This window comes from Manis javanica, chromosome 10 (assembly GCF_040802235.1).
Source record: "Manis javanica isolate MJ-LG chromosome 10, MJ_LKY, whole genome shotgun sequence".
NCBI classification, from domain to species: Eukaryota; Metazoa; Chordata; class Mammalia; order Pholidota; family Manidae; genus Manis; species Manis javanica.
This window is the reverse complement of record NC_133165.1, coordinates 80134903-80206991: the sequence shown is the minus strand read 5'-3', so window position 1 is coordinate 80206991 and position 72089 is coordinate 80134903. Positions and strand designations below refer to the sequence as shown.

General features: G+C 37.7%; 3 protein-coding genes and 1 pseudogene across 3 annotated transcripts; 1 reads left to right on the top strand and 3 right to left on the bottom strand.

The window, feature by feature from the left end:
* Window positions 1–16510: 16510 nt before the first annotated feature.
* LOC108385197 (olfactory receptor 6C2-like) lies at window positions 16511–17449 on the top strand. The gene has a single exon (XM_036992539.2). The coding sequence runs from the start codon at window positions 16511–16513 to the stop codon at window positions 17447–17449; it is 939 nt and encodes a 312-aa protein (XP_036848434.2).
* Window positions 17450–31371: 13922 nt separating this feature from the next.
* Window positions 31372–32027, bottom strand: LOC108407945 (olfactory receptor 6C2-like; annotated as a pseudogene).
* A 4456-nt stretch (window positions 32028–36483) lies between these two features.
* LOC108405291 (olfactory receptor 6C2-like) lies at window positions 36484–37422 on the bottom strand. Its single transcript, XM_036992449.2, has one exon. It carries the CDS (start codon window positions 37420–37422, stop codon window positions 36484–36486), a length of 939 nt encoding a protein of 312 aa, XP_036848344.1.
* Window positions 37423–48181: 10759 nt separating this feature from the next.
* Window positions 48182–49123, bottom strand: LOC118967306 (olfactory receptor 6C2-like). Its single transcript, XM_036992536.2, has one exon. It carries the CDS (start codon window positions 49112–49114, stop codon window positions 48182–48184), a length of 933 nt encoding a protein of 310 aa, XP_036848431.2. The 5' UTR covers window positions 49115–49123.
* Window positions 49124–72089: the final 22966 nt, after the last annotated feature.

The following is a 72089-nucleotide window of genomic DNA, read 5'->3' as shown; positions in this document are numbered from 1 at the left end:
ATCTGTGCCAGAGCAATTCAAGATCCTTTACCAAATCTTGGAAAGTGATCTAAAAGAAAAACATGCACTCTAGAAGACTTCCTCTTTATGAAACATCCACTTTTTAAGAATAAGTAGAAGGTGTTAATGGAACAACTTCAAAATCAGTGAAGATAACTATATACTTTCTTTCAAACCAATTTATCCACACAAAAAAATGTTTCTATTGGCATTTCTGGAAATTATTCCAGTGAGTGCACTGCATGCTGAAATATGAGGACAACAGAAGAAAGAGAACAGTATTTCCAAGCGCTGGATGCCTTCTGTTGGCATTGTCTTTGATGGTATTTAGACATTGCCTCAAGGAGAAGAAGCCGGAATGTAGAGGCAGGATACCTAAATCTTGACTTGATTAAGTTCCCCAATATCCAGACCTACATTATCCCTTGATTTCAGAACAATGGTAGTTGGGGGCTGGGCAGAATGGGTGGCAGGGGTTAAGTATATAGTGGGTGGTCACTAGACTTTTGATGATAATAAATTTGTACTGTATACGGAAGTTGAATTCTAATGTAAACTTAAACACATATAATGTTATTACCAATATTACATCGGTTAAAAAAAGAATGTTATGGATTAGCAGGATTGCCAAAACATCAAAAAAGATCATAATTCAAGAAGGACATTATAAGGGGCATTTCATTGCTTAGTGTAAATTGACTATTGAAGATAAAATTTAGGTACAGTCTGAAAAAAATGATAGAGAAGAGGGAGAGATGTGGAAAAAAGAATAATTGTCTTAAAAGGATCTTGGACCCAATGATTGGAATTCGTTCTATTAAGTGGTAAAAACAGTCTTTTTATTCTTTTCATGTTCTGTAATTGTGAAAGTAAAGTTTTGTGCTCTCACAGTACATAAATAGTGCCTATGTTTATTAAACATAACTGAGTTGTTCAAATGTACCATTTATCTTTTTCATATTTGCAATTTTTCCTACAAAGTAATGGCCATACTAGGAGTAAAAACTTCTGTTATACTTCAAAAATATTCAGGAAGGATCTCCAAGGCCTTTCTTCTTAGTTTATTCAAAATTTCTTAAAATACCCACAAAAATCCAAAATTCTCTAGTTTCTCTTCTGGTATTTTAAGCATGCATCTATTGGATGGATGGGTGTACTTAGTAGTTGTGTTGATCACTCCACCCGAGTTGTGAATCCTTAGCAAGAAGAGCTTGTCTGTCTACGAATCTCATTCTTTGTTGTGGATGATGATGGAGAAAGTTAAAAATATTATAAAGATTCAAAATAATAATATCCTGCCTACTTCATGAACCAAGTGTATGTCAACTGGACCAATAATAGAAATTCAGTTGATTGATGAAAGACAATATTCAACAGCTGTTTTACATGATGAGATATTCTCCTTTTGTTCATCTACTTGGCAAGAGGGAATGCAAAAAGGGAGCTTCGTGTCAGGTATTTTGAGCTGGAATTAGTGCACTGAATACCTTGAGTCACTCTTGGACTCCAGTTCATAAACATGACTCAGATATTACTGAAACTGATCATGGCTTTTCACTTTGCCCAATTTGAACAAATGAAAATATTCAGAATTTCGTGGAATTTAATTTTATGTGCAGGTGTAAACAATTTCACATGGAAGGGGCAAAGTTCTAACCCACCCCACTCTATCTCAGCTCTTCCTCTTAACTCTTCCTGTTTCTGTCACTCAGTGTTATCAGTTTCTTCCACCAAAAAGTTACTGCTTACATCTCATCTTCCTGTCATGGTTTTATTATAAAATTTTATCTTTAAATCAGATTATCTTGACAACTGCTTAATAATATTCTATTTCTAATTTCTTCTCCATATCATTTATCCTAGGCAATATCACAGTTTATATGCTGCTAAACACTATTTTAATTGGTTCACTATTGTTTAAATTTTTCAGAAACTTCTAGTTTTTAAATTTGAAATTCATCCTTTTACCAGTCAGGAGTTTCTAAAATCTGTGTTCAGCCTCATAATCCAAACACTTCCTGCAATTCCTTGACATTAACCCTAATCCAAAAACTAAGCTTTTTCACATGACAATCACTCACTTGAAATTCCCTCATTCTCCCCTATACAAACTCTATTTATGCCCTATTCAAAGTATGCCATTTTTCAGAGGCCCTCTCAAATCTATTCTCCATTTCCCTCCCCTCATCTTCTCTGCCCAAAATAATTTTTTTCTATTTCTATAAAACCCTTTAGGTATTATTTTACACATATTCTGTCATTTTCCCACAAGGTTTGAATTTGTTTATGTTCTATGTACATAATTTTTTCTCTACGATTCTTCAAGGTCAAATATTTTTGATAAAGGAACCATTTAAATATGTTCCTCATAGTACATACCAGTTTATCATCTCTATATTAGTTTCCAATTGTAGAAATAGATTTGACTGCATGACTTGAACTATTTTTATAAGAAGTCTCCTGTAGCCCAATAACATATGATTATGGAAGCTTTTAATATTTATAAATTATTTCCTTAATATACTCCTTAACTTTTCTCCAATAATTCTAATGAAACCACATTCTCCCTTCCTATTAGGTATCATCTAATTTGGTATCACCTACACCTCACGCTACAATGGTTCACACTATTTCTCCTGCTTCCATCCAAGACCTAACATCATTCTTTCATTTACTCATTCAGCAATTACTGAGTAAACATTATATACCAGGTACTGTTTTATCAACAGATAGGACAAGAATTCAGGTCTTACAGAGCTTGTATTTCAGTATTAGAAAGGAAAAAGAGGGTGCTTACATGAAAGCAGGACCTCCTAAATTCATCCCTTCCCTTAGTTTCTAGAAACCTTAAGTACAGGCCTTGTTACAAAATATAAATAAATATATTAACATTATGAGGTATGTCCAAGGAACAACAAAACCAACTAGAAGATCTCCCAGTGGCCAAAGCTGGGACGATTTTGGTAACGAAATAAATGGAATAGTATTAGATTACAATCCAAAGTGTAAAATAAGTATCTATGAATCCATACTGATAAAAATAAATGACTGAGTAAGTTAAGGAGAAGAGAAGAATCTCCTATTGCAGAAGAATTCAAAATAACTTATAAAGATACTCCATCCTAAAGGAAGGGAAGGCTTTACAGTGGAGAAACTGGCAAACACTCTCTCAGTGATCCAGGTCAGTAACAATCACAAGTCAGGTTGATGGCATGTATCCCTGACATGATGTGATAAAGGTGCCACGTTCCCTCTGTGATCTTCCCAATAGCATCAGGCCAGTTCCAACAGTGGGACATCCTGTGAAGTACCTGACCCGTAACTCCTCAAAACTGTCAAGGTCTCAGATACAAGGCAAGTGTGCCAAACTGCCACAGCCAAGAGAAGCCTAAGGACGTGTGACAACTAGATGTAGCACAGTGTTCTGGCTGCATCCTGGTGTAGAAAAAGATATTAGGTGAAAACTAAGGAAGTCTGAATAAACTATGGGCTTTATTTAATAAGAATGTATCGCTATTGGCCCATTAATAGTAACAAATGCATCATGCTAACAAAAGATGTTAAGAGAGGAAACTTGGCATGTGATGTATGGGGACAATATATTTATTCTATCTAATTTTTCTGTAAATCTAAAACAGTTATTTAAAGAAATAAGGTCTATGAAAAAATAGACAAAATCCTCAAGTTAAACGACAGCTATTTTCCCCATTCTGAGAAAAGTATATGGCTTCTTAAATAATGGATGAGAAAGAAAATGTAAATATCTGCTTTGCAGGCTGCTGAGGGCAGGGATGCCATTCAACCACACTGTTCCTTCTCTCTGGTTCTTTGCGTTAGCCTGCTGATGACCCATGTTTGATGCTCGCACTGTAACTTTCTTAACAATCTCTCTGGAGTATCTCTTAAACATCTATTTAACTTTTGTTCTTGAAGATGACAACAAAAGCCTTTATTAGCACCTCAGAACCAGGACCCCCAGGGAATGTATTGTTTGTCGGCACAATTGATCCCAAAGTGGCTGCTCTAAAGATGGGAGAACAACTTTATTACTTTAAATATTAGAAACCTCCAAAAAACGAATGTGTCTCTTGCTCAGGTAATAGCTTCTCCTACAATTAGAAAGAGCCCAAGAAATTCTCTGGTCCTCAAAGCACGTTTTGTTCAAAATTTGATAAATACTGAATGTCTGCCCAGCATTTGTTAAGCAGTATTGAAAATACAACAAAGTAAATCTGCCCCAGAAAAACAATACAATATATATAATATACACGACCATGAAAAGTTACTACAATAAATTGTACAAGGCTGTAGGTATTGATGTGCCAATAAGTGGCACAGATTATGTGTGCCATCAGTACATACAGGAGAGCTCTATGGTCAAATAAAATAGTAATAGTGTTCATGCAGCTTATTATATGCATGCATTGTTTTAAATAATATGCCTGGAAATAATAGAATCTATTAAAAACCCTATATTGCTGTTATCACCCATATGTTGTTTTTAGTAATTAATAATAACATACTGCCATTACCAGTCTTGTGTTGCAAAGGAGATTGAGGCATGGAATCTAAGAAACACAATTAACAGATGAAAGCCTAAATTTGAACCCAAGTTTTAAGTAATCTGGATCAAGAGTCCATGCATATGAGCAGAATACAATACTGCAAATCTTTATAACAGCAGCCCAAGTTGTGTGTGAGCAATCGAGAGTGAGAAGTAGATGTGGGCTGGGGGGACCTGCCCAGGGGCAGAAGCCAGGAGATGGAGATGGAGGGAGTTTCATGGGACGGGGAGTGGGGAGATACAGGCCAAGAGTGGCCAAGAGTTAAGCCCAGGGGCATCACCAAGGTGTGGGGAAGGGTGGGCAGCTATGGATGGAACACCCAAGACTCTGGAGTTTGCACAGGGCCTCATGTGCCACCACAAGTTTGGGCTTTTTTCTGTAGGGGCCGGGAGGTCCAGGCAGGGACAGCAGGATTCCCACTGTACGGTGGGGCTTTGTTAGCAAGGAGGGGAGCAGAGGCAGGAGGCAGGAACCAGAAGGGAAAAGACAGTTTTTCAAGACCTCCAGTGGCTTGACGGACATCTCTGGCTCACAAGAATACCAGGAAGGAAGGAGTGATGTATCTTTATCAGATAAGGAACCCAAGCCTTATAAACCCATATAACCAACCCACATTGGACACCCATGCAAACTGGGATTTGAAGCTGGCTCTCAGTCTCCTGGCTTTAAATCTTGCTGGGGAAGTGTGCTTGCTGGGCAGAGCCCGGGACCACCCATCGTCCATCCAGTAAGCCGTCTGATCCCTTCACATTCACTCCTTCCCGCCTGTCTGTACACTGGTCAGCTACCGTATCAACCACCTGCCCAGCCAGCCAACCGTACTGGGGTCAGGGCTGTGCACGGCTTCCGAGCTACATAGGTGGGAAGTAAACAGCTGAGAGATGGTGTATATTGAGCATTTGCTGCGGGCTGTCTCTGAGCCATCTGCTGGACATGGGTTCTCTCATTTAATTCCTCCCGAAGTCCCTGGGACACAGATATTCTGATTGTCCCCATTCTACAAAGATAGTAAACTGAGACTTGGAGCAGCTCCGGGATGCGGATCCAGCTCAGTGTGACCCAAGACTCCCTACTCTTAAAAGGTGGGACTCCCCCAAAGTGCTCCTGAAGCCCCACCCTGGGGGTAGGGCAAGGGGTAGGGGACCATGTAACATCTGTCTCACCCCGCAGCCTGTACCCTCAAGTCAACACCGCCTATATAACCAGGGGCTGCCAGAGTCTCTGCAAAGGTGGGTGTGCTGGAAAAGGAGGAAGAGGAGGAACAGCTTCCTTCAAGCATGGCCACCCATGGACACAGAGACACACAGCCTTCCTGTCACCCACTTGCAGACCTATAGCCACTGTCGGCCCCAGAGCCATACCTGCCCCACTGTAGGCACAGCTGCAGCAGGAGCCCGGCTGGCCACCGCAGCCCACCTGGCCGCCAAAGACAGCTAGAAGGATGTGCCAGGAGCCTGGACGGTGAGATGGCTGGACACAGATGGAGAGCTGGAGGTATGAGTATGATGGGAGCACAGCTCATCTGATGGATTGGGTAGAGGCTGGCTAGCTGGGTGCATAATTAGATGACCAGTGGATGGACAAACAGGTAGGTGAACGGGTAGATGGGATGAATGGAGTAACTGAATGGATCGATGAATGGAAGAATAGGTGTTTGGACTGACAGACTATACAGGTAGCTTGGATAAAGTATAAAAAAATGAAATTAAATGTTGGATAAATGGATGGACTGGGTGAATTCATGGAAGGGTAGATGATAAATGGATGGATTCACATAAGCCAAAGGACCTTGATAGTCTAATATCTATCCCATATTCAATTACAAACGAGCAGTCCAAAATCCAAAGGATGAGAGTTACGTTGCATTGTGAATCACTATTATTTAAGGGGCCCTTTCCCATTCCTATCCCTTTGGGGCAGAAACACAGCTGAGAAGGCTCTCCATGGCTTGTTCCTGTGCTGGTCTCACCCACATGAGAAACGCAATCATGAGCAGAATGCTATAATGGGGAAGTCAAACTTCTTGAAGGAACATGTTACTACAGCAATTTCTATGCAATATTAAAGCTTGCACAATGTCCTGGGGTTGGCCTTTTGATTTCACTGAAGGTGTCACATTGGGGTCTGGCTGGGAAGCACAAAGCAGGGAGGAGGTTCCGTGGGGAGCAGGGACATGCCTTGTGACAAGCCCTCGGGAAAGGAGCTGATGCCGACTCGGGCAGAAATGAATGGGAGGTGGAGACACCCAAGAAGCCTTCCAAGTAGAGAGGCAACACCCTACTGGGGTAGAGCCCTCCTTTGCCTTATATACTTCCACACTTGTGCACACAAGTGTGCACACACAACGAATGCCATGGACCCATAACCATTCATGAGATCCACACACAGAAGACAGCCCAGAAACATGGCAGGAGCAGGTGGGAAGAGGGGTTAGGTATGTGCATTTTGCATCCTCAGTCTGAATCCTAGCTCGTTACCCTTCTGTGGGACCGTGGGCTGGTGATCAACCTCTCTGGGGCTGCCAAGGAACCAAGTGTGTTCAGGGGCTACACAGGCTGAGAACACAGAGGACACGTATGGATGGCCCTGTCCAGAGAAAGAACACACAAACACGTAAACATGACCTGCGAGTCACAAAGATCAAGGGAGCAAGGAGATAAAATGCAGAGCAACTCTGGTGGGGCGGGGCTGGAGAGGCCCACTGGGAACCTGAGGGAGGAACCCTCCAGACCAAGGGACAGTACGTGTGGAAGCCCCCAGGAGGGAAGAGCTTGAAGCATCCGAAGACTGGAGCAGACAGGACATGCCAGTGGCTGGACGGGAGGCAGGGGCCAGGACAAGCGGGGATGTGCAGGCTGGGGGTGCAGCTTGGATGTATCATGAGGAGGTCTTAATAGAACAAATGACAGGGTCTAGGGTGTTTTTCTCCAAATTAAAATTTATTTTAAGATCATTTATTGAATAAGCCCCACATCCATTTACCTTTCTTTAACATGTGTTTTACATGATGAGATATTCTCCTTTTGTTCATCTACTTGGCAAGAGGGAATGCAAAAAGGGGGCTTCGTCTCAGGTGTTTTGAGCTGGAATTAGTGCACTGAATACCTTGAGTCACTCTTGGACTCCAGTTCATAAACATGACTCAGATATTACTGAAACTGATCATGGCTTTTCACTTTGCCCAATTTGAACAAATGAAAATATTCAGAATTTTGTGGAATTTGATTTTACATGTAGGTGTAAGCAATTTCACATGGAAGAGGCAAAGTTCTAACCCACCCCACTCTATTTCAGCACTTCCTCCTAGATCCCCTGTTTCTGTCACTCAGTGTTATCAGTTTCTTCCCACCAAAAAGTTACTGCTTACATCTCATCTTCCTGTCATAGTTTTAATATAAAATTTTATCTTTAAATCAGATTATCTTGACAACTGCTTAATAATATTCTATTTCTAATTTCTTCTCCATATCATTTATCCTAGGCAATATCACAGTTTATATGCTGCTAAACACTATTTTAATTGGTTCACTATTGTTTAAATTTTTCAGAAACTTCTAGTTTTTAAATTTGAAATTCATCCTTTTACCAGTCAGGAGTTTCTAAAATCTGTGTTCAGCCTCATAATCCAAACACTTCCTGCAATTCCTTGACATTAACCCTAATCCAAAAACTAAGCTTTTTCACATGACAATCACTCACTTGAAATTCCCTTCATTCTCCCCTATACAAACTCTATTTATGCCCTATTCAAAGTATGCCATTTTTCAGAGGCCCTCTCAAATCTATTCTCCATTTCCCTCCCCTCATCTTCTCTGCCCAAAATAATTTTTTTCTATTTCTATAAAACCCTTTAGGTATTATTTTAATTACACATATTCTGTCATTTTCCCACAAGGTTTGAATTTGTTTATGTTCTATGTACATAATTTTTTCTCTACGATTCTTCAAGGTCAAATATTTTTGATAAAGGAACCATTTAAATATGTTCCTCATAGTACATACCAGTTTATCATCTCTATATTAGTTTCCAATTGTAGAAATAGATTTGACTGCATGACTTGAACTATTTTTATAAGAAGTCTCCTGTAGCCCAATAACATATGATTATGGAAGCTTTTAATATTTATAAATTATTTCCTTAATATACTCCTTAACTTTTCTCCAATAATTCTAATGAAACCACATTCTCCCTTCCTATTAGGTATCATCTAATTTGGTATCACCTACACCTCACGCTACAATGGTTCACACTATTTCTCCTGCTTCCATCCAAGACCTAACATCATTCTTTCATTTACTCATTCAGCAATTACTGAGTAAACATTATATACCAGGTACTGTTTTATCAACAGATAGGACAAGAATTCAGGTCTTACAGAGCTTGTATTTCAGTATTAGAAAGGAAAAAGAGGGTGCTTACATGAAAGCAGGACCTCCTAAATTCATCCCTTCCCTTAGTTTCTAGAAACCTTAAGTACAGGCCTTGTTACAAAATATAAATAAATATATTAACATTATGAGGTATGTCCAAGGAACAACAAAACCAACTAGAAGATCTCCCAGTGGCCAAAGCTGGGACGATTTTGGTAACGAAATAAATGGAATAGTATTAGATTACAATCCAAAGTGTAAAATAAGTATCTATGAATCCATACTGATAAAAATAAATGACTGAGTAAGTTAAGGAGAAGAGAAGAATCTCCTATTGCAGAAGAATTCAAAATAACTTATAAAGATACTCCATCCTAAAGGAAGGGAAGGCTCTACAGTGGAGAAACTGACAAAAACTCTCTCAGTGATCCAGGTCAATAACAATCATAAGTCAGGCTGATGGTATGTATCCCTGACATGATGTGATAAAGGTGCCACGTTCCCTCTGTGATCTTCCCAGTAGCATCAGGCCAGTTCCAACAGTGGGACAACCTGTGAAGTACCTGACCCGTAACTCCTCAAAACTGTCAAGGTCTCAGATACAAGGCAAGTGTGCCAAACTGTCAAATCCAAGAGAAGCCGAAGGACGTGTAACAACTAGATGTAGCACAGTGTTCTGGCTGCATCCTGGCATAGAAAAAGCTATTAGGTGAAAACTAAGGAAATCTGAATAAACTATGGACTTTATTTAATAGGAACGTATCGCTATTGGCCATTAATAGTAACAAATGCATTATGCTAACAAAAGATATTAAGAGAAGAAACTTGGCATGTGATACATGGAGACAATGTATTTATACTATCCAATTTTTCTGTAAACCTAAAACGGTTCTTTAAAGAAATAAGGTCTATGAAAAAATAAACACAATCCTCAAGTTAAACGACAGCTATTTTCTCCATGCTGAGAAAAGTATATGGCTTCTTCAATAATGGATGAGAAAGAAAATGTAAATATCTCCTTTGCAGACTGCTGAGTGCAGGCATGCCATTCAACCGCACTGTTCCTTCTCTCTGGTTCTTTTCCTTGCCTTGCTGATGACCCGTGTTTGACGCTCCCATTGCAACTTTCTTACCAGTCTCTCCAGAGTGTCTCTTAAACATCTATTTAAGTTTTTTTTTTCTTGAAGATGGCAACAAAAGCCTTTATTAGTCCCTCAGAAGCAAGACCCCCAGGGAATGTATTGTTTGTCAGCACAATTATCCCTAAGTGGCTGCTCTAAAGATAGGAGAAAAACTTTGTTACTTTAAATATTAGAAACCTCCAAAAAACGAATGTGTCTCTTGCTCAGATAATAACTTCTCCTAGGATTAGAAAAAGCCAAAGAAATTCTCTGGTCCTCAAAGCACGTTTTGTTCAAAATTTGATAAATACTGAATGTCTGTCCAACATTTGCTAAGCAGTATTGAAAATGCAACAAAGTAAATCTGCCCCAGAAAAACAATACAATATATATAATATACACGACCATGAAAAGTTACTACAATAAATTGTACAAGGCTGTACGTATTGATGTGCCAATAAGTGGCACAGATTATGTGTGCCATCAATACATGCAGGAGAGCTCTATGGTCAAGTGAAATAGTAATAGTGTTCATGCAGCTTATTATATGCCATGCATTGTTTTAAATAATATGCCTGGAAATTACAGAATCTATTAAAAACCATATATTGCTATTATCATCCATATATTGTTATAAGTCATTAATAATAACATACTGCCATTATCAGTCTTACATTGTAAAGGAGACTGAGGAATGGAACCTAAGAAACACAATTAACAGACAAAAGCTGAAGTTTGAACCCAAGTTTTAAGTAATCTGGATCAAGAGTCCATGCATCTGACCAGAACACAATACTGCTTCCTATTCAGCAGGCCCTGTAAGGAGATGAACTCTCCTCAGACCCAGAAAAGTTTTAGAAAGGTGAAAAAGTAAGCAAAGAGCACTTCTTACAAGAAAAACAATTTTAAAAAATCAATGAAACTGTGCTTCAAAACTCTGAGCAAATCTTTCTACCTGGGCAAAATAGTTAGGGAAGATATAACAACTAAAAATGATATTTACTGACTGATTAATATACAGTTCCATACCAACCATACTTAAGTAAAAAAAATTATATGCCAACAAATTGGACAACCTATCAAAAATGAATCATGAAGAACTGGAATATGTAAACAGACCAATTGCTAGTAAGGAGATCGAATCAGTAATCAAAAACCTCCCAGCAAACAATATGTGAGGATCACACAGCTTCAGTAGTGAATTCTACAAAGCATTTAAAGGTGAATTAATGGCATTCCTTCTCAAACTATTCCAGAAATAGAAGAGGAGTGAACACTCCAATCACATTTCCTGAGAACAGTATTACGCTGATACTATAACCAGGCATAGACATTACAAGAAAATAATATCATGGTCCAATATCCCTGATAAGCATAAATGAAAAAATTCTCAACAAAATACAAGCAAGCCTTATTAAAAAGCATGTTAAAGAAATTGTATACCATGGCCTAGTAGAATTTATGCACTCAATACAAGGATGGTTCAGCATATATAAATCAATCAATATAAAAGGCCACATTGAAAGAATGAAAGAAAAAATCATATCATCTAATAGAGGAATAAAAGTCATTTGACAAAATTCAACACCCATTTATGATTAAAAAAAAGCTCAACAAAGTGGATGTAGAATTGTGTCATAACATAATGAAGGCCATATACAGCAATGTCATAGTGAACATTCTAATGAAGGAATAAAAATGCAAGCCTTCCCTCTAAGAGCCTAAACCCCTTATGGGACCACAAAAGACTCCAAGTAAACAAAGCAACCCTGAGAGAGGAACGAAATGGAGGCATCACACGTCCTGATTTCAAACTACAAATCTATAGTCATCAAACAGCACAGTATTGGCATACAAAACGGACACACAGAAAAATGAACTTGCATAGAGAGCCCATGCACATGTGGTCCATTAATTTACAATAAAGGAACCAAGAATATATAATCAAGAAAGGATAATCTCTTCAATGGTGTTGAGAAAACTCAATGGTGTTGGACAAACTTCAATGGTGTTGGACATTTCTTTGGAGAAATGTCCATTCAGGCTCTCTACTGTTCTTTTAATCAAATGTTTTTTTCTATTGAGTTGTATGAGTTCCTTACATATTTTGGATATTGACCACTTATCAGATACATGATTTGCAAATTTTTCTCCAATTCTGTGAGTTGTTTCATTGTGGTTCTGATTTGCATTTCCCTGATGATTTATGATGTTGATCATCTTTTCATATACCTGTGAGCCATGTGGAAGTCTTCTTTTAAAAATGTTTGTGTAGTTCCTCTCCCCATTTTTTAATCAGTTTTATTTTTTTGTCATTATTATTGAGTTGAATGTGTTTCTTATATATTTTGGAATTTTTGAGGATCATCCATACTGTTTATCTGGTATGGTTTATCTGGTATGGTTTCCCCAAAAATATTCTCCTGTTCAGTAGGTTGCCTTTTCAGTTTGTTGATGGTTTCCTTTTATGCAAAAGTTTCAGTTTGATGTCAAATCAATGAGTGACACTTAGTGATTTTTGCTTTTGTCACTGGTTTTTGTGTCATATCAAAAATATTATTCCCAAGACTAATGTAAAGGAGATTCTTCCCTATATTGTCTTCCAGGTGTTTTATAGTTGCAAGTCTTCTGTTTAAGTCTTTAATCCACTGCCAGTTAATTTACATGAGTTGTGCAAGTCAGGATCCATTCTACTTTTCTGTATGTGGTCATTCAGTTTCCCAACACCATTACTGAAAAGACTCCTTTCCCACTGAGTGTTCTTGACTCCCTTGTCAAATGATGTATATGGAGGCTTATTTCTGGGCTGTATATTCTATTCCATTGATCTGTGTGTCTGTTTTTATGCCAGGACCATAGTGTTTGAACTGTAGCTTTGTAGAGTAGTTTGAAATTCAGAAATGTTATACCTCCAGCTTTGTTCTCTTTTCTGATGATTGCTTTTGCTGGTTCATAGAAAACCATTATGGTTTGATATTGAAATATTTCATTTTTATTAAATATTAGTAAATACTAACAAATATCATTATTAAATATTAAATGTTTAATAGTAAAAGTTTTATTAAATATTAATAAAATTGATAAATATCAAGCAAAAATAATTTGAAAAAAGGACCTAATAAAAAAAATATAATATATGAAGTATATGAAAAATATGAAGCCTGTTCAAAAAAACAATAAATTTCTTTATATATTGATACATGAGATGTAACATGTAAAATGTAACATGAGATTCTATGTAAAGAAAACAGCATAAACATAAATAAAAACCAACAAATAAGTGGTAAAATATTTGCAACATACATAACAATTAAGTTGTTAATATATAAGAAGTAATAAAAAATTAATGCTCAATTCTAGGAAATATCATAAGAGGAAAAAGATATTTGTATAAAACATATTGTGCATCATAGCTGAATGTCTATTTAAAAAGTAACATAAATTTATAATAAAAATTACAGAATCATAATAAACTTGAGGTGGTCATTTTTTTATAATAGTGAAAGTATTTTAAGAAAGCACAAAGTTTTAACTGTTAGGATTGATTTAAAATTATAATGGAGCACACTAAAATAAATGTTACATATTCCCCAAGTGATTATACAAATTTATAAGTGTTAAGACAAAAAGAATTTTTAGTTTTTGTCAGTGTTTTGAAAAACAACCCATAAAGTATATTTCATATTTGTGAATATACCCATTAATATGAATATATTTACATAGGATATTTGAGGAAGTGCAAAATAGAGACATTAACGGTGGTTTTTACCTTTAGACTTAATTTTTCTATTTTTGTTATGTTAATTTGTTTAAATAAGAATTACTTTAATTAAAAATGTTATCAAAGAAGAAAAGGGCTAACTGTGTTTTCTTACAGCTATTAGCAGCTATAATGTTACTGAATAGGAAAGGAGGAAAAGGTATTCTTGCTTTTTTTCATTAGATTTTTATTTTGTGTAAAGTCCTTCATTGAATATCATTGTGGAATCTTCAATTCTCTGAAGACACCATCCCCACTGCTGCCTGTTCCAGGATCTTTGCCAAAAGGTTACACAAAACATTGGTAAATAACATCTAATCATAATTCACCTGGGACTTCTGTCCACATACAAGCCTATGTAAACCTTTACTCATCCTTCTAACCCTCAGGATGTTCATGGACAAATCAATGTCTGTGGTCTTTGAGAGACTTAGAAAATTATCTTCTTTAAGAAACAAGTTTGATACATTTTACAAAAGTAGAGAGATATGAATAGTTAATTAAATTGTTAAAGAAACAAGAGTTTAAAATTTTGAATTGATTGGAGACTTTGATAGGGCTGGATTTGTATATCAACAAATAGTAGGTCACCTAAAAATAGGTGAAATGAAGGGCTTCTAGAAGCAACCTTGAATCGGAAATCATCTGCTGATGTAATTTACATTACTGCACTCTCTAAAATGTTAAGTTTTCTAAAAGACAAAAGAAGTAAACATATAGTGTCAAACAGTAGGGTCAATTTATTTTCAAGATATTTGGAAGTGAGGACAAGGCTTAAGATTTCCAGGGTTGTGTAAGGCACAGTTGTGTTAAGACTGAAGGAAAGACAGGTAGGTGGTCTCTATATGTTTCCATTTCTATGTCTCAAGTCTATTAGTCTATTTATTTATTTTAATTACTTAATCTATTGTAACTATTCATTTAATTTATTGTTAGCTATGTGATTCTCACATTCTTGGGAATGCCTGGCTCACCCTAAAACAACAAACCAGGGTCTTCCCTGCATCTCTTTACCAAAACCTGTAAACTCTCGGAGATTAACTATGGGAAATGGGCAGATGGTGAGTACAGAGTATCTCTCACTTCTGAAGAAAAGGACTGCTTTAAAGCAATTAAGTGAAACCCTCAAATAGCCAATTAATTAGAATTTATATAGTAAATGATACAGAGTTTTTTCAATTTACTTAAGGCCTTAAACAAGCATTGGTGAACAAAATCATCTAGCAGGTATTAATGTAGTTCATTGGTGTTAGCTGAAGAACAACCACTGAGAACTTGAGGGTCCAAATTCATAATTAAAGAGTTTGAATCTCTGGTGTTAATATATTTCTGGGAGGTGTGCTAAGGAAGCAAGAAGGGAATCCATAAAAGGAAAACTATTTATCTGCCAAACACAGGAATAAGTCAATTAAAACTTTTTTTGTCTTCATGCAGGTGTTACATATGTAATGAGTATATACTCAGGTTATGATGTAACTTAGGAGCCACTCTGAACATTTCCACCACCAAAAGTAAAAGCCAATGAGAATCCTCTAAATTAGAGTCAGGGACATGGCAAAAGTAAGAGGTGTCAGAGTAGTTTTAAAATTGAGTCCACATAATGAATAATATAACTTGATCTAGGTCTGAGGGTAAATATTACCTTGAATTAACTCTATATCTCAGTCTCCTACAGTCTGTGGCTATTACATTAAACAAGATTTTAAAAATCCTGTTTTCAACAATGTTTTTAGATCCTCTAGTAGGACACAAAGACATTTTTAATGTGCCTTCAGAGTTTTGGAAGGACTTCTCTTAATAGTTCAAGTAGAAACCAGGAATGAATAAGAAAGTGCCATTCAGAATCAGCAAATAGATGGAGTAAGGGGGAGGGAAAAAAAACATAAATGATTAGATGAATTTTTTTTCCAGACAGGTAGTCCATGCAGGATGACTCATGTAGTCGAACAGAGTCTTCAGCTTCATTGGTAGAGGATCTAGAAACATCTTGTGTATCAGACACACATCATCAGTCTTTAATTTATTACAGTAAAAAAATGGTTAGAAGCAGATAGTGAAACTGAGTAAAATTTTGTTTAATGATATGGGAAATAGTCCTAGGGGAACAAATGTGCTGTGAACCAATCTATTCCAAAGTGCAAATTAAATTGTGAGTGCACATTTAAAAACTATTCTTTAAGAATATGTTTTGCTAGGACAATATTATTAACAGGATTCATGAAAAGTTAATTTTTTAAAAGAAATACAGGTCATGACCATTTAGTAGACTATAAAATCAATTAGATGATATTTATTTTTAATGAGATACATTAGAACATAAAACATCAGAGAGCAGGGCACCTAAGGGTTATTAGTAATTTATTCACATTTTTGTTTCAGATACATGTCTATGAATACGTATTTGTGTGGATGTGAGCATATACAGTGGGCTGCAATATGAAATGTCTGTCTTAGCATATATTGCAGTGAAAACATTTCAAAGTCAGGTTTCTAACCAATCTAATGATATGCTATCAACAGAGCTAAGAGTATGAATTATTTTTAAATTCATTGTGAAGTAAAAAAAAATACATGTAAAATACATTGCTTGGCTTTTATGAACAAATTCCATTGTAACACACTTTTCCCACCATCTTCTCAGATCTTAATTCTCTCTCTTTACATGCAGATTGGGCAAAGGTCAGGACCCAGGAATGAGAAACCACACATCTCTCACCAGTTTCATCCTCCTGGGATTGACAGATGATCCTCAGCTACAGATTCTGATTTTTATATTTCTACTGGTCACCTACATGTTGAGTGTAACTGGAAACCTGAGCATCATCATCCTCACATTAGCAGATTCTCACCTTAAAACTGCGATGTACTTTTTTCTCCAAAATTTTTCCCTTTTAGAAATCTCATTCACTTCTGCCTGCATTCCTAGATTCTTGTACAGCTTATCAACAGGTGATAGGACTATGACCTATAATGCTTGTGTATGCCAACTATTTTTTACAGATGTTTTTGCAGTAACAGAATTTTTTCTCTTGGCCACCATGTCCTTTGATCGATATGTAGCCATCTGCAAACCCCTGCATTACATGACGATTATGAACTACAGGGTCTGCAAAAGGCTCGTCTTCTGCTGTTGGATGACTACATTATTGATCATATTGCCACCACTCAGCTTGGGACTGGACCTGGAATTCTGTGCCTCTAATGCCATTGACCACTTTGCATGTGATGCTAACCCTATGCTGAAGATCTCATGCTCAGATACATGGCTCATAGAGCAGATGGTTCTCATCAACTCTGTGATGATTTTCCTCATGACTCTGGTGTGTGTGGTTCTGTCCTACACGTACATCATCAGAACAATTCTAAGACTCCCCTCTGCCCAGCAGAGGACAAGAGCCTTTTCCACCTGTTCTTCCCACATTATTGTGGTTTCCATCACCTACGGCAGCTGCATCTTTGTTTATATCAAACCTTCAGCAAAAGATGAAATGGCCATTAATAAGGGAGTAACACTACTCACTACTTCCATTTCCCCCATGCTGAACCCATTCATTTACACTCTGAGGAACAAACAAGTGAAACAAGCCTTTAGTGACTTAGTCAAAAGGTTTATATTGCTCTCAAAGAATTAGGGGAACATTGATGTCAGGATCCCTAAGTATATTTTCTTCAGTTTCTATCTAATTTGCTCCTTTCCTGGTCTGTGCATAGCCTTCCATTCAGTACTGTTGCTGGTCAAGTCACTCCTTTCATCACCTTATAAAGAAACCTCTTTGAGATGATAATCTTAATGAATAAAAGTGAGAATTAGGTGTTCCCCGAAATCTAAGCATGACTTCACTTCTAATGTTTCCTTGCAATGCTGAAAGGATTGGGAAATATGTCATAAAATGTTAGTACAATGGTGCACACCATTCTTCCAAATAAAACACAAAACAAAACAAAACAAAAGTCCACCTTACTCAACTAAGAAGAGACATAATATTGAAAAGAATCAATACTTTTCTAAGTGCAAGGAAATATTTCATAAACCGCAGATATATTTTAAAACAGGAATAAGTATACAATTTAGGATTTGAAAGAAACATTTACTAATGAAGAATCTTTAAAATCACAAGATTCACATATTTTATCGACTACATCCAATCCTATATAAAAGTTATTTAAAAATTGCAAAAGGGACATGAATTCAGTGTAAATAAAGAGAGAAATGCACTGGTAATTCCTGTTAAAGATTAATCTTTCCCTGAAGTGACATAAAACAAATTCATATGCTGTACCAATCAAAATGTTAAAGCTTGAATGTAAACAATTTAAGCAAACAGATGCCAGTGAATCCAAGGAAATCAGTACAGGGCTAAAAGAGTGATAAATTCATAACCAGTAAGCCAAATAACTGGGGAATGAAAAAAGGGAAACAGAACATAATGTAAATACCAATATCAATGTGAGAATTTGCTTTTTTTAAATGAAAAAAAAAAGTCATTTCAAGAGTCCAAATTATATACCCACGGGGTAAATAGAACTTTCACCAAGAGTTTCCAGAATTTCCCACCTGACCTTAGGCCATTTTCATACCAGTGCCTGTACAGCACAGCAGAGCCTCTGGTCAATCTGGGTCAAGGTGTGGAGAGACAGTGGCCATTCTCTCCTCACCTCCATTCCTGGTACCTAAGTGGTGTGGAGCACACCAATCCCCAAGGTCCCATCCATGCAGATCCTGATGGAAGGGGTGGTCTGCAGGTTAGAGCTTGGGTCACAGCCAGAAGGGACGGAAGAAGCAAGGACTGGCTAGCAACCTCGAGCAAGCTGTGAGCAATAAAAACCCTTTCTCCCCATCTACCTTTCCTTCCCCATGTTCTCCTTTTGTTTCACCAGATTCACAGAGAACTTGTCCAGGAGAGGGGAAGCCTCCTTACCCCCAGAACTAACGGTATTTCTCTAAAGAAAGATCAGCATTTCATCACTCGTTACATTCCATACTCACTTTCACTTCTATAGTGCAACACATCAAAACTTCCTTTGATTCTTGTTGTCTTACTTCAGGCCACTTCTCATATCACGGCCCAGGTAGGCAGGAATTCCCCCCCATTTTTCACCTTCCACATTCCCAGGGTCCTCCAGTTCAAATGATTTTCCCAAAAGGAATATTTTGCTGACCGTGTCTTATGATTCCACCAATAGTACCACCAGGCCTCGGTTAGTGCAACTCATTCACACTAGTGTCATCACTTACCCCCTGCTTTCATACCTTACCAAACTAAAATTTTAAGTTTACTTGTCGTTATTGTACTCTCAATGGCAAATGCCCAGGAGAATGTCTGCCCCATATGCCAAATTCTAGAATGCTTTGTGCCTGGCACACAGACAAATATTAGTTGCATAGTAGATAATTTTCCAATATGATGATTTGAAACTTCTAATCATGCAAAATAAGAAACAATAGTGAGGAGAAAAAACACAGAGGTAAGATTTGACATTAATCTGTGAACAAAACTTAAAAAAAGGCATGGCTATAATTAACAATCCTGTTAAAATAGTTATTTTTAAATATCTGAAGGAAATAAAATGGAAGCCAAAATTTGTTGAAAATTTATAATATCGTTAACCCTGAAAGTAACCCTATAACTTATATGTATAGTCATAATTTACACTAAAGAAATGTGGAGAAATAAAAGTTTGGAAAAGTGAATTATTGCTAGCAAACAGTAGAATTAGGATTCAAGACTAGTTTATTGATTTTGAAAGGAATTATTTATTTAAGTAAATTTGTCTGATTCTCCAGAGATGGTTTCAACGAACTTCCCAGAAATACCAACCAGTATTAAATTTGAGCAAGATTTATTTCATTAACAAAGTACAAAGAAAAAATTAAAATATAATTCATTTGCATAATACATATTATGAATACTAATAATGATAATAATGATAATAAATAACATTCATTATTATAATTGGATGATATACCATAAAAAATAACATTAAATGTTTAAAAATAAGGTTACCAATATATAGAAATAAAGAGCACATGGAAATGGAAAAACAAGTATAAGCCAGAGAAGAGATGAAAATAAAAAACAGTACTATACCCTGGATATTCAACCTAATTGAGAAAAGCCTGCCTCCAGGCATTTTTCTAATTGCTAATCATCTGTTCTATGCAGAGCCTCCCCCTGTGAGCCCATTAAGAACCTAGAGGGCCCTGTACAGATTTCTCAAAATTTAAGAGTACTTGAGAGGAAGGTTCTCCAAGTTTCAGCCCCCATCTAGGACCAAAAATGTTTAATGGCCTTCTACATTTCAGCCAGAAGAAAGCATCTGGGCAGGTATCCTCACCCTATGGCTATGGTTCATGTAGATTTCTGAGATATTTAGCTTGTCTGATTCTTTGCTTCTGCCATAACCTATGCTATTAACCCATCATATTCAATCCAGGAAATATATATACTTCAGTTAAGATTTTACCTTTGCTTTTTTGTCCTTGTGGGAGTCTCTTAGCCTACTTACACCACTAAATGAAGGGCATAGAGTTAAATTATCAAGTCCTCAGTAATACCAATGGATATAACCGCTATCACATCACTGATTTCTGACTTCTTTAACCGAAGGTGAAAAATCATTTTCTATTCAGACCTGGTTTATCCTCTGGGCTCACAGCTTGGTCACATATGTAGGTGGTATTCATGATATTAGTTTTATAACCCATAACCTGGCTACTAATTGTTATTGTTTAGTCACACACTTTCTCAATCTCAGTTTTGAAAAAATTGAGAAATAGACACAGGATTCAGATGACTCCGAATAGTTGTTTCATTCATGATAAACGTAGATTGAAGAATATGGCTAAGATGAGGGAGGTTCCTAAAACAGGCTTGATTTTCCCACCTAGTTAGAAGTTGCACATTTCTGAAACACTAGGTGTGGACACTGTGCAAGGAAGCTGACTCATTGGCAAATAGAGGTTAGAGGGCAGTGTGCTTGCCTTGCACCTAGCCAGTCATTAGTATTGATTTTATTTGGATAAATTTGGCAGAAAATTATTCAGTAACCTAGGTTTTTAAACTATTAGTGAGTTTTTAACCATTCATAAAAGGAGACAAGATACAATAATTACCAAACATGTACTCTTTGGTTTCTATAACGATCAGCATATTAAAACTACTTTTCTCTATCACCCTGTGATGTTTTATTTCTTGGCTTCTGTGGATAAAATTGCAGTATTTACAGAATCTCTTGCTGGGCCTTAGTGAATGTTCATGTCAATAGGTGTTTCCAAGGGGTGGAGAGAAGTAGTCATTCTCCCTCTCATTAGGTGGTTACTGAGGAGGTGGGGAGTGAGGGCACACCCAGACGGGAGAGGTGTGGTGGGGTTCTCTGCCAGGAGAGGTGCCTTCCGCCTCAGAGATGGCAGAGGAGATGTCATGGAGGGGGGTGGGGTGGGGTCGAGGGCCTAACTGTCACCGAGGCCATCATCTGAGGCACCAGCCCCACCCTCATTAAAGTCTCACCCCGTTGTAATTAAGAAAATAAAAACGCAACAACTAAGCGCTCCTCACGGGGAGGAGCAGCTCTCCCAACCAAAAGGTTGTGGAGCCCTCCATGCAACGCCATTATACCCAGAATGTGCTGGTGGATATGAGCATCTGGTTTCAGCAGATGTTAGAACCTCTGCCTACATGGCTTTTGCTTTTTGGGATATAGAGATCGAAAACATTGTTATGTAGTTCTGAAATGAGTAGACTGGCTTTCCTGATGACTCACCCTTACCACCAGCAGCAGTTCAAAAGTGCCTGTCACACCCCAGGGAACTGGGTGCTTCTGGATTGGATGACAGCAGCCATCAGGGCAACTTGGCCTAATCAGAGTGATTTATCATACTTACCCACTAGCTGGAAAATGTATGCAGAGCTCCAGCAGGTATTATGAGACTTAGGCATGAAAAACATCATCTATAATATGGACCCCCAGTGCTTCAATGAGTTGTTCACCATAAGAATGAGACTTCCGGTGCTCCGTTCATTTCCACCATCTCTTTTTGGGTCCCTAGTGACTATTCTTTCCCCCAACATAGGGCAACCAAAAGTGAGGCTACTCATATGTTAGCAGATCTGGGGAGGTTGAAACAATAAGAGCACAGTAGGAAGTACAGACTATGACTGAAAGGAGAGGTGCAAAGGGCCTCATGAAGGTCTCAAGGACCCAGATGTGGGATGATTTCATGAAGGTGGGGGTAGTGAAAGAATAACTTGATGGGAACCCCAATAAGATCTTGTTAGAACTGTGGCACCAATTAAAGGGAGAGAAGCAGTTCCAGCAGCTGCGATCCAGGATCTGGAAGCCTGATGCAAAACCCCATGTCAAGCTTGTGTCCCTGCAAGACTTCCTGGGGGACAGTACTCAGGCTATGGACAATTGGACATTGCCGTTTGACTGAGCGGAGGTCAAGGCTTCCACCTTGCGGGATGTGGTGGGGACCAGAAGCCATATGTAGAATCAGCGATTCACTGGTCCCCCATGAATGTACAATGTGTCCTGGCTCTCATGGACACAGGAGCTGGATATTCTCTGATTTATAGCAACCCTGAGCATTTTCCTGGGACCCCTGCTGTGATAGATGGATATAGGGATATAGCAATTAAAATGAAGAAAACCCAAATCCCATTGAAGATATGGCATTTACCCCCAAAAGAGTATACTGTGTACATTTCTCCCATCCATGAAAATATTTAAGGGGTTGATATCATACATGGCCTGTGGTAACAAACCACTGCAGGTGAGTTCAGGCTGAGGTATGTGGAGTTTAGGCAGGTCTGAGGGGATGTGCTAAGCACCTACCTATACCTCTGCGGTACCTCAGCGGGTGACAAATACCAAGCAATACAATTGCCTGAGGGACACAGGGAAATTGGAGAAACTCTACAGGAGTTGGAGAAGGTGGGCATCATAAAGCCCACTCATAACCCTTTTAATTCCCCAGTATGGCCAGTGAAAAAGCCTGATGGCTCCTGGAGTTACATAATAATCCAGTATCATTGTCTTGCATGTAGCTGTCCAGTTTTACTAACACCAGTTATTGAAGAAGCTGTCTTTTCCCCATTGTATATTCACATCTCTTTTATTGTATATTAGTAATTTTACTTCTAGGAATATATTTGAAGAAAACAAAATCCCTGATTCAAAAATACATATGCACGCCTATGTTTATCATGTCATTATTTACAATAGCCCAACTATTGGAGCACATAAGTGTCCAACAATAGATGAATGGATAAAGATGTCATACTTATAAACAATGGAATATCATTCAGCTTTAAAAAAAAAGATATCCTGCCATTTTCAATAATAAGGATGGATCTAGAGGATATAATAATGCTCAGTGAAATAAGCCCAGTGGAGAAAGATGAATACCATATGATTCCACTTGTTTGTGGAATATAAAAACAAAACAAAGCATAAGGACTATAATAGCAGGAGACTCAAAGACACTAAGAAGAGACTGGTGGTCACCACGGGGGACTAGTTTGGGCAGGGAGGGTGAGGGGGATAGAGGGGCACAAAAGTTCTCAGTCATAATGTAAACTGGTTACAGGGATAATAGTACAGCATGGAGAATATAGGTGATGATTCTGTAACATCTTCCTATGTTGATAGACAGTAACAACAATAGAGGGAGTGAAGATTTAATAATATGGTAATATTAATATGAACCACTGTGCTGTATGTTTGAATCCAATATAAGATTGTATATCAACTATACTACAATAAAAAATAACTAAACCTGTAATATCTTATTGCAACAGAAGGAAAAAAGATAGTAAAAATGTCATATGAGGAAATAAGAACCAATTTTAATTCTACCTGCTGACATAAAATGGGACAATTTGAGCATTCAAATGTAATAATTACTCTAACAGGTTCAAAAAAATAAAGTACATGAAAAAACTCTATGTGTATATAGCTTTTTAAAGGAAACTGATCATCAGTGGAAGTTCTTAGGACATCAAATTTCTACCCCAGAACATGGATAAAGGAGGGAATGTTAAAGCTCTATATCCTCTCTTGGAATCAAATAGTTTATCACAAAAGCCAATATTCTGGATTCACAGAAATACAAATGAAAAAATGCTTTCAACCAATTAACAGAAGAATGAACCTCGACAATGCATTAGTATGTGCTAAACACCATTTGTGAAATATTCATAATAGAGATGTGAGGCTGCCAAGACCTGAACACACTGATCAATCTAAGCATTGTTAAAATGCATGTCAAATGGACATTAAGGCTCATGATGTGGTGCTATGGAAAACATACAGCCTCACCTATCTACCTTCTTGCTAAAAATACTAATATAAATCTAACTGATAATTTAATCTAACATGTGAGAAGAAATGGGGTGATAGGGAAACAAGTTAAGTGATACCATAAGGAAACAGTCAGTTTAATAACCAAGGATATCATATAACACAAATGACCTAATTTCTCCCTGAATTAAAGAATGAAAAAAAAAAAAAAGAAAGGCCCAGAAGGAAATTTCCAAATGTTGTAACATAACAACTAAATGTGATGTGTTAGATGTTGATCCAAATACTTTACTTGTAACAGAAACAAAAATAAAAAACAAAATGTCTTTATGTAAGCCAGGGAAATATGAACACACACTGAATATAAAAATCTATTATGATTTATTGATAATATTGTGTGGGTAAAATTGCAATATTTCCAGAATCTCTCACCTGGCCTTAGTTCTTCTCCATATCAATAGGTGGTTCCAAGGGGTAAAGAGAAATTGTCCATCTCCATATCAATATGAAATACAAGGGCAAGTGAGGGTATGCAGAGGCCAGAGTGGTTGGCTGGGGTCCCTTTTTGGAGCTGGGTCACAGGAGACACAGGCAAGCAGAAGTGGACAACTGCTTGTAAGCAATAAGCAGCTTTCTCCCACTTTATTTCTCCCTTGGACTGATTTCAGTTTCAGGTAGTTTGCCCTGGGATAGGAAAACATTTCCCCCCCATAGTTTCATCTGATTGTAGTTCACAGGACCTCAGAACCTGAAATCTGTCTTCATGGGTGCAATTCTTAGGTGGGCTGCCCCTAGAGATGGTGGAAAGATACCTGGAAGCCCCTCTGTGGATGGTGGGGAGGCCCTAGTGGCTGCAGTGGTGGAGGGTACAGCTTCACGGAAGGGCCCCCTATCTATGGGGCTTCCAACTGGGGAGCCCCTAGTGGGGAATTGGTCTATGGTAAAACACCTGCCAGAAGGGTGGAACCTTCCCCAGTTGGGTACTGGTGGAGACACTGGAAGCTCTGGAATTAGTCCTCATGAGATAGAAGACTGTTCAGAGGCCCTGAGGGGTCGTGTAGCAGCCAGGATGGTGGGATGTCTGTTTCTCTAGATAGTGGAAAGGGATTTCAAGGAGAAAGACACACTTCGGTGATGCTTGAAGGAACTGTGTGATGATCTATAGGATGCCCATTAGAAAGAGAGACAGTTACTGAGAAGGCAGCTTGTGCTCCTGGAAGATACGTTAGCAGCGAGGGAGGAGGCAGCAGGAGCAGCTGTGCTGAGGAAGGCCATGGGGGAGGGGGAGGAAAGAGCAGTGACGACAGCCCCCGAGACGGTAGAGGAGATGCTGGGGGAGGGGGAGGGGCTGGGGCTGAGAGTCCGTCTGTTGCCAAGGCCACCACCAAGGAACTAGCCCCTCTCATATTAAAAACCTGCCCCATTGTAATTAGGGAAGTAAAAAGGCAACAACCAAGGGCTCCTCAGAGGGGGGAGCTGCCCCTCCCCAGGCTGTGGAGCACTCCGTTCTCCTCCCCTATACCCTGATGAGCTGGGGGACATGAGCATCAGGTTTCAGCAGAAGACACTGGAACCTCTGCGTGCATGGCTTTTGCATCTCTGGGATACGGGGGTGGAAAACATTGTTATGTCATGTTCTGAAATGGGTAGTCGGGCCCGCCTGATGACTCACCCTTTCCTCTGGCAGTGGCTCGGGGAATCAGGTGCTTCTGGATTGTCTGAGAGCAGCCATGAGGGCAGTCTGTCCAATCAGGGCAATTTACCATATTTACCCACTAGCTGGAAAACCTATGCAGAGCTCCAGCAGGTGTTATGTGACTTGGGAATGAAAAATATCTTCTATAATATGGACCCCACAGCCCCGATGAGGAGTTGTGCAACACAGAATGAGAAATCTGGTGCTGCATACAGTTCCCCCATCTCTCTTTGGGGCCCTAGTGACTATTCTCGCCCCCCACATAGGGCAACCCAAAGTGAGGCTACCCCTACTTTAGAAGAAATGGGGAGGTAAGAGCCCAGAAGCAAGTATAGGCTACAACTGAAAGGAGAGGTGTAATAGGCCTCATGAAGGCCTCAAGGACCCAGATATGAGTTCATTTGATAAAAGCTGGGGTAGTGAAAGAAAAACGTAATGCGCAACCCAATAGAATATTGTTATAACTGTGGCACCAATTAAAGCCAGAGCAGCAGTTCCAGCTGCTGAGGTACAGGACATGGAAACCCGAGTCAAGGCCTCATGCCCAGCCTGTGGCCCTGAAAAACTTCCTGGGGGACAGTGCTAAGGATTTCCTGGGTCATCACCCCCACAAGAGGACAATTGGGCATTACATTTAGACTGAGGGATGGGGTCAAGATTCCCATTTTGGGAGATGTGGTGGCAACCAGAGACCATATGTCAAATAAGCAATTCATTGGTCCCCTGTGAATGTACAACGTGTCCTGGAGCTAGTGGACACAGAAACTGAGTGTTCTCTGATTTATGGCAACCTTGAGCATTTTCCCAGGACCCCTACTGTGACAGATAGCAATGGGGATAAGGCATTTAGAGGGAAGAAAGCCCAAATTACATTGGGGATAGGGTGTTTACCCCCAAAGGAGTATACTGTGTACATTTCTCCCATCCCTGAATATATTTTGGGGGTAGATATCCGGCAGGGCTTGTGATTACAGACCACTGAAGGTGAGTTTAGACTGAAGGTATGTGTGGTAAAGGCAGTTCTGAGGAGACATGCTAAGCACCCACCTGTAGCTCTGCCTGTACCTTGGTGGGTGACAAATAGTAAGCAGTACATATTGCCTGGGAAATTGGAAAAACTTTATAGGAGTTGGAGAAGGTGGGCATCATAAAGCCCATTCATAGTCCTTTTAATTCTCCAGTGTGACCAGTGAAAAAGATGGATGGCTCCTGGCAAATGACTGTGAACTACAGAGAATTGCATAAAGTCACACTCCCTTTGCATGCTGCTGTCCCCTCTTAGAAACCACTCTATGGCTTGTACCCTCATGGTGTACACCTTACTAATGCTTTCTTCTCTACTGACATAGCACAGGAAAGTCAGAAACACTTTGCCTTCACAGAGGAAGGTCAGCAGTGGACATTCACTGTCCTTCCACAGGTATACTTCCACAGTCCCACCGGCTGTCACAGACTTGTAGCCCAGGACTTGGCCACATGGAAGAAAATGCAAACACTGTGGTTCGTATCACTACATTGATGATATTATGCCCTCATCTGATTCTCTTTCAGATTTAGAAGGTCCTAGATTGATGCAACATCTACAGAAGAAAGGATGGGCTGTGAACAGCACCAAGGTTCAGGTACCGTGACAAATGGATGGTTAGCACCAGCTCCATTGGGGGCCACAGTTGTGGCAAGACCTATGGGTGTCCAGTCAGACTAAGACAGTTACTGTATATCATGTGACTGGCCATTTGCCTTTGGCATTCCCAGGGACTGATGAAGAAGACACATTGGCCCAGGTGCATTGGCTAGAAGGAAACCCTGCTTCTGATGTAGCCCAATGGTTACATCAGCATTTCTTGTATGTGGGGTAGAAGGCAATGTGGGCTATAGCCCATTGGTGGGGCTTGCCACTGACCTTTGAAGAAGTCAGCAGATCCCAGAAGGAGTTTCTTGTGTGCTCTAAGAGAGACTTACACCATGTCCCCCTCAGCATGGGACAATAGCATAGCGGTTAATATACCTTGTCAGGTGACAGATAAACTATATTGGGCCTCTGCCCATATCAGAAGGATATTGGTATGCCATGACTTGCATGGATATAGCTACTGGACTTTTGGTTGCTTTTCCTGCACATTGTGCAGATCAGCAAATGACCAAAAGGAGCCTAGAGCATCTCTTTGCAGCCTATGGCCAGCCACAGGTGATAGAGAACAATCAAGGCACCACTTTACTGGACGTGTATTACAAGAATGGGCGCAGGAATTAGGAATAAAGTGGAAGTTTCACATACCATGTAACCCTACTAGGGCAGGCATGATAGAGAGAAACAATGGTCTGTTGAAATTTGGCCTGAAGTCAGACACCAGTAGTCTACAGGGCTGGTCAGTTTGCTTATGGACAGTGTTACGGTGTTTGAATTAGAGGTCCCCAAAAGGAGCCTTGAGCCCTGTGGACATGCTAACACACATTGCTCTCTCTCCTACACAAGTGTATGTGCAAACCAAAGTGGAGTTATTGAAGCCAGGATATGGCCAGCAGAGCAACATCCTGCTGCCAGCCCCAACTGCGTCAAACCCCAGAAACTGCTGAGTGAATGTGGCTTTGGACATTTCGACACATGGACCAGTGATGTCTGGTCCTCCTGGCACCTTGGGGAAATGGCCTGGAAGCTGGCCTCCTTTGTTGTCCTTTGTAACATCAGAGTTACCCGAAAATCTCGGTAGTGTACCCAAAACATCTGAGAGGTAAGAGCATCTTTATGGCCAGTGCATGTACCTCCCATAGCCCTATATATTGACCCACCTGTAACTTCCACAAGGAGGGGGTTGAAAGTCTGGTATAATAAACCAGGATGAGACCCCATTCCTGCCACTGTCCTATCACAGCACCACTCTCTTGCATGCATTCTGCCTGATGGACAAGATTTGCTTATGCTGATATCACTAAAAGATGAATCTTTTCATCCTTAAGGTTATTTTCTTCTACAGGCCCTGTGGCCTCGACCCGCCCCCAGCTGCAGCTGCTGCATGATGACTGCTCTGACCTCCCTACCTGTTTAACTACTGCCTGCCTGTGGAATGGGTGAGCTATGGACTTAGTCTGCGCAGGACTTTGAAACTAGTTGAATCCTCCTGCTTGTGGGTATTCTTGATTTTACTATTATTGCTATTGTATGTTATTAGTCTGGTTACAATGCTCCAGTTTTCTCACACATAGGCCATTGGGGAAGATGGGGAAAGATCAGATTGTGATATGAGATTTCTGGAGGGTGAGCTGTGGGTAAAATTGCAATATTTCCAGAATCTCTCACCTGGCCTTAATGAATCTCCACATCAATAGGTATTTCCAAGGGGTGGAGAGAAGTAGTACAACCTATAGCAATACATGATTACATCAGGGAGCAGGGCCTACCTGGAATGGACACGTTTGGTGGGGTCCCTTTTTCTGTAGCCTGGGCAAGCAGAAGTGGATGATTGCTTGTAGGCAATTAACAGGTTTCTCCCACTTTATTTCTCCTTTTGACTGATTTAAGTTTCAACAGTATTTTGCCCCCGGCTAGGAAAATATTCCCTTGGAGTTCCAATCAATATTATAAATTTTCAACAAATTCTGGCATACATTTTATTTTATTTCATCCACATATTTAGAAATGAATATTCTAACAGAATTTTTACTTATATCCATGCCTTTCTTTATCTTTTGTTCATAGATTAATGTCAAATATAACTTCTTTGGTTTTTGTTCTCACATATTTTTCATTTTGCATCATAAGAAGTTTCAAATCCTCATATTGGAAAATTATCTATTATTCAACTAATATTTGTTTGGGTGCCAGACATAAAGGATTCTAGAATTTGGCATATGAAGCAGACATTTTCCAGGGCATTTGCCATTGAGAGTAGAATAAAGACAAGTAAACATGAAATTGTGGTAGGGCAAGGAATGAAAGCAGCGGGTAAGTGGTGACACTAGCGTGAATGAGTCAGACTAACCCAGGCCTGGTCGTTCTGTTGGTGGAATCATAGGACTAGGTCAGCAAAAAATTCCTCGTGGGAATGTCATTTAAATTGGAGAGCCCTGGGAGTTTGAAAGCTAAAAAATGGGGGGAAAATTCCTGCCTAGCTGGGCCATTATATGATAAGTAGATTGCAGTAAGAAAACAAGTATCAAAGGAAGTTTTAATGTGTTCTACTATGTAAGCTAAAGTTGGTAGAGAATATAATGAGTAATGAAATGCTGATCTTTCTTCAGGGAATTATTGTTAGGTGCTGTGGTTCTGGGGGTAAGGGGTTCCCCTCTCCTGGGCAAGTTGCTATGAATCAAATGAAACCAAAAGAGGACATGAGGAATGGCAGGTCTGGGAAAGAGGTTTTATTGCTCACAGCTTGCTTGAGTTTGCTAGCCAGCCTTCACTCTGTCTGTCCTTTCTGGCTGTGGCTCATGCTCTATCCCACATGGTCCCTTCTATCGGGATCTCCATGGACGGGTCATTGGCGACTGGTGTCTCCACACCAACTAGTTATCAGGAATGGAGGGGAGGAGAGAACGGCCATTGTCTCTCCACCCCTTGACCCAGATTGACCAGAGGCTCTGCCGTTGTACACACATGCTGGTATGAAAATGGCCTAAGGCCAGGTGGGAAATTCTGGAAACTCTGGCTGAAAACTTCCATCTACCCCATGGATGCATAATTTGGATGCTTGAAATGATATTTTTTTTTCATTTAAAAAGAGCAAATCTTCACAGTGATATTGGTATTTTAATTATGTTCTATTTCTCTTTTCTTCATTTCCAGTATACATGGCTTACTGGTCATGAATTTATCACTCTTTAAGCCTGATATTAGTTTACTCAGACTCACTGCCATCTGTTTGCTTAAATTCTCTACATTCAAGATTTCACATTTTAGTTGGTACATCAATATCAGTTTCTTTTATGTAACTTCAGGGAATGATTTATCTTTAACAGAAAATACCAATGCATTTCTTTCTTCATATTAATGAATTTATCTCCCTTCCATAAATTTTAAATATCTTACATATTGGATTTGATCCAGTCTATAAAATATGTGAATCTTGTGATTTTAAACATTCTTCAGTAGTAACTGCTTCTTTCAAGTCCTAAATTGTATACCTATTCTTTATATTAAAATACAACTTGGGTGTATAAAATATTTCCTAGTTAGAGTCAGAAATTATTGATTCTTTTCAATAGCATGTTTCTTCTTATTTGAATAAGGTTTTTTTGATTTGTTTTGTATTTTGTTTGTGTGTTTAATATGGAGGAATGATGTGCGCCATGGCAGTAATATTGTATGACAAATTTCCCACTCCTTTCAGATTGCTAAGGAAACATTAAGAGTGAAGTTCTGCTTAGATTTCCTCAAACACCTATTCTGACTTTTATTCATTAAGATTATCATCTCAAAGAGGTTTCTTTATAAGGTGATGAAAGGGGTGACTTGACCAGCATCAGTACTGAATGGAAGGCCAAATCCAGATCAGGAAAGAAGAAAATTAGACAGAAGCTGAAGGAAATATGCTTAGGGATCTGGACATCAATGTTCCCCTAATTCCTTGAGAATAATATAAATATTTTGATTAAGTCATGAAAGGCTTGTTTCACTTGTTTGTTCCTCAGAGTATAAATAAATGGGTTTAACATGGGGGAAATGGAAGTAGTGAGTATTGACACTCCTTTCTTAATGGCCATTTCAGCTTTTGCTGAAGGTTTGATATAAACAAAGATGCAGCTTCCATAGGTGATGGAAACCATGATTATGTGGAAAGAACAGGTGAAAAAGGCTTTTTCCTCTGCTGGGCAGAGGGGAGTCTTAGAATTGTTCTGATGATATACATGTAGGACAGAACCACACACAGCAGAGTCATGAGGAAAGTCATCACAGCACAGACAATAACCATCTGCTCTATGAGCCATGTATCTGAGCATGAGATCTTCAGCATAGGGTTAGCATCACAGAGAAAGTGGTCAATGGCATTAGAGGCACAGAATTCCAGGTCCAGTCCCAAGCTGAGTGGTGGCAATACAATCAACAAAGAAGTCATCCAACAGCAGAAGATGAGCCTTTTGCAGACCCTGTAGCTCATAAAAGTCATGTAATGCAGGGGTTTGCAGATGGCTACATATTGATCAAAGCACATGGTTGCTAGGAGAAAAAATTCTGCTACTGCAAAACCATCTATAAAAAATAGCTGGCACAACATGGAACATTTTCAAGAAAAGATCATGTACTAGGCCACAAAAAGAGCCTCAGTAAATTCAGAAAGATTGAATGAGTCCCAACCAGTTTCTCAGATCACAAAGGTATGAAACTAGAAATAAATTATGCAAAGAAAATGAAAAATCCCACAAACACATGGAGGCTTCACAACATGCTCCTAAAATAACCAATGGATCAATGACCAAATAAAAACAGAAATCAGACAATATATGGAGACAAATGACAACAATAATTCATCACTACAAAATCTGTGGGATGCAGCCAGGGCTATGCTAAGAGGAAAGTACATTGCTATACAGGCCTACCTCAAAAAGAATAACAATCCCATATAAGCAGTCTAAACTCACAATTAATAAAACTAGAAAAAGAAGAACAAATGAGGCCCAAAGTCAGTAGAAAGAGGGACACAATAAAGATTAGAGCAGAAATAAGTAAAATTGAGAAGAATGAAACAATAGAAAGAATCAATGAAAGAAAGAGCTGGTTCTTGGTACAACATTTGAAAATCCATCAACGTCATCAACCACATGAATAAAAAGAAGGAGAAAACCACATGATCATCTCCATAGAGGCTGAAAAAGCATTTGACAAAATTCAACATCCATATATGATAAAAACTCTCAATAAAATGTGTATTGAGGGCAAGCACCTCAATATAATAAAGGCCATATACAACAAACCCGCAGCCAACATCATACTTAACAGTGAGAAGCTGAAAGCTTTTCACCTAAAATAGGGAACAGGACAGGAATGCCCACTCTCACCACTTTTATTCAATATAGTACTGGAGGTCCTAGCCATGGCAATCAGACAAAACTAAGAAATACAAGGCATCCACATTGGCAAAGAAGAAATCAAACTGTCGCTGTTTGCAGATTACATGATATTGTACATAAAAAACCTAAAGACTCCACTCCAAAACTACTAGAACTAATATCTGAATTCAGCAAAGTTGCAGGATACAAAATTAATACACAGAAATCTGTGGCATTCCCATACACTAATGATGAACTAGCAGAAGGAGAAATCAGGAAAACAATTCCATTCACAACTGCATCAAAAAGAATAAAATACCTAGGAATAAACCTAACCAAGGAAGTGAGAGACCTATACTCTTAAAACTACAAGACACTCTTAAGAGAAATTAAAGAGGACACTAACAAATGGAAATTCATACTATGCTCTTTGGTAGGAAGAATTAATATTGTCAAAATGGCCATCCTGCCTAAAGCAATCTACAGATTCAATGAAATCCCTATCAAAATACCAACAGCATTCTTCAATGAAATGAAACAAATAGTTCTAAAATTCACATGAAACCACAAAAGACCCCGAATAGGCAAAGCAACCTTGAAAAGGAAGAGTAAACCAGGGAGAATCTCACTTTGAATTTCAAGCTCTACTACAAAGCCACAGTAATCAAGACAATTTGGTACTGGCAGAAGAACAAACCCACAGACCAGTGGAACAGACTAGATAGCCCAGGTATACACCCAAACATATATGGTCAATTAATATACAATAAAGGAGCCATGAATACACAATGGGGAAATGACAGCTCATGTTGGAAAAACTGGACAGCTACATGTAAGAGAATAAAACTGGATTATTGTCTAATCACATACACAAAAGTAAATTCTAAATGGATCAAAGACCTGAATATAAGTTGTGAAACCATAAAACTCTTAGGAAAAAACATTGGCAAAAATCTCTTGGACATAAACATGGGCAACTTCTTCACGAACGTATCTCCCCAGGCAAGGGAAACAAATGCAAAAATGAACAAGTGGGACTACATCAAGCTGAAAAACTTCTGTACAGCAGAGGACATCATCAATAGAACAAAAAGACATCCTACAGTATGGGAGAAAATATTCATAAATGACATATCTGATAAAGGATTGACATCCAAAATATATAAACAGCTCATGCACCTCAACAGACAAAAAGCATATAATCTGCCCAATTAAAAATGGGCAGAGGATCTGAACAGACACTTCTCCAAAGAAGTAATTCAGATGGCCAACAGACACATGAAAAGATGCACCACATTGCTAATTATCAGAGAAATGAAAATTAAAACCACAATGAGATATCACCTCACACCAGTAAGGATGTAAGGATGGTCAACATCCAAAAGACAAATAACAGCAAATGCTGGCGAGAATGTGGAGAAAGGGGAACCCTCCTACACTCCCAGTGATAATGTAAATTAATTCAACTATTGTGAAAAGCAGTATGGAGGTTCCTCAGAAAACTAAAAAGAGAAATACCATTTGACCTGGGAATTCCACTCCTAGGCATTTACCCTAAGAATGCAACAGCCTAGTTTGAAAAAGACATCTGCATCCCTTTGTTTTTCACAGCACTATAATAGCCAAGAAATGAAAGCAACCTAAGTGTCCAACAGTAGATGAATGGATAAAGAAGATGTAGTACATATACACAATGGAATATTATTCAGCCATAAGAAGAAAACAAATCCTACCATTTACAACAACATGGATGGAGCTAGAGGATATTATGCTCAGTGAAATAAGCCAGGTGGAGAAATACAAGTACCAAATGATTTCACTCATCTGTGGAGTATAAGAACAAAGAACAAACAGCAGCAGAATCACAGAACCCAAGAATGGATTAACAGTTACCAAAGGGAAAGGGATTGAGGAGGATGGGTGGGAAGGGAGGAATAAAGGGGAAAAGGGGGCATTACAATTAGCATTCATAATGTGTGGGGGACACAGGGAAGGCTGTACAACACAGAGAAGACAAGTAGTGATTCTATAGCATCTTACTATGCTGATGGACAGTGACTGCATTGAGGCATGTGGGGGGTTCTTGATAATGAGGGGAGTCTGGTAACCATTATGTTGCTCATGTAATTGTAGTTTAATGATACCAAAATAAAAATAATAAAAATAAAAAGATGAAATAAACATATGCAAAAACTAAAAAAAAAGAGTGGACAGTAATGGTCTTAAAGATACTCACTGTACTTGAGAAAAACAAAATAGCAGAACTCAAGGTGGACCTCAACAAAGAGATTGAAAGCAAAAAAGAAGAAATCAGGTGTAAAGAATTGAAAAGATGAAATAAAAAATACACTGGAGGGAATAACAGTAGACTAGAAGATTCAAAAGAACAGATAAGTGACTTGGAAGACAGAGTAATGGAAAGCACTGAAACTAAACAACAGACGGAAGAAAGACTTAAGGTGAATCAGGTAAGAGAGCTCTGGAACAGCAATGTCCTAATATCCACATTATAGGAGTCCCAGAAGAAGAGAGAGATAGGAGTAGAAAAGTTATTTGAAGATGTAACAGGTGAAAACTTCCCTAACCTGAGGAAGGAAACAGTCTACCAGGTCCAGGAAGATCAGAGTGTCTTTCCTGAATTTTTAACTTTTTTAATGTTTTTGACCAATCCTCCTAATCTTTAACATTCTCCTTTTTTTAACTGAGGAAAACTGCTAATAACATTCTATGAATTTAAGTATACAACTTAAATAATGTTAAATTATAATTTAACATCTGTATACAGTACAAAGTGATCACCACCAAAAGTCTAGTTACCATCCACCACTGTATACTTGACCTCCTCCATCTATTTTGCCCACCCCCCCACTAACATTGTTCTTCAATCAAGGGATAATGGAGGTCTGGGTATCCGGAAACTTATCAGACCAAGATTCAGTTCTCTTGCCTGTAAATTCTGGCTTGTTCTCCTTTAGTCTATATCTAAATACCATCAAAGATAAAGCCAGTAAAGGACATGTAGTAATTGGAGTGTTGTCCTTTCTCTTGTGTTGTCTTCAAATTTCAGGATGCTGTGAACTGATACAATTTCAAGAAATGACAATAGAAATGTATTTTGTGGAAAAAATTGGGTTTAAAGGAAAGAATATCGTTCACTGATTTTGAAGTTGCCCCATTAACACCTTGTGCTCATTCTTGAATTGTGAACATTTTATAATGAAGTGCTCTGGAATGCACATGTGATCTACTTTCAAGATTTTTGGAAGAATCTTGAATTGCTCTTACACACTTGGAGGTTTGATATTAAAGTATTTCCAAAAGTGAGAAATAGTCTCTGGGCATCTGTACTCCATATTAGGAGAAGACTATATAATATAGCCAGAGACTGAATTTCATTTATTTGCATTTAATTTCTATGACATTGAGCACTTTGGGACTCAGGTCTCTGGAACATGCATTTATTAAAGAAACCATTCTGAAAAAAAATAACCCTAAAAGAACGAGACGTAAATGCCTTCATTTTGACTTTTCAATTATAAGGGGAAAATGCTTTTAGGGGAAGATAATGTCGATAAAACTATAGAATAGGAAGAAACAGTTTATTTGGAAAAGTCATGAATATAGCTCATGGATTATTCATATTTAAATTTAATTTAGTTTAGTCTAAAAAAAATAAATAGTCTCTTACTTCTTTGTGAGAAATCCAATCTGTTTTACTGTGTCTTTGAAGGCATCTTTCACTTGTTTGTTTCGGAGTGTATAAATAAATGGATTAAGCAAAGGGGCAACGGACGTAGTGAGTACAGACACCACTTTATTAATAGCTACTCCTTCCTTTGCCGAGGGCTTGATGTAGATGAAGATGCAGCTGCCATAACTGATGGAAACCACAACCATGTGGGAGGAGCAGGTGGAAAAGGCCTTCTTCCTTTGCTGGGCAGAAGGGAATCTGAGAATGGTCTTGATGATGTATGTGTAGGAGAGGACAACGCACACCAAGGTAATAATAAGTGTGACTACAGCAAAACTCAAGGCAATTTTCTCTATGAACACTGTGTCTGAGCAGGTTATCTGTAAAATAGGAGATGTGTCACAGCCGAAATGATCAATCACATTTGAGTCACAGAATTCCAGCTGGAGGCCCATGACAAGGGGTGGGAGGATGATTAACAGGCCTGCTATCCAACAGCAGAGAACGAGTGTAGTGCAGACTCTGCTGTTCATGATGCTCATGTAATGCAGGGGCTTACAGATGGCCACGTAGCGGTCATAGGACATGGCGGCAAGGAGAAAAAATTCTGTTGCAGCAAAGAGGACAATAAAAAATAACTGGGTGGCACAAGCATTATAGGTAACTGTGTTATCTCCAGATATCAGAGCATACAGGAATCTGGGGATACAGACAGTGGTAAATGAAACTTCTAAGAGAGAGAAATTTCGGAGAAAAAAATACATGGGAGTTTTAAGATGTGAATCCCACAGTGTGAGGGTGATAATGGTGAGGTTCCCAGCCACACTCAGTAGGTAGGTGATAAACAAAAATACAAAGAGCAAGACTTGTAGTTTTGGGTCATCTGTCAATCCCAGCAGGATGAACGTGGTTATTGCTGTGTGATTCCTCATCACTGCCTTGTGCCAAGTCAAGAGCGATTCCACCTGAAGAGAGAAGTGTCGCAGGAAGCTGGCCCTGGAACCTGGATGCAAACACCGGGCAAGCAGCTCACACACACTTCCCTCTTTTCCTTATTGGCCAGTTGTTAATAGCAGTGCCTCTGACATTTTACCAGGAGGCAGCTACAGGAAATATCTAAGAAGACTGATCTTATGCTTATAATTCTCTGATTAGAAAGAATATTTATAAAAATGTCAAATAAAAGTAAAACAAAATGTAAAATCATATGTGTAATTTGCCGTTTCTCAGCAGTATTGTTTCGTGGTACAGATCTTATTTGTCCTTATCCTGGAGCAAATTAAGTCATTTTGAAGTTTCTTTTTCTCCCCTCCTCATCTTTCTTTGCTTCTACAGACTATACTGAAATGCTCCATTTTCAAAGTCAGGAAGGATCTGTTAATTAGTATTTTTTGTGTGTTGTACAACAATTTTTAGAGCAGTTTTAGGACCCCAGCAAATTGAGCATAAGGTACAGAGATTCCCCATATCCTTCCTGTCCACACGTGTGAAGCCTACCCCTGGAGTCAGCACTCTCACCAGAGCAGCACATTTGTAAAACTGGTGGACCCACATGGAGACATCAAAGCCCACAGTTTGCATATGTTTCACTCTTGGTGCTGTCCATTCTATGGTCTTGGAGGAGTATTTCTTCAGTATTTCACCCTGATCATATTAGGTTGTTATGCTGAATTCTAACAACAGCACATTTATTTAAAAGTGTTAGTTCTGCTCTTTGCATTTCAAATTATCTCTGTACAGGGAGACAAAAGTTTAAAATATGAAAATGTATCTTTGTTTCTTCCCTGTATATCTAGGCAAATGAAGGTATTTATCAGCCCATTTTGGGACTGCTTAGGCAGAAAGTTTCCTGAACTGGTGTAAAGAAAGCTTTTCTGGAACCTGAATATCAGCCAGACTGAGTCCTGCTGTGGGGCTCTGGGGTGTGGGCAGGGCCTGGAGGGGAGGCTTTGTGGTGTTTGCTCTCTGCACCCTCTGATCAACCCTGCGCTCTTTGCTGTACAACAGTCAGAATCAGTGGCAGGGTGACCTCTTCTTTGAAAAATTTCTGCTGCTCCTCTCCTCAGATCATCTCTCCTCATTTACCAACAAACTCCCTAAACCTGCTGCTTATGTTCTTTGAGTTTGGGGATAGGTAACTTGCCCAAACAACATCCAAAAACAAGTGTACACATATGAGTCAATCAATGTAAATAAATTTTAAAGTACCCTACCTTTGTCACTGACATATACCACTGTCCATTCTTAGGAGTTTTAAGATGCCCTCAGGAATTCCATTAGGTAGGTGACTGGGAAATTCCTTTCACCTTTATATCCAAACTTACCCTCACTAAGATTAATATTTTAAGCAGCTGCTCTCAGGTATCCGTCCTGTAAAAGAAGATCTGGTTAATACATTCTCACTGGTGTACTAAGTATTAATAATAAATATATCAGGCTATAATATGTTTTTGTGTTTAGTAGGAGGAATAATTGATAGTTAAATGAGCAAATTTAGGTATAACTCAAGGGTTTATAGGGAAACTCTACACATTTTATGTAAGAGGAAAAACAAATTCCTTGAGTGTTCCAACAATTGCTCCAGTTCTACCCAATGTGTGTTCTGAATAGAGAATCAAACTATGTTAGGTTACTCTTTTTCCCTATTGCTCAAGCAAGCAATCTACATTTATTCATTCAAATAATATTTAATATGCATCTATTACTTAAAGAGCATAATATCAGAGCCTAGAGACCTGACCATTAACAAGTTGCCCATTAAGGAGCTGAATCAGACTACCAGTGAGTGGGAGAAAGTGTATCATGTTGGTGCACACTCAGTGACATGGTAGCACAAGACAACAGTGGAAATATAACTTTGGATTTGGGACATTGACAATTCCATGTTTCTTCCTTGGCAATTGCTCTTCGTCATATTGGTAGCTTTTTACATTTTCCTATGTTCATTCTGTTTCTCTACATTCTTTTCTTTTTTACTAAAGTTATAAAGTCATTGTCACCATAAGATGAGTAAGGACATTGCTCAGGGTTCACAGACATGAATTTGGAACAGAAAAATCCCCTCCCTGAGCTCACAGGAGAAATGGTCACTGCAGAGATAGCACCTTGCCATATACTTGCCAGAAGTATCTGATGAGCCAAACTAAATGACAGGTCAGGTCTGCTTCTGGACTCCTAATTCCTCCCTGCTTCTCTCCTTGGCAATGAGAGTTCAATCCTTGTCCTGGCTAGGGACATTGTAACTCCATCTCTCCCTCTCCTACAAGTTCCAGAATCTAAAATTACTCTCTGCTTTTATCAAAACTTTAATTATTCTCTATTCATAGTAAAGTGGTAAACACAGTCACATTTTCATTTGAATCATCAATTAAATGTTTAAATGCCTAATGCTTGTTAACCTTCAGAGTCACTGTGTTTTCATTCTTGAAGCTTTTTAAAAAAATTCAACTGCTAGTGATAAGTAAAGCCCATGGGGTCAGATCCTTTGGATATAAGACTGCTCCCTTCTAGCCTGTACATGCAATCATACCATCGTTCTCTGTTCTATTGGGAATATTATCCCTGGGAAGCTGAAAATTGTTTATTTATTTTGAATTTGGGTCAATTAAAGTTTGAAGCAATTTCACTAAATACATGATAAAATTTACCACCTTCCTGCCAGAAATATTGTTCTCAGTTAATGTTCACAGGCAGGCCTTGATGACAGCCTAGGCAAGACTTCCCACTCTCACTGTCCCTGGGGAGCTAGTAAGTGATTGAGATTCAGGTTTTTCTTCATCTCCCTATTTAATGATTAAAAAATATATTTGAGATACATTGACCTTACTTATGTTTGGAAAGAAAACTCAGTCTTCATTTGGGACAGAGGCTGCCCATGGACTGGATAATTGAGATTCAAAAAGAGTAAATGCTGTCTGCTACCAAAACTAGAAATAAAAACCTCAATAATAGATGGAGTCTAAGGTGAGGTTCCCTGTAAAGTAATTTATAGTACTGGTATTACTTGATACCTATGACATTAGTGGATATTACTGAGTAGCAGTGCCTTTTCCAACACCTTGTTTTTCTGCCTTTCAAGTAATTATGGCCTCCTCAACTGACAGCTATGACTGTCCCTTTCAAAAGAGACAAAAAATGACCATGGCAGGCATTTGTCATTTCATGTTCCCTCAGAATAACAACCTAACAGAAATGGGTCTTGAACACTTTTCTGCAGTATCAATTATAATGAACTGAATTCCAGATTTAAAAACTGGCTGCATTCACCCTCTGCCTATGTTTTGATGATTTAGAAAAATGTGCCATGCCGATCACATGCTCACCCCGTTCCTGACAGGACTTTACCCCAGGCCCCTGAGGGAACCACAGTGTGAGGAGCGTTCGGTGGATGAGCAGCTTTGTGGGCACTTCTGCTCCCATTCTCACCACCCCCTGTCTCTAACCTGTCTCACCCCCACACAAGTGCACGTGTGGGCACAGACACACACAGACACACACACACACACACACACACACACACACACACACACACACACTCACAGCCGAGTCTGACAACTGACAGAGCTCTCCTGGATTTTCACAGCTCCTGATAGAATGAACCCAGTCTCAGTCCCCTCTTCCCTCACCGAGTCTATCATGGCATCTGACACTAGATGTCCCAGGTACTCTGTTAATTCAAAGGAATGAAAGAGCGATGCAGAGTTAAGGAAGGTTTCTCTCTCATTTTCTCAGAAGGGTTCATCTGATCTTCAAGGGCAGAGAGGCAGGGAGGCAGGGAGGCAGGCTGCCCTGCAAATTCTATAATAACATCCTTTCTTTTATATGTTTATTCTGCTACCAGTGTCCAGGGAAGATATAAGTGAACAACAAAAAGTCCTCAGTGACCCAGTTTCAAAAGTTGCTAATGAATTAATTGGTGGCAGTCTAATCAACAGAGTAAAAACACAGGTAGCAATGGTGACAATGTCCTAAGAGACACTGAGGTGGTGTGATGTCATCTTAATTCTGTTTTGGTTTATTTGTTGAATCTTTTCTTTCTTCTGGAATTAGACACTCTGTTTGGCACCTTATATATGTATGACATATTATTTATCATTGACATAAATCTCAGATAAAGTCAAAGAACAAAACTACCCTCATTTTGCAGATGAGGAAACCAAAAAGCAGAGAAATGATGGTCATAATTCCCTGCTGTGGTGGTGCAGGTTTTGAACAAAAGTTTATCTGAATACAAAGGCCCCGCTTCTTCCTCCACACTAACCTCGCTTCTCCTCCTGATATTAAGAAATTTCCCCTTATTTAAATTTCAAAGTTTTCTAGTGAAACCTGGCCTTCATTTTCATCCCTTTTCCTTCTACTTATGACATTTCAAGTAAGCAATGAAATGACTTACTTTCATATTTGAAGCAAAGGAGAGTTTTGCCTCCCAAGAACTGGATAAACAATTACCTGGTGCCAGGACATGTTTCTGGTGTTGTTATGGCTTATTACTGCTGAACTTGAACAAGGTTCTTATCACTATCTCTAATGTCACTTCTGGACGTTTGTTTTCTTGCTGCTCATGCTGCAAGAAATGAAGGTCCCGTCAAATGAGGGACCACAGGTGTGTTTCTGCCACCTCGACTGGAACAGGTGTCTCTGCTGTCCCCTTAGTCCACTCACTACTCCTCTGCTGAGGTTTCTCACACTGACTGGCCAGCTCACATCACATCTCTCTGTCATCCCACTTTTGGCAGACTGATTGAAAATTTTCCCTGGCAGGGGGAGAGTGCTGGGAAGAAAGGAGATACATCTCTGTATTCAGAGAAAATTTTTGAAGAATATCCTTATGGGCTGTGGCAGGGACTGGTAATTTCCTGTCTGGTGTTTTTCTTCCCTGATCCATAGCAACTGAACCCAATTTTATTCAGGGCACAAAGCACCCAGATAAAATTCCATACCCAGTCACCCTTTTAGCTGACATGGCTGTGTGACTAAGACTGGCACATTACAATCATTTACATCTATTGCTTAGATTAAATTGCTAGCAATTTAGGGTGAAATGCTATAGAGCCATAAATATTCCTACAAACACTGCTTTAGCTGCATCCTAGAAATTCTGATATTTGTCTTACAATTATGATTTTTCTTAGAAAACTTTGTTATTGTTTTCTAATTTAATTCCATTTGGCCAGATAACATACTTTGTATAATTGGAATAATTTAAAATTTGACTTGGCTTGTTTTAAAGTCCTGAATATTGCCTAACTTGGTAAATATAATCTGTGAACCTTGGAACTATTCTGCTCTTTTTGTTGTTGTTTTTCTTGAAGTATTCTATAAATGTCAGTTAGATTATGTTAATAGTGTTGTCTTTTATATACTTAATGAATTTCTGGGTAATGATTCAATCAATTATTAAAACAAGTGCTTAAATTTCTGGCTATAATTGTGGGTTTTTCTTTTTCTGCTTGCTTTATTATACACATAGACATTTAGGGTAGTTATTGTTCCTTGAAGAAAAATGACCACTTTGTCATTAAAAATGATATTTTTATCCCAATTATTCTTTGCTCTAATCTACTTTATCTGATGTTAATATAGCCACTTCAAATTTTTTAATTAGTGTTATGCCTTTTTTCTCCATTTTTAATCCCTCCCCCAACTTCTGCATTTATGTAAGAAGTTGCATTCTGACAGGCAACAGTGAGTTTCCTCTTTTCCCCTCTCAATCTAACAATCTCTGATTTTCCAAGTTTGACGTTAAAATCATTTGTCTATAATATGATATTGATATGATTGGCTTTGAATCTAGTACTATTTGTTTTTTATTATTTTCATTTTTTTCAATTTTCCTTTTTTTCTGCTCTTTTGAGGATTGATTACCTTGTTGCCTTTTTGGTATAAACTTGTATTACATTATTCTTGGATTTTTTTATAGTATATATATTAAACTTATTACAGACGACCTTCAACTGATGATATGTCCCTTTATATACAATTATAAACCATATACATGTGACTTCTGTCCTTCCCCACCTGGCCTTTGGTCTGTTGCTGTCATACACTTAAATTTTACATATATTGTGAAACCTACAAAATAGTGGGATATTGTAATTTTTCTGTCTTTCCAGTGGAAATGTAAGATTTTTCACACTGTGGAAAACAGTATGGAGATTCCTCAAAATATGAAACATGAAACTTAGAATTACCCTATTATCCAACAATTCCACTTCTGGGTATATACCTAAAAAAAATTGAAAGCAGGAGCTTGAACCAATACTTGCACACAAATATTCATAGCATTATTCACTATAGCCAAACATGGAAACACCAAATTTCCACTGACACATGAAAGGATAAAGAAATGTGGTATATACATACAAGGAAATATTACTTAATCTTAAAAAGGAATGGGATTCTGACAGATGCTACAACATGGATGAACACATAATGCTAAGTGAAATAAATCAGACACAAAGTAAAGTACTGTATGATTCCACTACCTAGAATAGTCAAATTCATAGAGACAGAAAGTAGAATGGTGGTTGACAGAGGTTGAGGGGAGAATGGAGTGTTATTGTTTAATGGGCAAAGACTTTAAGTTTGGGCAGATGTAAAGTTCTGGAGATAGATGGTGCTGATGATTGCACATTAATGTCAATGTTCTTAATGCCTCTGAACTGTTCACTTAAATATAGTAAAAACGGCAAATGTTATGTATATTTTACCAAAACAAAAAAGTTAAAATATAAGACAATGGAACAACCCACAAATATTTTATTTTGGCTTTAAACTTGCAATGATAATTTTGGTTTATTTAAATAATAAGAACAAGCCTTACCTATTTACCCAGATTCTTATCTTTCCTGGTGCTCTCGACTCCTTTGGTGGGTGCACGTTTCTATCTGGTAGTAATTTCTATCCAAGAGACTTCCTTTGACATTTTTTGTAGGGCGTGTCTGTTGGTGATGAATTTTTTCAGGTTTTCTATTTCTGGAAAGTCTCCATATAACCTTTAATTTAAAAAATTAATTTTTGCTGGTCATAGAATTCTAGGCTGCCATTTCCTTTTTGTACATTCAAGATGTCATTGTGCAGTCTTCAGCTTGCATTGTTTCTGCTGAAAAGTACACTGTCATTCTACATTTTCCTCTTTTTATGTAATATTATTCTTTGGCACTTTTCAAGATTACCTCTTCATAATTAGTTTTAAGCAATTTTTAAAAGTTGTTGGTGCATTCATATTTGTTGTGATTACAGTCTGTTGAGCATCACTGTCCATTAGATTTATATTTTCTACTTTTTGAATTTTACCATATTTTGAAATGTTTTCACTCATTTCTTCATATACTTTTTCTGTCACTCCTTTTTCCTTTCTTTGAGGACACCCTAGATGCAAAATTTATCAGACCTCTTGAATTTGTCTTAGAGTTCCTTGATGCTTTGTTAAAATTGTTGAAGTTCCTTCTTCGTATGTTTTATAGAGTTTTTACTGCTACTGTTTCCAGTTAACTAAATGTTTATTCTTCAGTATCTAACTGATATTAAAACTATTCAATATATATTTTTCTCATACTGTGTAGTTTTCATCTCTATAAGTTTCCTTTTCATCTTTGTAACAACTTTCATGTTTTTACTTAACATGTTCAATCTTCTCCTGTATATATGTAGAACTGAACATGTATAACTGTACATATAAAGTTATAATTAATGTTTTAACTATATTTTATTTTATTATTTTTTTCAAATGCCCCTTTAGTATTACTTTTTTTAAATTGAAGACTACTCTTAGCTGTATTTTAATTTTATTACCTATGCCATTTTTGGGTCTATTTGTATTGATTGTTCTTCCCATTACAGGTTACATCTCCTGCTTCTTTGCATGTTTGGAGAATTTTAATTGTCCTGGGCACTATGAATTTATTTTATTTGAAGGTCGGATGTATTTCTATCCCTGTGAAGATTCTTTAGGCTTGTTCTGGCATCATTTACATCACTTGGAAACAGGTTTGTCCTTTCAGGTTCTGTGTTAGTTGGACCAGAGCAGTATTTAGCCTAGTGATTTCTTTACCCCAAACTGAGCAAATCTTTCTGAACAATACCCAGTAAATTATGAAATTTTTAAATTGTTTGGATTTCAATTCTTCTGTGAGTTCAGAATACTGTTCTTTGCTATCATTCTGGGGAATTTCCTTACACATATGTGCTCAGCTGAATGCTCACGATGGGCTATCTATAGGTCATCAGATATCTCCCTGCACGCCTACCCCAATTCTTGGTTCTCATTTTTGTGAACTTCGGCCTCCTAGACTACCAACTGCACCTTCTCCACTCTGGCACGCTGGTGGGCTCCACATGGGCCCCCTGCCTGCACTATCTCTAAGAGGTAAGATGATATAATCATCTCTCAGGTATCACTGTCCTTCATTGCCTGATGTCAATAGTTTCGAAAGTGGTGGTTTCATTTTTTTTTCATATATTTTTTGCTTGAATTTTTAATGGTTTAAGCTGGGTGGCATATACGCTCCCTTTTACTCCATTTTAGGTCAAGCCTATTATCTTGCTATGCTCTTTTCCTCATATTAAAACATTTTCTAAAGTTCTAGATCTTTGAATATCTACAATGGCTAATAATCTTTACTTGCTGTGTTGTTTATTCTAAATATTGCTATAAAAATTTCTTTTTTTTTTGGTTGTGATTACATTTTGTCAGCTCTTGAAACTCCAATTGTTTGGCATCATCATATGCTTGGTCCCTCACCTTATGAAATGAGCAGCATTCTTTGCTACCTAACAGGAATTTATTATTATTTGGTATGTGTGTTTGTGGCAGGAATACCAGGGAAGACTTTCAAGAGATGAGATGCCATCTGAGATCTTGCACTCTATCTTAGACCTGAGTCAAGCACATGTTAAACGTTAATTTGCAGAAATATCCATCATGGTTTGCAGCCCTCCTGTGAGGAGATGGGTTTATTGGCCCTTGTGTGCTGCCCCTGTAGTTTTCTTTTACCAAGTAATTACTTTCATGGAATGTTTTAGTGGAAAATGAGGAAAATAAGAGCTGTAACTTTGGTTGGTTATTTCTGAGTACCTGGAGAATGTGGAGAGAGAAAAGCGATCATCTCAGGATTTTAAATTCCCATCTCAAGCTTTGAAAAAAGAAGTCAGTAACCTTGTAGCTATAAGACTTCTGGAAACCAACATAAGTCAATTAGGTGAAATTAATTTCAATGCAAACTGAATTACAACATCCAAAGTTTAATAGAGGAAACAATGAGTGGGTAGAATCCATTGAAGTCCCAGAGAATCAGACACATATATCCTGTCTCAAGGGTTTGATCTCTTCTTGCATGAAGAACCATAACCTACTTCAAGGCAGTTTTCTTCCAGGAGAATGCCGAGCTTATTCAAGAGTCACCCCCACCTTATCTCACTGCTTGGAGTCCAATAACAAGACTCAAGTTCACACAGATTCCTGGGCATTGGGTACACAGTATGACCAGCAAGGGAGTACCACAGACACCAAAAGAATTTCAAGACAACTAATTTATACCAACAGAAACATGAGGAATATCTATGGGAATGAGTCGTAAGAGTTTTGGAATCAGGGTAAGGTGAGAAGTAACATTGTATTGGGTTGCATTTAACTGATATGGAAAAAATATTACTCGGCATTAAAAAAGAAGGAAATACCACAATTTTTAAAAATGTGGATGGACATTGAAGGAATTATAGTAATTGATGTAAGAAAGACGAAAGGGCAAATACCATGTGATATCACTTACATGTGGAATCTAAAAAAGTGAAATGAAAAAGAACAGAGATCAGATTGGTGGTTGGCAAAGGTAAGAGGTGGAATGGGGGAAATGGGCAAAGGTGGTGAAAAAGTACAAACATCCAGTTATAAGATAAGTGAGTTCCAGGGATGTAATGTACAGCATGTTGGCTATAGTTACCAACACTCTATTGTTGATTTGAAAGTTACTAAGGGAATAGATCTTAAAAATTACTTTTCATAAGAAAAATATTGTAACTATGTGAGAGAAGGTGTTAACTAAACTTACTGTGATCATCATTTCTCAATATACACATATATCAAATAATTATGTTGTACACCTTAGATTTACACAGTTCTATATGTCAATTATATTTCAATAAAACTGGTAAAAAGTAAAGGGTTATAATGCCAAACACTGACACACAAAAAAAATCCACTCTAAGGGCAAGTTAGTGTAATGTCCTAGTTCCACCTTAGTCTGCAGCAACGTGGTCTGCATTACAAAAAAATTCGAAATTACACCTACCCATTCTTCTAGATGGTTGATGCTATACCAGGAAGGAATACTGTAATAAATAGTTTTTGCCCTGACCAAGCCATTAATTTAAAGAAATGGGTGGGACTAAAATGCAACTTCAATTTTTACTGCTTTTTTGTATTTTAGATATAAGAATGAAGAGATGTTGTTTGGACTTTCTGAAAGTCAGTACTCATGCACAATTGGGAAAGGGAACCATTATTAGAGGTTTATTTGAATAAAGGCCATAATGCCTACATAAGTGTGTGCTTCTAAGGCAAATATGAAGAAACTTTGGTGGTTAATCAAATTGTAATTTCAATATTGTACTGTAGACTTGAATAAGAACACATAGCAAAAGATGAAATGTTTATATGGATATATTTTCAATTTTTAAAGTCTTTGTAGTTTTCTAATCCCTTGAAAGAAATGCCATTTTTTTTATTGAGTCCTTGAAGGCTTGCTTGACTTGCTTGTTCCGCAGAGTATAAATGAAAGGGTTCATCAGAGGGATGACTGACGTGTTGAGCAATGACACCACCTTATTCATGGCCACGCCTTCCTTTGCTGGTTTGATGTAGATGAAGAGGCAACTTCCATAGGTGATGGAAACTACAATCATGTGGGAAGAACAGGTGGAGAAAGCCTTTTGTCTTTGCTGGGTTGAAGGGAGTCTTAAAATAGTCTTGATGATGTATGTGTAGGACACAACTACACAGACTAATGTAAGAATGAGGGTCAGCACAGCCATGACTAGAATAATTTGCTCTACAAATTGAGTGTCTGAGCAAACAATCTTCAGAAGAGGAGATGCATCACAGCCGAAGTGGTCAACGAGATAGGAGTTACAGAAATCCAGCTGAACTCCTAGGCTAAGTGGGGGGAGTATGACAATTAACCCAATCAGCCAACACAAAAGGACAAGAATGGTGCAAACCCTGTCACTCATGATGGTGGTGTAGTGCAGGGGCTTGCAGATGGCCACGTAACGGTCATAGGACATGGCAGTTAGGAGAAAAAATTCTGTTGCCCCAACAAGGATGACAAAAAATAATTGCATGGCACAAGCATTATAGGTAACCTTTCTGTCCCCAGTTGTCAGGCTATACAGGAATCGAGGAACACAGACAGTTGTAAGTATTATTTCTAAGATGGAGAAATTCCGAAGGAAAAAGTACATGGGAGTTTTAAGATGAGGGTCCACCAGAGTAAGGAAAATGATTAGGACATTTCCAGCAACAGTGAAAATGTAGGTGAGAAAGAGAAATACTGAAAGAAAAACCTGTAGTCGTGGGTCATCTGTTAATCCAAGTAGGATGAATGTTATTGCAGAATGATTTTTCATCACTGTCTTCAGATAAGCATTTAGTCTCTGTTAATAAATCATAAATTGAATCTGAGGGATAGAATATAAAAATAATATTCAATAAATTGTAAAGAGGAGAGTAACCAAGGAAGTTAGGAGAAGCACATTTTTAAACTTTACTACATCGTCCATTACTGTATCATCAGTGATCTGATGCAGAAGTGATTGTACTGTGCTTCATTTCCCTGGGCTCTGCTTTACCTTGGTCTTCAGAATGTGGTCTTCAAATAATTCCTTAATCTCAATATTCGAGAGGAGTCGTTACTGTTTGGGTGACCTTGGAGCAGTACCACAGAGTTACTCTGAAATTTCCTGACCCCCATAATTCTACAAAATTTCTTCTTTGGTCCCTTGTATATTAATATAGTGAAATATTCATATCTGTCTCCCTCCCATGTAGCAGTTTGAACAATATCTGTTATATTTCCTTTCCTGAATTCCTGTTTCAATATCCTTCTGTTGTCAACATCTCACAGCTCAAGCCTTCATAGACTCCTGACAAATGGGATGTTCTGATGGTCTTCCTCAGAGAACCAAATCCTGTCCTTAGGACTCCATGAATTTGTTGCGGTTCTGTAATTTATGCATAGACATGTCATCTCCCAAATGCTTTCTGAGGCTACTTGCTACTTTCATCAATAACATAAAATCTATATACTCCAAGATGGAGAGCGGAAGATGGAGACCACTTGGGGAAAGTGTTGACTTCCTTATCATGATTCCTTTCTGCAGGGACTCACTTTGCCCCTGGGAACGTCCCTGATCATCGCTGCCTCTGTCACTGCTTCAGGACACCTCTTTGCTCTTCAGCACTCTGGCCCAAGGGTGGGATCAGATTGGGCTTATTTTCATAAAGAACAGTTATTAGCAGGCATTAATACTTTACAAGGTTTAAATATGACATGGAGAATAAATAAAAAATGGTATTTGGTGTGGATATTCTTAAAAGCTGAAAAATCATAATCTTTCTTTGTGAGTTTCCCTACAGGATTGCCTCCCTGTGTGGCTTCTTTTGAGGACCATGTCAAAGAAGCCATTGTTACCACCTTCTGGAAAATCACTGAGTATTATTTCATTTCTTACCTTTCCTACCTATTCACTTACCTTCCCAGTGGTTGGGGCATTATTGTACTTCTAAGAAGTGTCAGAGCTGGAATTTGTTACAGGTCAAAGTAGACCCAAAGTTTAAGTGTTTCCAGGAAAGCTGTAATTTTAAGATTTGGGGCAATTGCTCATCCTTAATCAATTCTGATAACCATGAATTAATGAAAATGTTAGTTTTTCAGATCAGTATCTCAGGGGCACCTGGGTTTCTCCAGTAAACAAGTAGGATGACATCTCCTCATGAGACAGCCATTATTTTTTAATATGAATGATTTTTATGTGCTGCTTTAAGATATTCCCTACAAAATACCTTCAGGGCTGTTTCCCTCTGGATTTAGGGAAGACATCATTTCTTCTCTATTGAGGAGAGCTCTCACAGTGTTGGAGGGTTTATGGGGGACACTTTCATAGGAAAAAGGCTGCTGACCTGGGCTTATGAGATAACAAGTTTGCCTGAGTGTTGGAAAACAAATAATGCATGATCGTGCAGAAATTATTTTCCTATGCTAAGATGTGAGGGTGTCTGGAGAGCCACACACCATCCCAATTAGTGCCTCTGATGGTCTTCCCTTTAGCTCCCTCTTCCTGCATAACCCGATGCCTTAGTGCTGGCCCACACCCTGACCCCCAGTCCTTATCACTGGAGGGTACACCATGCATATCACAAAAATACATAATTTTGTGTCCTTAATTCAGAGGAAATGGCTGGATTGAGCTTTATAACTAAGTTCACATCATTGTTTGAATGATAACTTTTAGAGAAAAATCTTTAGTCAGAAGAGAATGTATTTCATATTAGAGCTTCAGGCCATGAGTATTTTACTTCCTGATATCAAGGGTAATTTTAAATTATGAAGGGTTGCTATTTATTATTTTTCTCTTTAAAGAAAATAGCATTACTTGAATTCTCCCTTAAAAATGAGTAAATATTTACTACATATATCTGGGAACAATAGAAAAGCATAAGAAAGGGAACAGTACAGTAAAAACACAATGTCCATCATTACTCCCTTGGATTTATTTACAACCTGTCTATATAGTTATAATTATGTAATGCAGTCATTTGTATTTTATAAAATTAATATTATATTATATTTTCCTCACTTAACCTCTTTATCTATTTTAAAAGCACTTGTGATATATTTTCCTCATTCGATTAAATATTCCTAAAATACACCATTTTATTTGCTCATCAGATCCCTACTTGTAAGGAACAAAATGGTAAAGTTAATAGTTCTAATAGTGAATATTAAGATTGCTTCAATTTACTACATAATAAAGAATGTGTTAGTGGTTATTTTTGTACGTAAACCATTTTGTCTTCATCAGATTAATTTCTCATTTAAGAACTACTCAAACAGAAAGACTGAATAAAAAGCCTCCCATACTTATTGCCAATGTAGTCCTTTAGAAAATATACCCTACAGTGTATTTCTACCATTGGTAAGTGAGAATCTCTGTTACACAAAACTTTTGGGATTTAGGCATTATTTAGTCTATTATTTTAAATATATTTTACTGATTAGATAATCCAAACTGATAAATTTTTCATTAGTATTTTTCTTATTACTGTGGTGTACAATTTTATTCTAAATGGTCATCTCAGTACAAAATCATCATTTTTATGATTCTCTGACCTTAAAGGCTTTTAAATTAATAACAAACATGTACTTAATCACATTTTTATGTGAGTTATTTGACTGAATACACCAGTAAAAGAACAGTAATATGAGAGGCTCCAAATACTAAAATGTATTCTAACTTAATAAATATGACAGTAACTACACTGGACTCTTTTAGGCCTGACACAGCCCAAGGGGGATGGACTGGATGAATTTAAGGATAAGTTAAATAACCATTTAGCAGGTTGTTATAAATGGGTAGCTGCCCCTTTAAAGTTATTTCTAACCTTCCTGTTCTTAGAGTCTATGAAAAAAGGAAACACATTTTTTTATATATATTTCTTAGACCCCTTTCATTATACCATTATAGCATGGCAGTGACTATACTCTCCAGCCTTCTATAGCTGGCCTTGTCTTTAATGCTGATCTCTTCTAAGAGCACTGCTCCAAGGTCAGGTTCAGATTCAGTATCGGGTTATATAGAACAAAGTGGCAGTTCAGAGATTACTTTTCAAATCCCATCTGAACATGAAGATACTTCTTGGACTCAGATTTTCTAGCAGAAATATCTCACCTCATAGCCTTTATCCAGGAACTGCTTTTACACAACATTCATGGTTCCAGTTCCCAAACCTCTAGGCACAAAAATGACATAGTTACTTACTTTCTTGTGGTTCCTCATCACTTTTAGAAATTGAGCCCAAAATACCTCCTTGGATCTGAGAAACACTGGGTGCTACTAGTTATAATTTTCCGTTAACTTTGTCATACTTTTAAACCCCACAGGCTCTTCTAGATAAGAGTGCCTGCTAATTCAGGGTACTGTGCAATAGCATAGAGAATAGCACCCTTTGCTCTTATAATCGCTGAGTCTACATGGAGTTTATGGGAGCTTTTATCTCACATTAAGCTATTAAATATTATTTTCTTGAATTTTGTGACTGAAAGAATGGACAAGGGCCAAAAACTGCTATCAACTCCCCCTGGCTATTGAAGTAAAGATGTCTGACCACAGTGTGCAAAGAAATAGGTTGCTCTGTAAATTTTCATGACTAGAAATGCCATGTGCTTTATTGGTTTCTTCTAATTAAGCACACAGGGAACAATTAAGTGAACAAACAAAAATGTTCTTGGTGATCCTATCAAACCACTAATGAATCTACAGTGATGTTAACTTTGGCACAAAAAAAAAGAGAGAGAAAAGGAAGAATTAAGTAGCAGTTGTGAGGTAGAGTCCACAGTTAGGAAATGCAAGCGTAACATCAGATTCTTGTCATGCTCTCATGTCTTTACATTGTCTAAATAGTAGGGGTCATCTGATGATTTCTGTGACAGGACATTCTTATATGATCTACTCAAATCAATCCTCCTCAGATATCTCATTTTTAGCTCTTAAGATGTTCTGTTTCAATGATTAGGATAATTAAAGGTTATTTGTTTCATTCTACTTATCATATAGTTTATCCATGGTTCCCCCTAAGATAGAATTAATGAGTATTCATTCACCACTGCTATAACCCTGTGCTGATTTCATTTTGAAAACATGCAGGGATCTTGCTAAACCCAAAGTTCTCATTCTGCTTATCAAGAATGCAGGACCTGGTGCATGTGCTCAGTACACAACATTTTATTTTAAGTCCAGAGCTCATCTTCACACTTCCACAATGCTCAGCAGTGCCAGCTTTCCTAAAACCCAATAGCTGAGAACTGAGAGGTCTGAGCTAGAGCCACAGAATCAGTATGGGCATATAACTTCCTGTGCTGGTTCATAGCCCCTCTCCCTATCCATAACAAATATTCAAAATTCCATACACCCTCATACCATTGCAGAAATCATACTCACTGTAGAAAGGCATTCGATGTTTCATAAATATGGGTCAGTTATTGGGAGAGAAGGGTAGGTCCTGAACTGCAGCAACACTGAGCTGCTATCTGGCAGAAACAGAGCCTGGGAGAGAGCAGGACAGACCAAGGGAAGCAGGGATACAGACACGGACAGGCTTGGAGAAACGCAGGCGGAGGCACATTCACATGGGTCTCTTTCTGTACTTCCTGTGTTATCCTTTGGTCTATTTCTCAGACTACTGCCAGTATAATTTTGTTCTTTTCCAGGACTGGGTTTTCTAGTTTTGTTCCTCTGCACTTCTATACCAATTTTAGAAACAGACTGTCACTTTACATGAAAATGGTTTGCTAGGATTTTGATGGACTTTGTTAAATCAAAGCATCAATTGACCAACTCAATTGTCAGTTTGGTCAATCAATGTAACAATTTACATTTTTAGTATATTGAGTCTTCCAATCTGTTAACATGGTGTCCCCATTCATTTATTAGGTTACACTTTAATTTCATTTAATATTTTATAGGTTTACCTTTTGAGTGCTTATGTGTCTGTGTATTTAGAATTATTCCAGGTGGCTCATTAATTTTATTCATAAATATTCATTGTTTTGGATGCTATTATGAAGGAAATCATTGAAAATACTTGTCTTCTAATTTTTCAACTCCAAAATTGATTATCGTATCCTTGAACTTTAATTTGCCTAAGAAATTCTAGAATTTTTCTTAGATTATTTTGGATTTTCTACATAAATATTTATTTTCTAAATAAACTCTGTTTTATGCATTCCTTTTAAATTCTTACATCTTTTCTCCCTTTCTGTTGATTTATTGTTCTGGCTAGAGCCTCCAATACAAAGTAGAGCAGAAATGATGTATCAAATATCCCTATCTTATCCCTGATCTCAGAAGTATGCTATCAACATTTCAACATTAAGAATGTTTGCTAGGTATTTGGGGGTATATAGGCAGTTGATCAGATTAGAGATGCTCCCTTTTTTTGTTTTCTAAAGGGCTCTCATTAATATGCATGGAATTTTATCAAACATTTTTAAATCTATTGGGAGAATCATAGGATATTTACTCATATTCTATAATTGTGGTAAAATTATATTAATTGATCTACAAGTCTCAAAACAGCCTTGGACCCCAGGAATTAGTAAAAGTTTATCCTGGGTTACTATCCTTTTCATATGTTACTGGACTTATTTTGCTGACATTGTTTTGGAGACTTTTGTATTTTTGATCACATGAGATTATTCTGAAATAGGTACCTGACAGAGTTTTATCAAAAAACAGCCTTATTGATATAATTCATGTAACACATAATTTACCTACTTAAAGTTTACAATATAATGGTTTCTAGTATGTTCTCATGTACATGCCACCATTACCACAGCCAATTTTAGAATATATTTATCACCACAAAAGAGGCCCCCATTTTAGCTATTACCCCTGCCATCCCCACTCCCATCCTGATGTAATCACTAATCTCCTTTCTATGTTTATATATTTCCCTATTCTGGTATTTCAAATGAATGGAATCATATGATATTGGTTTTTGTGAAGGGCTTCTGGCACTTAGCAGAATGTTCTCAAGGTTCATCCAAGTTGTAGTGTGTATCAGTGCTTCATTTTTATGGTCAAATAATATTCACTGTAATAGTAAATAGAAACCACCCATGCAGAGATTGTCATAATAAATAAAGTACAAGGCACAAGTGTATGCTGTACTAGGATCCCTTTGAAATATAATTGTTTATGAATATATCACATTTAATTGATCTATTCATCCATACATGGACAGTTAGTTGTTTTCTACCTTTTTGCTTTTATGAATAATGCTGCTATAAACACTTGTATGTGGGTTTTTGTGTGGGTATATGTTTTCATTTCTCTTGGGTATATATATTTGGGAATGGAATTGTTATGAGGAGAGCATATGATAACTCTATATTTAATCATTTGAGGAACTTCTAAAATGTTTTCCAGAGTGGGTGCACCACTTACATTCCCACCAGCACTGTATGAGGGTTCCTGGTTCTTCACAACTTTGTCAACAATTGTTATTATCTGACTTTTTTATTCTAGCCATCCTAGTGGATGTGAAATGGTATCTCACTGCATTTTGATTTGCATTTCCATGATGATTAATGGTATTCAACACCTTTTCTTGTGCTTACTGGTCGTTAGTATATCTTTCTTGGATGAGAGGATATCTTTATTAGCTAAAATCACTTTAAAACCACATATATTATGTATACAGATAAAATATATGTTTAAGTGAATTTTTGCACAGTTAGTGCATCTGTGTAACAAGAGCCAGAATAACAGATAAGTTATTAACAAAGAATTTCCTTTCCTCCCAAAGAATACTTACTTGCTCAATGGTGACAGGAATCTTGACCTTTATAGTTGTAATAAAAAGTTTTTAACTTTTTACGGTCTCTATATAAATAGTATCATACAGTTTCTGATTTTTGCATCTGAAATTATATATGTTGTTTTATTTTGTCATAATTTGACCATTTTCATTGCATGGGTATATAAAAATTTATTCCTTTTATTACTTAAGCTTGATTCCAGTTTGGGGATATTATAAACAATACTTCTGAGCACAATTTTGTACACTTCATCTCATGGGAATATATATATTTCTTTTGATTTACTATTATTCACTTTGGAATGATATTATTGTATCACAGGTATATGTTTAGTGATAATATGTGCCTGGAACATATCTCCAAAGTTATGGTAGTAACTCTCTAGTAGTATATGAAAAGTCTAGCTCCAAATCCCAGCAACACATGATATTCTTTTTTTCATTTTAGACAATGTAGTGATTGTTAAACAATGGGAAAAATTGAAAACAAGCAGTAAGATGGGGAATGTAAATTCAAATGTGTAGAAATTCTCGTATTAAATAAAGTGCAAGGCCAAACTATGTGCTATGCTAGGCATCCCTTTGAAATATAAATGTAAAGATCTGTTAAAAGTAAAAGGTTGAAAACAGATAACCTAATTAAGCAGAATATTTCAAAACCCCTTTTCCTGAAATTTAAAGAACATGTACAGAGAGAATTAGAAAGGACATAGAAATCACACTAATAATCACTTTGTCCAAAATGACCTCCAGGGATCACAACACCCAACAGAAACAGAACTCACATTCTTCTTAAGTGCACATGGACAATTCACCAACATTATTTAAATCCTGGACATAAAAAAAACCTTAACAAATTTAAAAGAATTGAAATTCAGGAACATTCACTCACCAAAATAATTCAACTAGAAATAGAAAGAATGTTTGTTATGATTTCACATTATCTCTACTTTTGAACTATTGATTTGAACTATATAAAAAGCTTTTAGTGGTTGTCCTATTGTTTATAATATTGGTTGTTCAGGAGTCTTTTGTTTAGTTTCTACATATTGTGGATTTGCCAATCTTTCTTCTGTTATTAATTTCTAGAGTCACAGCACTGAGAGTCAATTTAAATCCAAGACTTGTGCAACACGAGATCTGTCCTGGTGAATGGGCTGTATATGCCTGAGAGGATTATATATTCTGCCACTGTTAGGAGGAATGTTCTGTACATAGCTGTTAGCTCCATTTGGTCTATAGTGATGTTCAGGTCTTTTGTTTCCTTACTCAATTTCTGCCTTGATGTTTTATCATTGTTGAAATTGGGGTATTGAAGTTTCCTACTATTTTCTTTCAGTTCTGTTAATTCTTTCAGTTCTGTCTATTTCTTTCAGTTCTGTTAATATTTTCTTTATATATTTAGATGCTTGGATGTTGGGTGCATATATATTTATAATTATTTAATCTTTAGAATTAATATTTTACTGAGATATACTTTATACAGAACACTGTATAAATTTAAAGTATACAATGTGTTTATTAAGTACATTATATATTACAATAGCTTTAGGTAATATCTCTATCACATCACGTGATTATCATTTCTTTTTTTGGTGAGAATTTTTAAGATTAGCTTCTTAGCAATTTTGAGGTGTATATTAGAATATTGTTGATTATAACCACTATAGTATGCATTTGAGCTCCAGGACTTATTCAACTTGTAATTACAAGTTGTAGGTAAAATTGCAATATTTCTAGAATCTCTCACCCGGCCTTATTGCGTCTCTGTATCAATGGGTGTTTCCAAGGGGTGGAGAGAAGTAGTCCATCTCCGTATCAACAGGTACATAGGGGGTGGGGAGCGAGCACAAGGGCAAGAAGGAGTAGACTACTGCTTGTAAGCAATAAACAGGTTTCTCCCACTTTATTTCTCCCTTTGACTGATTTTGGCTTCAAAGGTTTATTTGCCCAAAGCTGGAAACATTTTTTCCCTGGAATTACACAAGTTTAAACCCTTTAACAGGAAATCTAAACATGACTTCAATGCTGAAAGGTTTGGGAAATTTATTATACAACATTAATACAATAGTGTACACCATTCCTCCAAATACAACAAAAAGACAAAAAGCAAAAAACAAACCAAAAACCTTACTCAATAGGAAGAGACATAAAAGTAAGAAGAATCAATACTTTTTCTAATTATATCAAGGAATACATTTCATAAACCCAAAAAGCATTTTAAAACAAGGAATAAGTATAACTGTTTAGGATTCGAAAGATGCAATTACTAATGAAGAATCTTTAAAATCAGAAGATTCACATATTTTATTGGCTGGATTCAATCCAATATAAAAATAATTTGAAAATTTCTAAAGGGACATGAAGTAAGTTAAAATGAAGAGAGAAATGCACTGATAATTCCTGTTAAAAATAAATCCTTCATTGAAGTTCAGTAAAACAGATTGATACTGATGTCCCAATTAAAATGTTAAATCTTGAATGTAGAGCATTTAAGTAAACAGAAGGCAGCAAGTCCAAGGAAATTAGTAGGGCTGGAAGAGTGACAGAGGAATGACCAGTAAGCCAAATATACTGGTGTTGGGTAAATGGAAGTCTTTGACCAGAATCCCCACCTGGCCTTGAAAGTGATACACATATAAAGGCCTATTTGCACATCAATGTGATGTTTACTGCAGCAGAGCTGGTGGTCCAGGAATGGTAGTCTCTCCTCCCCTCTGTTCCTGAAACATAACTGGTCAGGATCACACCAGTCACCAGGGACCTGACCACGGAGTTCCTACCGGAAGTGACAGGGGGAAGGCGAACATGCCATACTGGGGAGTGAGAGCTGGGGATTGGACCCAAGTGGGAGGAGGCCCAGAGCACCAGAGAGACAGAGGAGCACAATGGGAGAGAAACGGAGCTGTGAGAAATAAAAAAACCTTCCCCCAACCTCTCACACTTGTTTTCATTCACAGTGGATTTGCCCAGGTGGGGAACCATGTTCCTCCCAGAGCCACAGTTTGGCATAGTCGGCAGGATCCAGAGAATCCAAAGAACTGTCCTTATTGATGCAATATTTCAGCAGGCTGCCCCTGTGGATGGTGAGGAGACACCCATGGGGATTTGGTCCAGGGTGATTTGCCTCCTAGAGGAGTGGGCCTCTCCCAAGAATTGGGGAATGGTGGGGGCACCAGAGGCAATGGAGTTGGTCCTATGCAAAATGGGGGACTCCTTAGGGGAACTGAGTGTCCATGCAGTGGCAGGAACTGTGGGTTAGATATTTCTTGCATCCTTGGAAAGTGTTACCAAGGAGAGAGATGATCTTAAGCCAGAAGTGGCAGAATAGGAACACAAGCTGTGGGATGGTATAAGGAGGAAAGATATTAAAAATTGATATCACACTGCTGAGGGACATACTAGCAGCACTGGAAGGAGCAGCAGGAGAAAGCAGGCTGTGAGACGCTATGGGAGAGGTAAAGGAAAGGGTGTAGACTTAACCTCCAGAAATGGTAGGTGAGATGTTGGGGGAAGAGGAGCAGGGGAAGGATGATGGGATGGGGCTGAGGGCAGAACCGGAGTCACCACTGGAGACACCAGCTCCTCCCCTACTGAATGCCCATCCTGCTGTAATTAAGAAAATAAAGACATGGCAACCACACATTCCTCAGGGAGAGGAGTAGGCCCCTTCCCTGGTTGTGGAGCACTATGTTCTGCTCCTATACCCAGACTGAGCTGGTGAACATGAGCTCCGATTTTGGCAGAAGCCCTCAGAGTCTCTGCCCACATGGCTTTTTCATCTTTGCAATTCAGTGGATGGCATTGTTCTGTCTGGGTTAGAAATGGGGAAACTGGTTTCCCTTATAACTCACCCCTCTCTCTGGCAGAGATTATAAAATGATCATTAGACCCCAAGGAATCTTACACTTCTGGACTGGCTTACAGCAGCACTCTGTACCATATAGCCTAATCAGAGTGATTTGCAATCTTTCCCTACAAGCTGGCAGATGTATGCTGAGCTCCAACAGGTTTTATGGGAATTGGGCATGAAAAATATCATCTACAGTATGGGCCATCAGGGCCTGGAAGAGGAGTTGCTCACTATGGGGATGAGAAATCTTGTGCTCCACACAGCTCCCCAATCCCTCTTTGGGTCACTAGTGTCTATTCTCACTTCTCACTGTGAGGAAACTCACACTATAACATATCTGGGAGAGGTCGAGATAATGAGAAAATGAAAGGAGATAAGGTCTGCTACTGAAAGAAAGGTTTAAAGGGCCCCATGAAGTTCTCAAGGACCCAGATATGGGTTCATTTGATAAAGGTACAGGCAGTGCAAGAGAAACTTGATGGAAAGCCCAATAAGATTTAATAGAGCCATGGCAACACTTATAACCAGAACAGCAGTTCCAGTCCCTGAGGTCTAAGAAATGGAAGTAGGAGGCAAAGCCACATATCCAGTCTGTGTGCCTGCAGGACTTTGGTGCAGGACATGCAGACCCTGCCTGGGCCCTTGCCAGATGACAACTGGCTGTTATAGTTTAACTGAGGGGAGGGCCAGGGCACCCAGCATGGGGACTGGCTGGGGCCTCTTGTGCCAAAGGCTACATGTAGAATTTAGTAAATAATTAGTCCCCAGCAAATGTGTAGTGTGGCTCTGGTGGACACAGAAGCTGAATGTTCCCTGATTTATTGAGACATTGAGCAGTTTCCTTAGACTCCCACTGTTATATAAGCTTGCAGGGGTAGAGCTGTCATAGTGGAACATGCTTGAATCCCCTTGGGAATAGGGAATCTAATATTGCGTGTGATGTTATGCTCACCTACGATTCTCTTACAGATAACTGTGACATTATTGCAAGAGGTTTTGGGTCTTGAAGTCTCCTAAAGAGTGTTTACCCCACACTTGGCACAAACTCTGAGGTGATTATGCCACTTTGCATGCAAGGGCATCATGTGGGGCTGGGACAAAACATGAGCATTTATCTCCACTGTTGCAAAATGGACAAGCTGGATATCCATGGGGCTGAAGACATCAGTGACTGGGGCCTTTGGCAATGGCTTGCTGGTCATTTGCCATTGGCATCCCCAGGGAATGATGAAGCAGGCAACCTGGTCCAGGGGCGGAAGACAATGTGGGCTATAGCCCATTGGTGAGGCCTGCCTCTGTCATTTAGAGACATAAGCAGAGCCTGGCAGGAATGCACTGTGTGACTGAGGCCCACAGAAACCTGAAGACTACGTGAGCTTGGACATCTTAATACATGGACCAATGATGGCTGGCCCTTCTGGCAGATTGGGTACAAAACCTAAAAGCTGGCCTCCTGTGTGTCCCTGGAGTAACAGCAGAGTGACCCCCAAAGATTGTGGTAGTGTATCCAAAATGTCCAGGAGGTAAGAGCATCTTATGGAAAAGTTTTGTCTTATTATTGTGGCCAGTGCATGTGCCTCTGGTAGCACTACATCTGCCCTGTTCTTGCCACTGTCCCATCACAGGACCACTCTCTGCATGGATCCTTTTTGATGGCTAATATTTGCCTATGTCAGTAACTTTAAAAAATGTGTCTTATAACCCTTAAGGTTTTTATCTTCCACAGTCTTTGTGGGTTGGGCACACTGCCTAACAACACCTTCTGCTTGCTGAGCATGCCCAGAGCCCACTGCTGGTTCAGCTCCTGTTCTCCTGTGGAACGTGCAAGCTATGGACTAAATCTGAGGAGGACTTTGAATGCAGCTGGATCTTCAGGCCTGAAGATAGTTATGGCTTTATTGTTATCTGTATTATAATTTCTGTTGTTATTTGTATACTGTTAATCTGGTTACAGTTCTCTAGCTTTCTCACACAGAGGCCACTGCAGAAGATTGGGGGCATGTAGATTGTGACACAAGAATTCTGGAGAGGTAGATTGTAGGCTGAACAGAAGTTTTCAACCAGAATCCCTACCTGGCCTTGTTAGCAATATGCATATTAGGGCCTGTTTGCATATCAATATGGTTACTGCAGCAGAGCTGGTGGCCCAACACAAGAAAGCTGGTCTGGGGTAAGGGGTGGAGAGTAGCAGCCACTCTCTCCTCTCCTGTGTTCCTGGTATGTAATTGGTCAGGTACCCAACAGTCACCAGAGATGTGCCCACAGATTTCCTCCAGGAAGGGGTGGGTAAAAGGAAAGCAAGCTGCAACCAGAGAGTGAGAGTTGGGCAGTGAACCCAAGCAAGAGGGGTGGAGAGCAGTGGGAGAGAGAGAGAGGAGAGCATCAGGAGAAAGACTAAGCTGTGAGAAACAAACAAACAAAAACTTTCCCAACCTCTCACCTTTGTTTTCCTTCAGTCTCATCAGATTCATAGAGAATTTGACCTGGGTAGGGGGGAAACTCCTTCCTGCCGGAGCCACAACTGGGAATGTAAAAAAGAGAAACAGAATATAATGTGAATACCAATATCAGTAAAATTATTTACTTTTGAAAATGAAAAAAATATCATTTCAAGAGTCCAAATTATGTACTTCACAATAATTCCTTATAGAAAGATTAGCATTTCATTACTAGTTAAGTTCTGCACCAATTTCCATGTCTAAAATGCAACATATTAAAACCTCCTTTGATCCTTGTTCTCTTTCTTCAGACCAATGTTCAAATTAGCCCCATTAGGCAGGAATTGTCTCCTCATTTTTTAACTACCAAACCCCCAGGGTCCTCTGGTTTAAATGGTATTCCCACAACGAATCTTTTGCTGACTTTGCCTTATGATCCCAACAGTGCCAACTAGTTGGGTTAGTCTGAGTCATTCACACTACTGTCATCACTTACCCACTGCTTTTATACCTTACCCATCTATAATTTCATGTTCACTTGTCCTTCTACTCTCAGTGGCAAATGCCTTGGAGAATGTCTGCCTCATATGTCAAATTCTAGAATGCTTTATGCCTGGTTCCTAGACAACTGTTAGTTACATAATGCATAATTTTCCAGTATGATGATTTGAAACTTCTGATCATGTAAAATGAGAACTTACTTGTCGAGAAAAAATGCAAAAGTAACATTTGACATTAATCTGTGAACAAAAGATAAAAGAAAGTCATGGCTAGCAGTAACTACCCTGTTAAAATATTTTTTTAACATATATGAATGAAATAGGATGAAAGCCAAATTTTACTGACAATTTATAATACTGATAACCCTAAAAATACCCCAACAAATTATGACAAAATAGTCATAAATTACACTGGAGAAATGTGAAGCAATCAAAGTTTAGAAAAGTGAATTGTTGCTAGCAAGTAGTAGACCTAGGATTCAAAACTGGTTTTATTGATTTTTGAAAGGAACTATTTTATTAATGTGTCTGCTTCTCCAGAGATGATTTTATGGAACCTCTCAAGAAGTACCCACCAGTACTAAATTTGAGCAAGATTTATTTCATTAAAAATGTACAAAGTTTAAAGTAAAATGTAATGCATTTATACACTATACATTAAGAATAGTAATGATAGTAATAATGTTGATGAAAGATGATATTATGGTGATTGGATGATACACTATAAAAACTGTAAGATTAAATTTTTTAAAAATCAGGTTACCAATATATAGAAGTAAAAAGCAAGGAGAAATGGAAAAAGAAGGAAAAGCAAGAGAAAAGAAAAGAAAAAGATGGCCTTGTAATCTGAATCTTCAACGTCATTGAGAAAAGCCTGCTTCCTGACATTTTTCTAAATATTAATCCTCTGTTCCATGACAGAGCCTCCCAAATGTGAGCCCATTAAGAACCTAAAGGGCCCTGCATGGATTCCTCAAAATCTTGAGTGCTTGAGAGAAAGGTTCTCCAAGTTTCAGTCTCGATCTAGGAACTAAAATGTTTAGTGGCCTTCCACGGTTCACCCAGACAAAAGCATCTAGGCGGGTATCCTTACCCTATGGCATATGGCTATGGTTCAGCTTCAGATTTCTAAGATATTTAGCTTCTCTCGTTTGTTGATTCTGCCATAACCGACACTATTAAGTCATCAGGTTAAATTTAGGCAATATATATATTTCAATTAAGATTTAATCTTTGTTTTTTTTTCTACATGAGAGCTTCTTAGCCTACATACACCGCTAAATGAAGGGTATAGAGTTCAACTTCTGAATATCAAGTCCTTAGCGATACCAATGGATATAACTACTGTTACACTACTGATTTTTGACTTCTTCAACCAAAATCAAAAAAAATCATTTTCCATTCAAGCCTGGTTTATCCTCTGGGCTCACACCTTGATCACATATGTATATGGCATCCATGATATTAATTTTCTAAACCATAACCTGGATGCTCACTGCTATCACATAATTATACATTTTCTAAATGTGAGTTCCAAACAAAATGAGAAATAGGCACAGGATTAAAATCAGTGTAAATAGTTTTTTCATTCATGATAATTGTAGATTGAAGAATATGGCTAAAATGAGGGAGTTTCCTTAAACTGGATTGATTTTCCTACCAATATAGAAACAACATTTCTGAAATCACTAGGTGAGGACACTCTGCCCCAGAGAGATGCCTCGGGGGCAAATAAAGGGAAGAGGACAGTGTGCATGCCTTACAGGTAGGCAGTAATGAGTAGTGATTTATTCAAATCTCAAAAAGCAGAAATTCTGTAGAAAATTAACCAGTAACCTAGGTTTTGAAACAATTCTTAAGTGGGAATTTTTAACCATTCAAAGGAGATAAGGTACAATAATTAACAGACAAGTACCCATTTTCTGGTTCCCATAATTATCAACACATTAAAATTATTTTTCTCTGTCACCTTCTAATGTTTTATATTTTGGCTGACATTTCATCTTATAGCATTTCACCCATAAATTCATTTCATGTCACCCACAAGTTTATCAGTAGATACATCTGATAATAAAAATATCTTGACAAGAATAATACCAACATGTAATTATTCCACATTTCAATATTTTCAGTAAATCATAGTAGATTCTTATATTCAGTGTGTGTTCATATTTCCCTTGCTCACATCAAGATTTTTTTCTTCTCACAGGTAATATGTGGGATCAAATTCTAACACATTACATTTGGTTGTTATATTATATTACATACAACTTTTTAAGAATTTCCTTATGGTCCTTTCTTTTTTCCTTGCTTTAATTGGGGGAGAAATGAGGTCATTTTTATAGATATGATATCCTTGATTACTGAACTGGGTGTTTTCTTATGGTATTGTTGTAGTAGGTAGATAGCCAGAATGAGCAGGCAAGAGGGAGGGGGACTTCAGCCAGTGTTTACATCTGGTAAGTGCTTGCTTATATTCTACAAATTCCATGTAGTCTAGTCTCAAGAGATGTGGGATGAGAATATAGGTAACAGATTGGTCAAAACAGGCTAATTCCAACAGGGAAGATAAATTGACCCAAACTTACCCCAAAATACATTACTATAGTAATGTATCCCCACCCCATCATTAGCATAGTAAAAGTCAGCTCTCCCCAGGCCATGAAAATTATGATGAGGACCAAATATAGTCAAATATCCCTCTGCCCTAAGTGAGGGTGGAGTAAGTCTGAACTCCAGTACGACTCCACCTGTTGCCTTTGAAATTGAATTTCATTTAGTAAATATTCATCCCCCTTCTTTTAAAAAAGGCTCCCTACAGTTCTGTGAGCACCCCCTCTGGGTCTGCCTGTGCCCCAACTCTCTGGACACTTACTTGTTCCTTTGTTTTCATTTCTAAATCTCCAAATAAACTCTTAATGCTCAATAGCTTTCCTGCATCTGCTCTTTCTTCAATTATTTCTTCAAGAAGACCAGGGATACATCTACAGTAATAGTATCACTTAACTTGTTTCTCTGCCACCCAATTTCTTCTTACATGTTAATTGTCTTTAATTATTGATTGGATCTAGATTCATATTTTTAGCAAGATGTTTGATAGGTGATGTTATATGCTTTCTAATGCACATCATGAGCCATATAATGTCCATTTGACATACTTTTAGCAATGCTTAGATTGAAATGTGTTCAGGTCTTGGCAACCTGATACCTCTATTATGAATCCCTAGCAGTATTTCACAAATGGTGTTTAGCACATACATCAGGGCATTGTCTAGATTCATTATAATATTAAAAGGTTGAAACCATTGTTTTCTTTTGTATTTCTGTGAATTCCTGGATTTTTTATGAATTATTTGATTGCCAGTAATGGTAGAAAGGATAAACATTGCCTCTTTTTTCAATGTTTCAGAGTAGCAACTTGATGTCCTAGGAACTTCCACTGGGGATCAATTTCCTTTTATAAGGAATGGATTTTAATATAATATGCCCATGGATTTTAACATTTCTGATATATTTATATATGTTAGGGTCATTATATTTGCTGAGAGAATTTACCTCCCACAAACCATCTCTACAGTCTATTTTGGAGGGACTGCTATAGGTAGAAGTGTTCCTAAAGTTTAATAGCTGTCATCAGATGAAATAAAACCAGAGTAAAGAAAGGAGAACAGCTAATTACTAAGCAAATGCAAAATTAAATGAACTATCCCCAAAGTCAATCAAAGGATAGACAAACAGTACAGAATATGATACCTAATATATGAAGAATGGGGAAGGAAGAAAAAGGAGGAGTAAAGAAAAGAACTTTTAGATTGTGTTTATAATAGCATATTAAGTCAGTAAAGTTAGATTCTTAGATGGTAAGGAAGTTAACCTTAAACCTTTGGTAACCACGAATATAAAGTCTGTGATGGCAATAAGTACATACCTATTGATAATCATCCTAAATGTAAATGGACTGAATGCACCAATCAAAAGACATAGAGTCAATGAATGGATAAAAAAACAAGACCCATCTATATGCTGCCTACAAGAGACTCACTTTAAACCCAAAGACATACACAGACTAAAAGTGAGGGATGGAAAAGATATTTCATGCACCTAATAGAGAGAAAAAAGCAGGAGTTGCAGTACTTGTATCATGCAAAATAGACTTCAAAACAAAGAAAGTCACAAGAGACAAAGAAGGACATTGCTTAATGATAAAGGGGTCAATCCAACAAGAAGATATAATCATTATAAATATCTCTGCTCCCAAAACAGGAGCACCCACATATGTGAAGCAAATACTAACTGAATTAAAAGGGAAAATAGAATGCAATGCATTCATCTTAGGAGACTTCAGCACTCCACTCACTCTGAAGGACAGATCAACCAGACAGAATATAAGTAAGGAGACAGAGGCACTAAACAACGCAATAGAACAGATGGACCTAACAGACATCTACAGAACTCTCCACCCAAAAGCACCAGAATACACATTCTTCTCAAGTGCATATGGAACATTTTCAAAAATAGATCATGTACTAGGCCACAAAAAGAGCCTCAGTAAATTCAAAAACTTTGGAATTGTACCAACCAGTTTCTCAGACCACAAAGGTATAAAACTAGAAATAAATTACTCAAAGAAAATGAAAAATCCCACAAACACATGGAGGCTTCACAACATGCTCCTAAATAACCAATGGATCAATGACCAAATAAAAACAGAGATCAAGCAATATATGCAGACAAACGACAACAATAATTCAACACTGCAAAATCTGTAGGATGCAGCCAAGGTCGTGCTAAGAGGAAAGTATATTGCAATACAGGCCTACCACAGGAAAGAAGAACAATCCCATATAAGCAGTCTAAACTCACAATTAATGAAACTAGAAAAAGAAGAACAAATGAGGCCCAAATTCAGTAGAAGGAGGGACATAATAACGATTAGAGCAGAAATAAATAAAATTGAGAAGAATAAAACAATAGAAAGAATCAATGAAAGCAAGAGTTGGTACTTTGAGAAAATAAACAAAATAGATATACCCTTAGCCAGACTTATGAAGAAAAAAAGAGAGTCTACACACATAAATAGAATCAGAAATGAGAAAGGAAACATCACTATGGACACCACAGAAATACAAAGATTTATTAGAGAATACTATGAACAAACTGGATAACCTAGAAGAAATGGACAACTTTCTAGAAAAATACAACCATCAAGGGCTGACCCAGAAAGAAACAGAAAATCTGAACAGATAAATTATCAGCAATGAAATGGAATTGGTAATCAAAAAACTACCTAAGAACAAAACTCCTAGACCAGATGGCTTCACTGCTGGATTTTATCAAACATTTAGTAAAGACCTAATACCCATCCTCCTTAAAGTTTTCCAAAAAGTAGAAGAGGAGGGAATACTTCCAAACTCATTCTATGAGGCCAGCATCACTCTAACACCAGAACCAGGCAAATACACCAAGAAAAAGAAAATTACAGACCAATATCCCTGATGAACATATATGCAAAAATACTCAACAAAATATTAGCAAACCAAATTCAAAAATACATCAAAAAGATCATCCATCATGATCAAGTAGGATTTATTCCAGGGATGTAAGAATGGCACAACATTAGAAAATCCATCAGCATCATCCACCACATCAACAAAAAGAAGGACAAAAACCACATGATCATCTCCATAGATGCTGCAAAGGTATTTGACAAAATTCAACACCCATTTATGATAAAAACTCTCAACAAAATGGGCATAGAGGGCAAGTACCTCAACATAATAAAGGCTATATGTGACAAACCCACAGCCAACATACTTAACAGGGAAAAGCTGAAAGCTTTTCCTTTAAGATTGGGAACAAGACAAGGATGCCCACTTTCCCCACTTCTATTCAACATAATACTGGAGGTCCTAGCCACAGCAATCAGACAACACAAAGAAATACAAGGCATCTAGATTGGCAAGGAAGAAGTTCAACTGTCCCTGTTAGCAGATGACATGACATTGTACATAAAAAAAAACTAAAGAATCCACTCCAAAACTACTAGAACTAATATCTGAATTCAGTAAAGTTGCACGATACAAAATTAATATACAGAAATCTGTGGCATTCCTATACACTAATGATGAACTAGCAGAGAGAGAAATCAGGAAAAGAATTTCATTCACAGTTGATCAAAAAGAATAAAATACCTAGGAATAAACCTAACCAAGCAAGTGAGAGACCTATACCCTGAAAAGCACAAGACACTCTTAAGAGAAATCAAAGAAGATACCAATAAATGGAAACACATCCTTTGCTCATGGATAGGAAAAATTAATATTGTCAAAATGGCCATCTTGCCTAAAGCAATCTATAGATTCAATGCAATTCCTGCAATTCCTATCAAAATACCAACAGCATTCTTCAACGAATTAGAGCAAATAGTCTAAAATTCATATGGAATCACAAAAGACCTGGAATAGCCAAAGCAATTCTGAGAAGGAAGAATAAAGCTGGGGGTATTATGATCCCCAACTTCAAGCTCTACTACAAAGCCACAGTAATCAAGACAATTTGGTACTGGCACAAGAACAGACCCATAGACCAATGGAACAGACTAGAGAGCCCTGATATAAACCCAACCATATATGATTAATTAATATATGATAAAGGAGCCATGGATATACAATGGGGAAATGACACCCTCTTCAACAGCTGCTGTTGGCAAAACTAGACAGCTACATGCAAGAGAATGAAACTGGATTATTGTTTAACTGCATACACAAAAGTAAACTCTAAATGAATCAAAGACTTGAATGTAAGTCATGAAACCACAAAACTCTTCGAAGACAACACAGGCAAACATCTCCTGAATATAAGCATGAGGAGCTTCTTCCTGAACACATCTCCTCGAGAAAGGGAAACAAAAGCAAAGATGAACTCACGGGACTACATTAAACTAAAAAGTTTCTGTACAGCAAAGGACACCATCAACAGAACAAAAAGGCACCCTACAGTATGGGAGAATATATTTGTTAATGACATATCCCACAAGGGGTTAACATCCAAAATATATAATGAACTTACATGCCTCAACAACCAAAAAGCAAATAACCTGATTAAAAAATGGGCAGAGGATATGAAGAGACAGTTCTCCAAAGAAGAAATTCAAATGGTCAACAGACACATGAGAAGATGTTCATCATCACTAATCATCAGGGACATGCAAATTATAACCACAATGAGATATCACCTCACACCAGTGAGGATGGCCAGCATCGAAATGACTAAGAACAACAAATGCTGGTGAGGATGCGGAGAAAGGGGAACCCTCCTACACTGCTGGTGGGAATGTAAGCTAGTTCAACCATTGTGGAAAGCAATATAGAGGTTCCTCAAAAAACTAAAAATAGAAATACCATTTGACCCAGGAATTCCACTCCTAGGAATTTACCCAAAAAATACAACTTCTCAGATTCAAAAAGACATAGGCACCGCTATGTTTATCGCAGCCCTTTTTACAATAGCCAATATATGGAAGCATCCTAAGTGTCCATCAGTAGATGAATGAATAAAGAAGATGTGGTACATATACACAATGGAATATTATACAGCCATAAGAAGAAGACAAATCCTACCATTTGCAAGAACATGGATGGAGCTAGAGGGTATTATTCTCAGTGAAATAAGCCAGGTGGAGAAAGACAAGTATCAAATGATTTCCCTCATTTGTGGAGTATAACAATGAAGCAAAACTGAAGGAACAAAATGGCAGCGGACTCAGAGACTCCAAGAAAGGACTAGTGGTTACCAAAGGGGTGGGGTGTGGGAGGGCGGGTGGGGAGGGAGAAGGGGATTGAGAGGTATTATTTTTACTATACATGGTGTGGGGGGTCACGGGGAAATTTTAATCTATTAAGATTATGTAATCTACGTAATTCAAAACGTTTTCGCAAACTGATTTTCAGGTACAAATAGCTTCACTTATTAAATCTAAAAATTTAAGGAGCATATAACACCAAATATTACAAAAACTTCTAGAGCACTGATAAAAAAGAAAAACTCCGTTTCTGGTTTCTTGGCACAAGCATAACATTGGAACCAGTATCTGCGAAGTTAAATAAATTAACATGATAAGCACATGGGAGATTTAAAAATGTATTAGCAAATTAAATCCAGGGATAAGTAAAATTGATGCTACATCATGACCAACTGAATTAATTCCAGATTGATATTGATTTGTTTTTAGAAAACAAATACTGTGATTCACTATATAAATGGATGAAAATCATGTATTAATCTCAATAGATTAAAAACATAGCATTTGATATAATTCAATACACCTTCATCAAAAAATTCTTGACAGCCATGGACTGGGGGGAGTTTCTTTAATTTGATGTAGTAAACCTAAAAAGTAAAAGTGAACCCTATAGCAAATATTGTATTTAGTGGTAAAATATTGAAAACTATCCCTCTGAAACCAGAAAAAAACTACTTTTGTTATTTATGTTCAACATTGTATTCATATTTTTGGCCAATTTTAATGAGACCAAATAAAGAAAATGCAAATTTATTGAAAAAGTAAAGATAGTTGATAGTGGATGATAGGTTATGCATATAGGAAATCCAAATGAATCTAGAGAAAACATTAAAATTAAACACTAACTTTAGCCAAGTCATGAAGTTTGCATGAAAATATAAATTGTATTCTGTACTTGCAGCAAAGAATTAAGAAATGAAAATCAAATTAAAATAATGATACTATTTACAATGACATAAAAAATATCAAATACTGAGAAATAAATCTATATAAAATGCACAAAACTGCTGCCCTAGAAACAAAAATTCCCCTTATTATGAAACTAAAAAAACTTAAATAAATGGAAGGCTATACCGTGGTCATGTATTGGAATGTTAAATATGAAAACAGTGTCAGTTCTCTATAAATTTATCTATTAAGTCAATGCAATGCAAAAACCTGTAGCATTTTAACTTAAATTTCACAATGTGATTCTAAATTTAGATGGAAATGCAAACGATAAAACATAGCTCAGACAATCTTGAAATGAAAAGCTGAAAATTTAACTACAAATATAAAAGCTACACTAATGAATATGTGGTATTGGTACAAGAAAAATTAAATACAGTGAAACTGGCCAAGGCAGAAGTTCCAGTATGAGATTTAGACTTATTTGATTACATGAATGACGCAAATTCACTTCTGCAAGAGGGA

Bases quoted from the DNA above. Each gene is read 5' to 3' on its own strand.
- LOC108405291 (XM_036992449.2), bottom strand. From the start codon at position 37,422: ATGAGGAATCACACAGCAATAACCACGTTCATCCTGCTGGGATTGACA.
- LOC118967306 (XM_036992536.2), bottom strand. From the start codon at position 49,114: ATGAAAAATCATTCTGCAATAACATTCATCCTACTTGGATTAACAGAT.
- LOC108385197 (XM_036992539.2), top strand. From the start codon at position 16,511: ATGAGAAACCACACATCTCTCACCAGTTTCATCCTCCTGGGATTGACA.